Source organism: Cavia porcellus, unplaced genomic scaffold, assembly GCF_034190915.1.
Source record: "Cavia porcellus strain 051 isolate PalLab524CR breed Dunkin Hartley unplaced genomic scaffold, mCavPor4.1 scaffold_17, whole genome shotgun sequence".
Taxonomy (NCBI): Eukaryota; Metazoa; Chordata; class Mammalia; order Rodentia; family Caviidae; genus Cavia; species Cavia porcellus.
Genome location: NW_026947500.1, coordinates 72351627 through 72419219, shown reverse-complemented (window position 1 = coordinate 72419219; position 67593 = coordinate 72351627). Strand labels below are relative to the sequence as shown.

Genomic DNA, 67593 nt, shown 5'->3' with positions numbered 1-67593 from the left:
AAGAGATGAGCACCCGACAAGGAACCCCTCAAAACACGACGCCACTCCAGCGGGGCACTCCCTTAGTTTGCAAGGCCCGTAACCAGTAAAGCCGGCTCACGGCCACCGTTCCCTCCATTCCCTCCAGCCTCCCGAGTGCTGGGCTGAGGGGCTGCGCCACCAAGCCGGCTCCTCGAGGGCTTGTTTTAAAAAGCCAATTTGGGAAATTAAAAATTAGAAAAGAAAAAGCCATCTTGGGTTTTACTGGCGGAAGCGGCCCAGCCCAGCAGCGGCCCGGGAGGGAGCAGCCGGGCGGGATGGGAGGCAGTGGAAAGTGGGTAATTCCGATTTGAGACCATCCTGGGCTGCAAAGTGAGCCCGGGGCCAGCGCGAGCTGCATAGTGAGATCCTGTCTCAGAAAAGCAAAACAGGACAAAATTAAGCACACCTTGCCAGGCTCAGCACCACGCGTGTAACCGCACAGGCTGTCCCTGCGTCCCCCGCACGGCCCTTACTACCAGGTTAGCACAAACCTACAGCAGAGAACAGGACGGACTGAGACAGGGTCTCACTGTAGCTCGGCCTGGACTTGAACTTGCTGAGATCCTCCTGCCTCAGCCTGCTGAGTGCTGGGATTAGAGGAAAGCACCCCCTGCCACTGTCTCCTCCTCTGCCCCCTGAGGTGTGGCCTCCGGTGTTTCTGCAGCACTGCTGGGGACGGAGCTCTGGCCCTTTTTCCTTAGACAATGTCTCCCTAAGTTGTCCGGGCTGGGCTGGAGTTTGGACCCTCCTGCCTCAGCTTCCCAATTAGTGAGGCGCAGAGGTGGGCACTGCCGAGCCTGGCTGTATTCTGGGTTTCAAGCTGTCCTGCCTCAAAGACCAGAACTGAGCACCAGGTGGGGGCAGCAGATCCGCCCTCGGGCACCTGTCCCTGGTACCACAGTTGGAGGGGATGTGGTCCCCGTGGGTGACCTCGGTGTCCCTCGGGGCTCGGAGAGGGGAGCCGGTGCTGACCCGCCGGTACTTGGCATCCGCTCCGCTTGGCAGGGCCCTCACAGCGCCCAGGAGGCCCGCACAGAGCTGTTTTTTCTTATTTATTTAAATATAAAAACATCTGGTGTCTTCCCAGTTCGTCTCAGAGCAGGTCCCTGGGGACGGTGGCGCTGAGTCCTGGGCTCCAGTGCCCAGCAGGTCCCTGCAGTTCCGGAGCATGGCGGGCGGCAGTTTCTCCAACATGGCACCACTGAGCGGGGCCACTGGCGCAGGACACCAAGGGCCCCCAAGAGGCGGGCCACCCACCAGTGCTCCGGGCATCGCCGCTGGTCACAGCTCGCTGTGGGCCGCCTTGGCCACGATCACCAGTTTGGACAGCTCGGCCTTGAAGGCGCCGGGCCTGTGGGCCACTGCAGGGACAAGGGCAGTCAGCGTGTGAGGCGGGAGTGTCCTGAGGGTCTGAGGCCTGGTCAGCAGTGGGGGGCAGCAGGTGGAGGTGGCCCCGAAGGTCCCTGAGGCCGCTGACCCACTGGGGGGCTGACTGCTGACGGTGAGGAGGTCACAGCCCAGTGCGGGGAGGCTGGGCACGGGCCGGGCCCAGAAGGCCGCCTTTTGGAGACAGGGTCCTGCCGTGCAGCCCAGGGTGGCCTTGAGCTCACGTGGAGGCCCTGCTTCAGCCTCCCGAGTGCCGGGACTGCAGATGGGCGCCCCGCCCGGCTTGGAGGGCATCCGAGGGAGGTCTTGGGACACAGCCGCAGCCCCGGCCCACTCGGCAGCAGGGCAGGGCCGGAACCTCCACCCTCCTGCCTCAGCCTCCCCGAGGCTGGGTGACGGGCGTGCACCCCGAGACCGGGCCCCACCCCCCACGGTGACCTACCTGCTGTTTTGGTCACTTCAAATTCCTCGTTTTTCAGGGGGACATCGCTTTCTTGTTCAAACGCTGCTTTCGACTGAAAGGGACCGAGTAGGGCCTTTACTAGAAGCCCCCACATAGTCGGGGATAGTAGCGCCCCCCTCCCGAGGGGCGCAGCTGCGCAGGTGTACCGGGGTCCCCAGCTCTCAGGAGCGCCCGGCTTTGACCTGTTGAGCGCTGCTACGCTGCCGAGCCTGCTCCCACCCGCAGCCCCGCCTCGGCCCGGCACCTGGCACCCGGGGTGACAGCTGGGCGCCACCCCCGACACCCACCCACCCCCTGCTGTGTTCCCTTCCTGGGTGAAGCGGGCCCCAGGGTGGGGCTGCTCTTTCCCGTGGGGTCTGGGGGAGCGCAGCAGGGTACTGCCCAGGGCCCCAGGCCGTCCACACAGGCCGCACTCACGTAGGCCATGGCGTACTCGATCTCGGCGCCCCGCACCTCCGCCTTGAACTGGGTGAAGTAGAGGTAAGACTTCCCCTGGGGCCTGCGGGGGCAGCAGTCTGAGCCCAGAGCCCCGCACCTCCGCCACCCCGCTCCCCGAAGGTCCTGGGGATGCCCCATCCCGCCCACCGCCAGCTCCCCAGACACTGGCGGCTCCTCCACCCTAAGCTGCTGCAATGTCCGGACGGCAGCTCCAGGCCTCCTGCCTGCGCAGCCTGAGGGCTGAGCACTGCGCTGTCCTGCGTGGACTATTACTTGGCCAGGAAAAGGGGCTGGGCATGGGCCGCCTCATCTGCACTCACCTCCAGATGGTGCAAGTGAGGTGCTGCTGGTCCTCGCTGGTGCCCAGGCTCATCTGCCATTGCTGGGGAGAGGGGACAGGGGTCAGCAGGGTCCGGCTGCAGGATCCACCTCCTGCTCTGCAGGCCGGGGACCCTCTGTGCCTTGGCCTCCCGGGGCAGGCCTCTCAGGAGGACTTGCCCTGCCCAGCCCCAGGCCCCAGAAGGTGAGGGGAGCAGGAGACTGTGGGGGGCCACAGGCAAGGTCCTCCCTCAGTCAGGGCCCACTGCTGACACACCAGGTGGGGGACAGCCCCCCTCACACAGCGGCTGGGACAGGTGCGATCAACAGGATGCACGCCTGTCATCCCAGCACTCAGCAGGCCGAGGCAGGAGGATCCCACGCTCTGGTCCAGCCTGGGCAACTTAAGGAGACCTGGCCTCAAAATGGACGATCAAGGGCTGGGGACGGGGTTCCACCCCCAGCAGCCAAAAGGAAACAAAACAAACCACAAAGCCAGCCCCTCTCCTGCGGTCTGGTTCCCTGAGCTGGCTGGAGCCTCCTGGCTGCTGAGGGGGCTCTGGGCGGCTCCGGGTCAGGGCGGCCTGCTCACCCCAGCTCCGAGGGCTCACTGTTGCCAGCTGCGTGCATGTATTTGTTGGGTTTGTCTTAGCCGGGGTCTCCCTACGCAGCCCAGCTGGCCTCACACTCACGGCGAGCCTCCTGCCTCAGCCTCCTGAGTGCTGGGAGGACAGGCGTGCGCCACCACACTGGGTGATATTCTATTTTTCGAGAACAAAGAAAGTAACATTTCTTAGGAAGAAAACATTTAAGTGGGAAAGAGAACTAGGGAGCGTGAGGGGGAAAGAAAATAAAACAAACAAGAAAAGGAGGAAAAACTGGAAACCAAGCTTTGTAAATAAGGAGGGAGGAGGGGGGAGGGGGGGAGGGGGGAGGGAGGAGGGAGGGGGAGGGGGAGGGGGAAGGGGGGAGAGGGAAGGAGGGAGAGGGGAGGAGGAAGGAGGGAGGAGGGGCGGAGAGGGAGGGAGGGAGGGGGGAGGAGGGAGGAGGGGGGAGGAGGGAGGGAGGAGGGAGGGGAAGGGGGGAGGGGGAAGGGGGGAGGGGGGAGGAGGGTTGGGGAACAGGAAGGAAAAGCTGCAGGAGACGGAACGCGGTCACTGCATGGTCCCAGTGTGCCTGCCCATAAACTGCATTTAAGGAAAGCAGAGGATGCCGTTTCTCCAGGATCTGGAGCCAGCAAAACAGACCCGCGCACTCTGGGACATAGCGCCCCGGTTCTCTGAAGGCCCCATCACGCCCAGGCTGACGCTGCTCCCCAGGGTCCCGTGGGCTCTGCCCTGCCGTCACCGTGTGTCCCCCACACCAAGACGCTGCCCTCTCCAGCACCCGCCCCAGGCCTTCAGGGACCAGCGGGGTCCTGGGAGCTCCGAGCTCGGGGCACCACTGGCCTGGCCTCCCGCAGACCTCCCCTGCTGAGCTGTCCCCACAGGACCCGGCCACGAGGCTTTGGTGCCCTGTGCACGGCAGGAGCCGGGCCCAGGGATGTGGCGGGCGCGTGGCTGAGTCAGCAGCAGAGGAAACGGGGCAGAGTCCCCGGGGGCCTCCAAGCCAGGCAGCAGAGCTGCAGGACCCAGCTCCAGCTGGCCATGTGGGGCACACCCCTCATCCCAGCGCTCGGGAGGCTGAGGCAGGGGGATCCCGAGTCTGAACCCATCCCGGGAAACTCAGTGGCTCTGTGAGACCTTGTCAAAAAAAAAGCAAAGATAAACAACACAGTAAAAGAGGAACCAAGTCCCGTGTCCCCTCACCACACCTGGCTCCCCCTTCCCTGGGCCCCATGGAAACTTCTTGCCTTGAGGCTGACACTGCCAGCTCATCCCGATGTGCCAGGCGGGCACCGAGGGCCACCTCAAGCAGCCTGCTGCCCTGGGAGGAAGCTGTCCATACCCTGATCCCAATTCAGTGGCCGCCAAGGACTCAGGGCCTGCGAGCTCTGGTCGGTGCCACATGGTCAGCGCTGGTCAGCGCACAGCGGTGACGAGGTGCCACCCAGTGTGCCTGCCTGGTGCCCGGCAGCCGTCACCCTGGGGAGCTCCCGGGATGCAGCAGTGGAGGCCAGGATGCTCGCTGCTCAGCCCCTGCAGTGCCTGGGAGCCCAGGGCACACCCTGCCCTGCTGTCCAGGAGACAGCCCCGATCCTGAGGCCGCCACGGAGAGGCGTTAACACTGCTGTCCCCCTCAGAGCCTGTCCTCAGGCAGAGGCCCTCAGGCCTCCGGGCACCTCCACCTCTAGACTTCATTGAGGGCACCAGCCCAGAAGTGGGGTACTGCCTCCTGCTGTCGGAGTGCAGGTAGGAAAGCATGACACGGACTCCTGTCCTCCCTGACATCATCGGATCTGCCTTGTGGCCTGTGCCTTTTCTGGGACGCTGTGTGGCCCAGCTCAAGGATAATCCGAGTCCCGAGGCAGTGAGTTATGGCTGGAGGGGGGTCCCCAGTAGCTACCCGAGCAATGCAGCCCATGCCCAGCGGTGGAAAAGGACAAGACCTCATTGTCACGCTGCTGGGAGCCCCAAGTCCAGTGGCTGCAGGCACCCACTCCCTGCCTCCTCCAGCTCCAAGTGGCCCCATTTCCCTTGGCTTGTGGCCACAGTCTGTGCACGGCTTCCTCCCCATATGAGTTTTTGTCCTGGTACTGGGGGCTGAGCCCAGAGCCTCTGCCCTGAGCTCCATCCCTAACTCTCTTTCCAACGTGGGTCTCACTAGGCTGCTAAACTGTCTAGGCTGGACTAGAACATGCGATCCTCCTGCCTCAGCCTCCCAAGAGTGCTTTGCCACCATGCTTGGGAATTGTCTGTAGGATTTTGCTACAGAGACGAGGAATACAACCCGAGCAGATACAAAAGGGGCGACAGAGTCACAGCCCCGCTGTTCTTTTTGTCTAGATACCTGTTTGCTCTGTGGACCAAAAAGGGCAGAATCTGCCATCATTGTTTGATGGCAGCACTGTCCCTTTCTCCTGGCTCAGCAAAAATGGCTCAAAGGGTACCCACTGTGGTGCCCAAGAGCGCACTGACCCCTGGACAGCGACCCTGCAGGGGAGGGATTCAGAACAACTCACCTCATTGGTCCCTCCTTGAGATGCGTAAGTGAACATACAGGTAAATTTGTCCTAGAAAAGGGGAGCAAAAAAACGCTTGGTAAGAGGCAACCCTTAGGGCCGAGGCACAGGGTTTCAGGCCCTGCAGAATCGGGAGTGGGGTCAGCTCCAGTGAGACCTGGAGCTGCCCCGCCGGCCTCCTTCCCTTCCAGTTGGCTCCGCCGTCATGAGAAACAATCCATGCTCCCTCCACCCCTGCAGAAAAGTGCTTTGAGAGCAGACATTTAGGGCCCTGGACCTTTTTTTCTTTTTTAAAAAAAGTTGTCCCTATTAATGCGGGCTGGACTCTAACTCGCAGGAATCCTCCTGCCTCAGCCTCCCACGGGCTCCGATTCCAGGCGAGCGCCACTAACCCTCCGAAAGTAAAATAAAAACCTCCGAGCTGCTAGTTCCCCATCTGTCAAACGGGCTTGACCGACACCGTGCCTGGCGAACCACGGGGCTAGGAGGAAGCGCTCCACAGGCGCGCCCACGGAAACAGTGTCCCAGCAGGAGAGGGGGCCGACGGAGCGGCCTTCCAGCCAGCCGGGGGCGCCCCGGACGCCGAGCGCGGTGACCGGCAAAGGGCGCCGAGGCTGGGACCCGCCCCCTCCAGGACGCCCCTATCGCAGCGCTTCCCCGCAATGCGGTCCCCACCCCCGGAGGCCGCGAGCCGCCCTGGCCCGGGTCCCCCGTCCCCCGCCAACCCCGACCCTCCTCGCACACCCGGCACGTACCCCGGGCCCCACGTTCTGGGAGAAAGAATGCACGACGCCACCGGGCCGCACGTCAAAGGCCACCGTCGTGGGCTCAGACACCGCCTCCGCCGGCCTCAGAGCCACTGCCGCCAGGAGCAGCGCGGCAAAGCAGGCCGCGCCACAGCCCACCCTGTTTCTGCTGGGCGCCGCCATCTTGGAGTCGGGAGCTGCGGGCGGGGACGAGCGGACGAGGCGCGGCGAGGGACACGTGGGGCGGGCGCTGCGGGCCACGTCGGCGTCCCGCGGTCACGTGACCCGCAATCTCCGCCCCTTTCACTGCCGAGGGGCCACATTGGGGCGGGGCTTAGGGCGGCTGTGATTAGCGGTACCACTCTTCCAATGAGTGCCCGTGGGAAGCAAGCTTTCGGTCTTCGTTGAATGAACGCTTTGTAAATATTGCCGCCCGGGTCCTCAGAGAGTACCCAAGCCAGTGGAAAAGACGCGAGAGGGTCTTAGTTTTCACTTGAAATTTATCTTTTAAAAATGTCTTTCTCGCCTTCTGGTACTAGGGATTGAAGCCGAGGCATCCACACTGAGCTACATCTCCAGCGTTATTTTTTATTTCGAGCTAGCGTCTACCTAACTCAAGTGGCCTGCGGTGGCTCAAACTTGCCATTCTCCTGCCTCAGCCTCCTACAGTACTGGGATACATGCATCGCCATGCCGGACACTATGTAATACTGTATTACATATTTAATTATATTTCTAAATTAAATTTCAAGAAGGCATTCCTTTATGTTTGTTTTTCGTGCCCTTTATTTTTTTTCCTGGTATGGGGAATCGAACCCACGACCTCAGGCTTGCCAAGAAGGCTCTATGCCGCAGAGCTCTATCCCTAACATTGACTATAAATTTTTGTTTGTTTTTGTATGATCTCATTAATGTAGCCCAGGTTGGCCTTGAACTTGCAGTGATCCTCCAGCCTCAGTCTGCTGGGTGGTGGATTACGGCATGCACCACCACACCTGGCTGCCTATCCATTTTATATGATGCCAGTGCTAACAGCATTTGCAGATAACTGTTGTTGGACATAACTTTCTTGACATTTCACTGAGTAGATTGCTAACTATAAACATAGTGGGGTTTTTTCTTTTCACCATGGAAATCATTTTTAGATCAAAATTAACTGCAACCTAAAATGCTGCTCATTAACAATTTTCTTATGGCTGAAAAGCAATTAAGAAGGAGAAAATAGAATAAGAAGCAGGACATAGCCAGGCATGGTGGTGCACACCTGTAGTCCCAGCACTTGGGAGGCTGAGGCAGGAGAATCGTTGTGAGTTCTAGGCCCATCTGAACTGCATAATGAGACCCTGTCTCAAAAGCAGAAGGAGGAAGAAGAGGAGGAGGAAAAAGAGAATATTTGCATAGCCTTTAAGTATTTTTCCCTAAGGTACTTATTAACCACAAATATGGCAATTTTATGGTGGACAGTGGGGTAGCGTAATGCCCGTAATAAAGAGAATGCTAGCTCGACCCGCTGATGAAAGGGCACAGTCCCAGAATCCTCTGGGACTCTGCCAGAAATGCACGACCACTGTCTGATCCTGAGCTCATCGCTGGGCAAAACCAAACTGAGGGACATTCTTTATTTTTAAATTTTTTTCTGAGGGACAGTGTATGGAACAGCTGGCAGTTCACTGGAACAGAGGCTGAGGAACCATTAGAGACTGAGGAGACAATCACAGGACGCAGCGTGAGACCCTGAACCACAAAGGGGTGCAGAGCCCGCCGGCCCAGCTCCAGGAGGTACTGGGGTTCCTGGATGGCATCGTGCAGAGCTGATCTCCTGGCTTCAGGACTCAGTTTGTACTTTGTCGAGTAAGGTGTCAGAGCTCCATGAAGCTGGGAGAAGGTGTTAGCCAGCCCCGTACAACTTCGGAGACACTTCTGGGGGCCTAAAATTATTTCAGAATAAAGAGAAGAGCATAATCTCTCCCTCACAGGCGCGTTAAGGAGGTTGAGGGAGGGGACTTAGGCAAAGATCCTACTGGGATTTGGCACCGTGAGGACTCTCATCAGCTGTCACAAAGTGGGGCCCAGGTTTTCAGCCTTGGAAGGGAGTCATTCATGCTTAGTTTTGTCTTGTTTCATTTTGTTTTGTTAACACAAAGGTCTCACTCTATAATTCAGGCTGATGTCAGATTTGCAGCAACCCTCCTGCCTCGGCCTTCTGCGTACCGAGATTACAGGCACCCACCTGCTTAAAGTTTCAGGAAACTGCAGGCGTGGAGGGGGAAGTGTTAATCTGATGTTTCCGTGTCCTCTGGACTAATGAAGACAGAGTCTGGAAGGAAGATATCACAGACAGCCCCAAGCTGCCCCTCCGTGCACTGTTTGAGGCTCTGAGACAGGAGGGAGGAGGGGGGTCGGCCCCAGAGAACTACGGAGGCTTGTGCAGGAGGAGGCAGCTCCCCCGGAGTTAATGTGAACTCAGGGCTTGATGATTTTGTCTGTTATTTTGAGATGGTCCCACTATGTAGTCCAGGCTGGCCTTGAACTCACTTTCACCAGCTAACAGAAGGATTTAATGCTGTAATGGCTGAGCTTCCGCCAGGAGAACACACACAGTCTGGCCATGCATCTGACAGTGCCTTGACTGCCTTCATATACAAAGAGCTCCTGCAAATCAGTGGGACCAGCAGGTGAAGGGGAGGGGGGAGAGGGTAGAACACTGCACTAGGAAACATTTCTGCACACATGCAGAGATCTCCTGTGCAAGGGAGCTGAGTGCCGACCAGATTTGCTACCTTCTACTTGTGCGACTGAGGAAGCAATGTTTAACACGTGCTACAGTGCAGGAATAATGCAACGACCACGCTCTGGGGTTCCCTCCGTCTTCGGGGAGTGAATTTTAATGATTCTCTTTGGAAGGCACTTTGGAAATACTCTGGAAATTTGCATGTGAATTTTCTGGTTTTCTTTTTTGGTGCTACCCAGGGCTTTAATACAAGCTCCATCCCCAGCCTTTTCTTGAGACAGAGTCTGGCTAGGTCACCAAGTGTCCCAGGCTGGGCTCTCACTTGGCACCCTCCTGCCTCAGCCTCCTAGTTTGGAGACGAGGGCGTGTCACAAGGCCTTGCATCTACCTTTGACAATTCTAGGAAATCACTATATGAACTCAGGTGGCACCCAAGGCTCCTAAGGAGCTGTTTTTTCCCAGAGCATTTATACCAGGGGTTGGTGCAGTCTGGTCTGTAGGTCACATCCGGCTGGCTGCCTAGTTCTGTAAATAAAGCTTTATTGGCACACGGCCACAGCCACTCATGTGCCTTTTGTCTAAGGCCACTTCTGTGCTGTAAGGGTGGTGTCCCTCGATAGAGGCTTGGGGAAGTAAGTCCCAGGATGGTTACACAGTGTGAGCAGATTCATGCGGTACCTAAGGGCATGGCTTAACAGCTCAGAGGCAGTCAGTGCCAACCTTAAGGCAGGGAAGAATACCTGCCTGTGGGCAGACACGGGCACTGAGGGTTCCAGATGTGCGACTTAGGTGGCCGCACTTGGGCTCACAGCTTCCCTCCAACTGTACTTTATTTTTTGGAGCAAGGTCTCACTCTGCAGTTCTGGCTGGTCTGGAACTCACTGTGCAGTGCAGGCCTTGAACTTGTGTGGATCCTCCTGCCTCAGCCTACCAGTGCCGGGATCACAGGCCTGAGCCACCACACCCAGCTGCAGACATGCTTTTTGTTCTGAAGTGTCTTTGGTAGTGGGGCTGGGAACAAAACCGCCAAGGCTTTCGCACTGAGCTGCATCCAAAGCGCTTTGAGACCTAGGCTTGAATTTGTGATCCTCCTGCCTCAGCCTTCGAGCAGCTGGGGTGACAGGTGCCGACTGTACTGAGATTCTGAGTGGGGTTCCAGAAGTCTCTGGAAAGGGGACTGAGCATGGTGGTCTGTGCTGTTAGGGTGGCCCCAGGCCCTCATCCCCCTGGGCAGCGCCAGGACTCAGGAGCCTCAGGCAGGTGACAGCTTCCCATCTGGGGTTGTTTAATGAGTCTATTTCTTACACGCATAATTATAAAAGAATAAGAATCGACAAAAATATTTTCTTTCCATAATATGTAGAGGTGGTTTCTTTTCTTCCTTTTTTTTTTTTTTTTTTGTCTTTTGTTTTCTTTTTACTTTTTGCCGGAACCCTCGGCGGGGAGAGGAAGGAAGCGAGACCAGGTCCCCACGGTGGGCACAGGTCCCGCTCCCAACCCAGGACCCCGGTGTCCCCCAGGCAGACGGGAGAGGCTGGGTGGCTGCAGAGGGCGGCCAGAGGCAGGGCTTCCTATGTCCACAGCCGTCGCCCAGCAGGCCCTGGCTGCTCTGTCCCCTGCGCTTGGGACACCCCGCTGCCTGGCCACGCACCCCGATTCTGGGTCTCCCTTGCTCTCTGACTGTTAAATAGTTATGTAAAACGCCCCCCAGAGAGGACAGGGACACAAGCAGGTGGCCGCGGGGAGACAGGCATTCGCATGCTGCTGTGCTGGGGACCGAGGCCATCAGGGTAGAGGCGGCCCAGGAACAGGGCCCCCCAGCTTCCAGCCTGGCTCCCCCAGTCTCTCCTGGCGCCTGGGCCGTGGCCATTCCAATGCCCTGTGGGGCTGTGGCCTCCCCCTCTTGGGGGGGGAGGGGCGGCCTGGGGCAATGCCACTGGGGATCGGCCCCTGGCACTGTCCTGGCAACCAAGAAGCAACAAGCAAACAAACCAGGAGCGGTGGAGCAAAAACAAACAAAAGAAAACTGAAAACAGGAAAGGGGCTGGAAGTTGTTGGGTCGGTAAAGGCCGCGATGCTGGGGTGTCGGGCTCCTCCTGGGCCGCAGTCTGTCCCCTGGCGCGTGACCCGGGGGCGGCCATGGGTCACTGGGTCCCTGGCCTGGCCCGGGCATTGTGCTGTGATGTGAGGCGTGGCTGCAGCCGTCGTGGCGCTCAGAGGTATTCCTGGAGGAAGTGCAGCAGCGTGACCTCGTAGTGCTCGCCCGACTCGGGGCAGCGGATGCTGTGCCTCTCGTTGGGGTAGATCTGCAAGGGAGAGGGGAACCGGGCTGGCTTCCGGAAGTGGGGTGCCCCAGGAAAGCAAGGCCACAGGCTCCTGGATCTTGGAGGAGCAGAAGGCTCAGGGGGTCTTTAGGGTTCAGGCACCTGGTGCCCTGGCCTGTGGCCACCCCCGGTCTCATCTGCCTCACAGATGCCAAGGGCCTGCCCCTCCACCATGGGTCTTCCATCCATCCCTGGATGGGTCACAAGTCTGAGGCCACTGTCCCCAGCCTAGACCTCGGAAAGGACTCACTACCTGCCAGCGAGCCTGTCCCCCCACCAGCTCCTCATCCAACAGGGACTCTGCTCTCCTCCTCCCTCCCTGGCCAGCGTGTCAGGACCTGCGGAGGCCTGGCTCCGAAAAGGCTGTCCCTGATGCCCTGTGACCCGGTTCTTTATCTGTTCCAGACAACAGATCTCTACCTAGACAGACGCCGCGCCCCTCGGAGGCCCCACCCCCTTCTGATAAAACTCTGAGCTCAGCAGCTCAGCCCCATCCCCAGCTGAAGCCTTCCTGGGCCACTAACTTCATCACTAAAGCCCCGCACTCAGGCTAAGCTCCGCCTCCCACTACAGCCCACCCACCTCGCCCGAGGCCCCGCCTAGCCAACCTGTCAATCACCCGGCCCGGCCCCGCCCCGTCCCTCCTTCCCGCTCTAAGCCCGGTGCCGGGCTCTCCCGCGTCTCCTCCTGCACCCTAGGGAGCCTGGTCTTTCCCTGGCGGGCCCGAGGCACCAGAGGCCACGCACCTGGAGCTGGTAAGGTTTTCCCGCCCGAATCAGCTGCGAGACGAGGAAGTTCGTGTGGAAAAAGTGCACATTTTCATCCAGGAAGCCGTGGAGAATCAGCAACCGGTTGGGCCTGTAGGATGGGGCGGGGCGGGTAGGTTAGGCGCCGCGGGGCTCAGTATGTCTCCTGCCCTGGTGACCCAGCAGGCAGGCAGGCAGGCAGGGCTCCATGCAGGGAGGGAGAGGTGCGCACACCTCGGGAACCCTTGGGTGACATTCTAAACCCACCCTGGCTTGTGCATCCCACTGTGGCTGCTGAGTGTAGGAATGGCCAGAATCCCTAAAGACGGAAATCCTTTTCTTTTTTGAGTCAGGGTCTCGCCTCTGGCCATGTAGTTCAGGATGACCTTGAACTCCCCATGTAGCCCAGGCTGGCCTGGAACTCGAGGGGATCCTCCTGCCTCGGCCTCTAGAGTGCTGAAATTACTGGCACCCCTGGTTTCTATTTTATTTTTGGTACTGGGAATCGAAATCAGGACAGCCAAGCTGGGGCTGTGCTATTGAGCTATATTCCCAGCCTTAATTTTTAATTTTTTTTTTTTTTTTTTTTTTTTTTTTTTGTACAAGATCGAATTTATGACTTGGTGCTTGCCAGGCAATCGCTTGTTCTGCTGAGCTAAATCCCAGGCCGGCCCTAATTTTTATTTATTTTTGTATTGGGGATCGAACTCATGACCTTGCATTTAAGGGTCAGCACTTGAGCCGCTGTGCTAAATCACCGACCCCGGCCCTAATTTTTTAAGAAACTTAAATTTTAAAATTTTGAGACAGGGCCCCGTCAAAGGGCCCAGGCTGGATTGTAATGTGCAGTCCCCCTACCTCAGTCTCCCAGAGTAGTAAGATGATAATCACATGCCTCCAGGCATGGTTTTTTTTCCTTTTATAAAAGAATGTCTTTCCCAATTTACTTAAGCTAAGGTAACTGTATTGAGGCGAAGGGATTCAGCGGTGTCTGGCGCCCCTGTGCTGCCTGCGCCCCGGCACCTCTCGGTCAATGAACTGCTGATCCACGGATTCATGAGTGAATGGGGTTGTGCACTCGTGCGCCCCCTGCTGGTGGCCGAGGCCGGGCTGCACGTGACCTTTGTGTTTGGTCCTGGGCAGGAGCACCAGCAGACCTGCAGGTGGCTGCGTGAGACCTTGGGACACCAGCCAGCTAGGGACACACCAGAGAAGGCACAGAAGCCAAGGCCTGAAGGGGACATCAGGGTGCCTGTACCCTCTCGCTGTCTCCCTGGTAGATGACCATGGTGTAGAGCATAGTGGCCATCAGACAGCAGTGTCCTGGGTCAAGGAGCCCACGCTACACTTAGGGCACAAAGCCGAGGAGAATGGCGCACGCCTGCCCTCCCTGCAGCCTTGGAGACTGAGACAGGAGGATGGCAATCCAAGCAGTCAGGGAAATCTAGCAATTTAGAGGCCTTGTTTCAAATAAAAAAGGCGGGGAATGCAGCTCTAAGGCCCTGGATTCCGTCCCCAGTGGGACAAATGACAACAAAATAAAGGCTTGTGGCAAGCACTTTAGGGAAAGGCTATGGGGGAAGCCGGAACTATCTTCCATCGTGGCGAGGCTCAGGGTGGGCAGGGCCTTACTCGTTGGGCAGCTTCTCCACGTGCAAGGCCACGGAGCCCGCCTCGTAGCCCTGCTGGTTGTTTTCAGGCACGTCCATGTAGCGCTCCGTGTACCCCGTGTCGTAGGCCATCCACACGGTGACTGGCGCGCCCGCGATCGCCACCTGGGGGGCACAACAGGCGAGGGGTGGGGGAAGAAACGGAGAGAGAGAGGGGCGTCGGTCAGGAGCAGAGCTGCCCACTGTCCGGGCCTCCCCGGAGGCGTGGTACTGGTCATGCATGCGTGTGGCAGGGAAGAGACCCTGGCCGGGTGTCCCCAGGGCTGTCCCTGGGGCGGTGTGCTGCTCCGGGGAGGAGGGCACCGCGGGAGGACGGAGGGCCCGGCCCCGCTTCCTCCTCCTCGTGGCCGCCGCCCCAGTGCCCCGACTGCGCCACCGGCCTGGGCCCCCTCCCCGAACTCCACACCATGCCCCACCTCTGCCCTTCCGAGGCCAGGGTCCCGGGCTCAGCCTCCCACAGAGAGCTGCCGGCGGGCTGGGGCTTTTGTGCGGCCGGACGCCATCCTGGGGTCTGCGGTGGCGGGCAATGAGGAGGGGGGCTCGGCCCCGTGGGGCTGCTGCGGAGAAACAGCCACGTGGCGGCGAGGGCCCTGGCGGGTGCCTCCGGGACGGGGCTTCGGTGGCGTGGGCGGGGCCGGCGGAAGGGGCGGGGCCGTGGCGCGGGGGGCGGGGCCTACCTTGAACACCTGCGGCTTGTGGATGAGACCCATGAGCGACAGGAAGCCGCCGTAGGACCAGCCGTGGATGGCCACCCGGCTCAGGTCGATGAAGCCGTACTTCTGGGCCACAAACTGCAGGCCTTCCACCTGGTCCTCAATCTCCACCTGGCCCTGGGGGAGGCCGCCAGGCTCAGTGGCCCGTCCAGGGCAGCCCCGCAGCCACGCGCAGCCCCACGCAGGCTGCTGCTCCTGTGTCCCGTCCCCCCCCCCCCCCCGTCAGTCACTGCAGTCACTGTCGTCAGGACCCGCTGTCACCTCTGCCAAGCACTGGGGGACAGTTTCCCTCCAGGAGCCAATCCTGGGACTGTGTTCTGGGGCTCCCCCATGACAGGCTAGGAGCCGCCTAAAAGGAGGCCTGTCTGTCGCTGTCTGTCCCTCTCATCCTTTCCTCCACGTGGGTCCCAGCCTCCAGGGGGCGCCCAGGGGGCAGCGAGGCACCGACCCAGACATCCCCGCCCACGCCTGTCCTGCGGGCACCGAGAGCCTGCAGCCTTTCCTCCAGAACTGGGCCACACAGCGGGGACGTTCTGGGAGAGTGGTACGAATGGGGGGACACAGGGCTGTCACTGTCACCACCACCCTTACAGCCATAGCTACGGCCAGAGTCCCCTTTGCCCCTGTGGGCCCAGCCTGCTCCACCGTCCCCCGGGGCCGTGTTCCTCTGGGCCCAGCTCAGAGCTGAGCAGCAAAGCAGGTGCCTCCCTATGTCACCCCAGCCAGGACGGTCTGCACGTGAGCTGGAGGCCGCCCCCTGACACCCAGGGCTCCCCTTCCCACACGAGCCTCAGGCAGGAAGTTACCATTTGGTTTTTCAGGGCCCCTTCGAATCGGAGCCCCCGCTGACAGGACCCCCGGCCGTCAATCACCACCACGGCGTAGCCCAGGGACGCCAGCGTGTTGAGCCGCAAGTACTTGGTGCCCTTGAAGGAGTTGTTCACCAGCTGCACCTGGGGGTGGGGTGGGGCGAGGGGCGTGAGTGCCCACCGGGGACGCCGCCAGGCCAGGGGGCTGGGGAGGGGCCAGGTGCACCCACCTGGGGGCCCCCATACACGAAGAGCACGGTGGGGTGCTTCTTGCCCGGCTGCAGGGTGTGGGGCTTGTAGATCATGCCGTAGAGCTGCACGTCTGAGCGCGTGTGGAAGTGGAAGATCTCGGGGGGCACATAGTCTGGGGGGCAGCCTGCGGGGGTGGGGGTGTCTGTGACTTCCGGGCAGAGGTGCGGGCTGGCGTCACCCAAGCTTCGAAGCGGGCATGGAAAGCTGCCCTCTGCTCTGGCCTTCCAGAGGGTTTGCGGGAGTCTGCAGGTGACTGAAGGGGAGCCCTGGGGGGCGCGGCCAGGGTGAGCCAGTGGGACCATTTGGACAGTTCCTGGGGCTGAGAAGCCTGTCCCCGCCCAGCTGACCCCCCATTCAGTGCCCCAAGAACGTGTGGCCAGGGCCCTGCCCTCGCTGCCTGGGTGTGCCCAGACTAGCACACAGCAGGGCAGAGAGCTCTGTAGAGGCTGCGGCCCGGCTTCGCCCTTTCTCCTCCCTTCTCTCCTGTGGCGCTGAGTACCGAACCTAGCAGCGGGCTCTGGAAACTGCCCTTCTAGTTTTTATTTTTAGACAAGGTCTTATTATATCGCTGAGTTGCCACGGCTGGCTTGAATTCTCCTGCCTCAGCCTCCCAGGCTGCTGGGATAACAGGGATACCACCATGTCTGCTGCTGGTCTGATTTTTTATAAAGCGATGCTGGTTGTCCAATTGTGACACTGGGGCTGAGGTTTACCCCAAACTACACTGGGCTGGCCTCTGGCCTCACGCACCCTGCGATCCTCCCGCCCCAGTCTCCTGAGTGCCCCACCACCATGACCAACTGCAGCCCAGCGGGGCTGCGGTGAGGAGGAGGAAGGGCGGGGCAGAAGCCAGGCGGCCCCTCCGAGCAGACGCCCACCGCCTCCCTCTGGCTGCTGGTAGCCAGGGTCCTGGGGCGCCCGCCACTCACTGGCCGCCTCCATCATGCTGGCCCAGAAGCGGGGCTGCTTGTGCAGGGGGTCGTCGTCAGGGCCGCTGAGCTTGTACACGTGCACACAGGGCGGCGTGCTCACGCTGCTGTAGTGGCTGACAAACATGTCGAAGTTCTGCGGGCGGCAGGGCAGGGCGCTTGCACCAAGGGACGCGGGTGCAGGCTGCACCCCGGGTGTCCCTCCTGCCACACAACACCCCCCTGCCTCCGTATGGACCAGGTGGACCAGACCTGACAGGCCTGGGGTGCTGGGTCGTCTCGAGGCCCAGCAGGCGGCTCTGCCCCCCCCCCCCAACTGCAGCCTGGCTGTGGCCAGGACAGCGTGGCTCGCCCTTGGGGACTCGACGGGGTCACAGGGGCGGTGCCCACCTGGCTCATGGAGCAGCTGTGGGAGAAGCCGGGCGTGGTGAGTCGCACGATCTCCCCAGCCGTCTCATAGCTGACCACGTAGAGGTGGTGCTCCAGCGGCGTGTCCCTCGTCCCTTGGAAGTACACCAGCTTGGTTTCCTCATTGACCCAGATCTGTGGGAGACGGGGCTCCTGTGACCAGCACCATGGCCCAGCAGGGACTTCTGGTCGCTCCGCTGCTGGCCCCACGCCTGTGGTCAGGGAATCTGCATGTCCCTGTGTGGCTCAGTCGCCTCTGAGAGTGGCCCCTGCTGGACCTAGCATCCTCTGGCGGGCTGGACGGTCCCTCAGGGCGGTGCAGACAGACCCTGTGACTCTCCAGTCCCTGGCCTACTCAGCCCGTCCCTCAGAGACTGAGCGCGGCAATTGGGGGGCAGTTAGAGTGTCTCCGAAGGGGCATCTGCTTTGACCAATCCCCCCAAAAGGACCTCAGAGCCCCTCAAGGTTGAGGACTCCTTCCTGCCCTGACCATGGACAGAAGGGTACAGCTCTGTGCCCTGACCTGTGCCAGGCCTGCAGGAGTGGCTGGAGCCGGCGTGAGGTGGCAGGCACCAGGGTGGGCTGCTGGGGTAGCCTTCCATCTGGGGTGCACCTAGCACACTGCAGGCAGGACCCCTCCCCAAGCATGCAGGGACCTCACAGGGCACACTCGGGTACGCACTGATAACTGCAGCACTAGGGGAGGCTGAGGCAGGAGGAGCCCAAGTCCAAGTCCCACCTGGGCCACGCCTCAGGGAGTAGAGGCTGGAGGTGGAGGTCAGCTCGAAGGCCCTGGGTTCAAACCGAATACAGGGGGGTGGGGGGGACCAGACGGATAGAAGCACAGGGACGCAGCCCCATAAATGAGGCTGCTGGGAGCTGCCCCTGAGGGAGCTCCCCCCAGGAAGCTGACAGCCTCTTAAATGCGAGGGCAGAGGTGCACAAAATCTGCAGGAGCTTGCGGGGCGGCCCTGTGTGCTCCCTGTGAGGGAGGGATCCGGAAGTCTGGCCTGAGGAACACCGCTGGACTTTTAGCTGGGCACAGTGTCACGTCTGTGAGCTCAGCCCTGGGGACACTGAGGCAGGAGAACCCCCTTGGGTTCCAGGCCAGCTTGGGCTGCATAGAGTTCAGGGCCAGGCTGAATCACATAGAGACCCTGCCAGGCGGCTTGACAGACTCCCCTCCGCAGCTGCGCCTTTTGTGGGGTGCCCTGCAAGGCTGGTGGGGGCGCTGCCTGCCATCCTCACTGCCTGGCTCTCCAGGTACCCGACAACCTGCTCCCGCGAGAGCAGGTTCTAGGGGACAAAGGGAGGCTACCTGCACCCCAGGCGGCAATGGGGGGTGGATAGGTTTCAGCCACCCCAGAGGAGACAGGGTCTGATGATGGGGACTCTAAACCCAAGACTTCCTGGGGTCACCCCGTCGGGACGGGGAGGGGCTGCAGGGGGAGGTGCATGTGCAGGGAAGCGGGTACCTTGGAGCCGTGGCGGGCCAGCACCTCCCATTCGCCGCTGGTCAGCGCCACCTCCTCCTTGATGGGGCATTTAAATTCATCTGCGAGGAGAAAGGAAGAGGTGACGGGAAGCAAAGGCATGGAGGCCACCATGTTCCACCCAAAGGGTGGCCGGGCCGGGTTTCCGCTTCTGGACGCCAGGCCCAGCGTCTCCAAAGGGAAAACCAGGCTCAGGCCCTGCATGGGCATCTCCTGAGCTGTGCAGGCCACACAGACGTGACAGGGAGTTGCCCCCTTTCCTCTGCCCAGCTGCGACCTTGCGGGTACAGTGTGGGGTTCTGCGGGGAGAACTGAGGCCAGGCTGAGTTGTCAGGACCCGGCTGATGGACTGGGGCGTAGGTGTCACTTAGAGCTGGCACTGGGAGGACAGTGACATGGCCCAGTTGTGACAACTTGGTTCCTTTTGTGTCCTCTGGGGCCCCAAGGGAGCTGCTGTCAGTGTCTCAGGAGAGGTCACCTCCTGCCTCAGCCTGGGACAATCGGCAGTGACCTGGGGTGCGGAGGTGTGGCCAGTCACAGCAAGACTGGCAGAGGTATGGTGCCTATACCGTGTCTGCCCCATGGCTGCTGGGAGTCACACCTGGCCCCCTCTGGGGCTGGGCCAGCCTCGCTTCTCCTGATGCCCCTGTGAGGGCCTGAGCCGAGTACCTGCCCAGGTACCCCAAGGACCCAGCCTGGGGCCCCACAGCAGCCCACGACTCTTCTGCGCCCTGTCCCTCACCTGACCGGGAAGGCCACCCTGACACCCCCCTCTCCTGTCCTCTGTCCTCACTTGTGGCCAGGCTGCCCAATCTTGCTGTGAGGTTCTCCAGTCTCGCCTGCTCAGCTGCCCGGGCACCACTGCAGAACTGGGCATGGCTCTTGGACCAGCCGGTCTGAGGGTGGCTGCCAGTGGGCATCTAAGGACAGCTCCTGGTGCTTCCATTGGTGGATGAGCTGTCCAGGCAAACCAAAGGCCACTGTGCCACCGAGTCCAGGAAAGCTGTGCCTGGAGGTGGCTGGCACTACCAACCGGGGGCTGAGGTGACCACAGCCTGTGTGGACAGCTGTGTCCTGGCACTTGTCTCACTTGGCCCCTTATTAGCCTGCCCCCGATGCCCCTCTTCCACATCCCTGGACATCACCATGTCCCCTGGGGTGTTGGCCGTCTCAGGTCACTGATGGGTGTTACCTCTAAACTGTGGGAATCTGGCCCCTGGGAGCCGGGGGTGAGGTCTGGGGACATGGGTAGCTCCTGACGTCCATGGTGCCAGGGAGGCCCCGTCCTAACTATATCCTGTGCTGAGGTGGGATGGCCTCTGGGTGTGAGGGTGCCCGAACCCTGCGGGGACCTGCTCTGCCCCAGAGGCCTCCACCATGGAGCACCCCAACTCTACACATCCAGGCCCAGCCCTGGGTTCTCTCCCTGCTTCAGCCTGCACCCCAGAACCTCCCAGGTGCCCATGCCTTCTCCCCCTCAGACCTGGCACCAACAGCACAGGCCCCACTGTTACAGCATGGGGACAGCCCCAGCCACTGCCGTGAGATGGTCACCTCTCCTCGCCCCTTCGCCTGAGAACCCCATAGAAACGAGGCATTTTGAACCAGGACAGACAGACCAGCCTGCTGCCCTCAGGGCCAAAGCCCGAGTCTTCCTGCCACCCACTTATCCTCACCGCTCACCCTGCTCCCTTTGCTCCAGCCGCATAGGCCAGGCTGCTCCTGCACCTCACTGGCTCCATTGTACCCCAGGGCCTTTGCACAGCAGTGCCATGGGCCTCCTGTCACCTCTCCAGGTCATACCTACACTCTCTATCCAGATCTTCTTGAGCCTTGTTCTTAAAGAAGCCATGAGCTAGGGGCTGGGGATTTAGCTCAGCGGCATAAGTGCCTGCCTTGCAAGCAGGCAGTTGTGAGTTCAATCTCTGGTACGGATAAAAAGGAAAAAGACAAAAAAAAAAAAAAAAAAAAAAAGAAGCCATGAGCTCTGACCACTCCCTCCGCATTCCTTGCTCCAGGACAGTACTGGTAACCAGAGCACTGCCTGTCTCCTCCCCTGGAAACCTCCAGAAGAGCAGGGAGAGGGGCCTCTTTATGCCCCCTCCTTGGCGTCTAGAGCAGGTCAGGGCTGAGAGTCACTTCGCAGCCCTGCATGACACTGCTTTCCATCCCGTTAGTCAACGCTGCCGTGGGGCACCTGTGCTCACCATGCAGCCCTGGGCCAGTCCAGCATCGGGTGGGGGAGCAGGGACAGGTCTGGGGCGCACAGCCTGGTTGTGTGGGGGGCCACTGGCGACTGCTGCTCGCCTCTGGAGCCCGCGGGCCCTTGGTGGGTGCTCACCTTCCCCGGGGCTCAGCGGCTCTGTCCAGTCATAGCCGCTGGGCCTCAGGAGGGCAGTGACTCTGTACAGGTGGCAGAAGCCGGTCTTGCACTCGTTGGCCCGGAGGAAGGAGAACTCCTCGGACCCCTCGGGCTGGGGGAAGGGGTAGAAGATGTCGTGGACCTGGCGGAGGAGGCGGAGGTCAGGAGGGGGACGCCGGCCTGTGTGTCACCCGTCCTGCCTCAGGGGGCCCCAGGACAAGAGCTGCCTGTCCACGCTTACGTTGATCCAGACGTTGGTGACCTCCTCGTACACCACGTACGGCTGGGCGCTCTTGGGGACAGCCCTGGCGAGCGCCAGCCGCTGCTCCTCGCTCTCGGGGGCCGGGATGAACAGGGCTGGGGGCAGGAGCACGAGCTGGAGCCGCTGCTGGGGCCGGTCCAGGAACATGGCCCAGGCGCTGGGGACACGGGGGAGACCGGCACCTCAGCGAGGCCTCTGGAGACCACGTCCTGGGTGACCAGGGCCGGGCAGTGCCCTGCAGACCTGCACCTTCCTTCTCAAGGACGCCTTGGGCCGTGGGTACTGGGGTGAGACCCATGGCCTTGGCGCTGAGCCCCTTTCTATTTTGTTTTGAGCTACGCTGCCCAGAATGAGCTTGAACTTGCGATCCTCCTGCCTCAGCCTCCCAGGACGCCAAGATGACAGGTATATGCTGGCCCACTTGGCCGAGTGCAAACATCTCAGCTTCTGTTAATCTTGAGAGCCAGGTCAGCACCCTAATAGAGAAGTGCTCCTCCACAGAGCACAAGAGGCATTCAGAGAGCCCCAAACCCCACAGTGGGCCCGGGGTGCGGGCCTATGCCTGCTGGACTCTGGCTGAGGAGCTCCACGCAGGGAAAGTGCATTTCCCAGGAAGCCAGGGCTGCAGAGGACACGTTTTGGGCAATGCGGGCCTCACAGCAGCTGACACAGTGACCCAGCTGTGCCCCCATGGCCTGAAAGTACCAAAGGCCACCCAGGCTGAGCGCGCAGGGCCGGCGCTGCCAGCCTCCATGGGCTGTGAGGCAGGAAGCTGTGAGCTTCCTACGCTTCAGTGTAATAAAGCTCCCTCCTCCTTCAAGCCCCCCCCCACTGGCCGGTTATTCAGATCCCACTCTGGAGGCTGAGGCAGGAGGATTGCCCTGAGTTCAAGGCCAGTCTGTTTCAGAAAACCCCCAAACATGTGAAAGCTATCCCGAGTTCCTGGTCTTTATGAGGAAAGGCGAGGGATGGGTGGCCATAGCCTGTGGACACAGGCAGGCAGGGGACAGAGCCGCCATCAGGGGCTGAAGACACACAGCAGGGGGCGTGGCACGGCTGCCCACCCTAACCCCAGCCCATGGCGGGTCCCAGGTCGCGTCTGGGGTCACTCACTATGAGCCGTCGCGTGTCCAGCCGGCCCTGGCGATGTACTCCACCCTGGGGAAGAGCCTGTGGAAAGGCTGCACCAGCTCCTTCTCACAGGCGGACACGATCTGCGGGACACATGGGCCATCACACGCCCTGGCCACGCCAGCACAGCGCTCACCACCACCCCACCCCCACCCCGTGCCTCAAACTGCGCAGGCAGCGATGTGGACCCCCGGGACCCTAGGGGGCAGTGCACAGGATGGGGTCTGCAGGCGGAGGGGGCGGATGCACCTGCCCACCTTGGGCAGCCTCACCTGACCAGGACCCTGAGCTTAGACTGCCGGCCCCGGGACGGTGCGACAGCCCCCGGGAGAGGCCCTAGCTGTGACCCTTAGCGACAGGGGCCCTGGCAGACTGTGGGTTGCACATGAGGCAGTTAAAGGGTGCAGTGCACGCGCCTGTCAGCCCAGCTATTCAGGAGGCTGAGGCAGGAGGATGTCGATTCAAGCCCAGACTGGACAACAAGCGAGGCTGTCCCAGGAAGAAAATGCCACCGGGCCCAGTGGTCGAGTGTCCGCTTCCCATGGGCACGGCCCTGGGTTCCCGCCTCAGCACTATGAAAAGGGCAAAGCAGCAGATGCCACCCACGCGCCAGCATCCTCTGTGCCTTGGGGGCAGCTCCCAGGCCCCAGGGACGTGGGCAGATGGCGGGGCAGGAGGGGCAGGACGTGTCTGGCAGTGACCGCTTGGCTTCTGAACCATGATGTCTTTTGCTGCCTGGCCACCACCCCAAGACACCAGGCCCACACTGACTTCCTGGGTGGGGGGCGCCAACACTCAGTGTACCCAGAGCCCACCTGCCCCACTGGCCAGGTAAGTGACCCACGAGGACCTGTCCAGAGGCCGGGACCAGGGACCGTGCCCGGGGCCGAGGCTGCTGGTAGCTGCGGTACCCTCAGGCAAGAGGCAACTCGGGGACCCTGCCCTAGTCCACGCCACCCCGCCAGCTGGCGCCCCTGGGCCCTGGAGGCACCCTACCTTGCCCTCACTGTCAGTCTGGAACTCTGCCAGCTTCAAGGCGATTTTGGGGTTCTTGCTGCCTGTGAAGTGGAAATGATGGTGTCACTGCTGCCTGTTGAGGGCCTCTGGGTGGCCACAGGTGACCCAGCCAGGGCAGGGAGAGGCTGAGTATCCAAAGGTCCACCTGCACATGTGTCCCCTCCCTGGCATGGGCACAAAGTCCCACAGGCAGGGACTTTCTGACTTAGGATTCTGTTTCTGACTGGGATGTGACAGTTGAATTTACTGCTTAGGAGCACAGGGCGGAAGCTAGGCGGGGTGCCCTGCACCTGTCACCCCAGCACTCTGGGAGGCTGAGACAGGAAGCTCGAGCCCAGTGGGGTGGCTCAGTGACTCAGCAAAAGCCTGTGTCAAAGTAAAACATAAAGGGCTGGGGATGGAGCTCAGTGCAAAGGCCCTGGGGTCAATCCCTGGACAGCCAACTTTAACAACAAACACTACCACTGCTGCCGCCACAACTGCAGAAGGGCCAGAAAGCAAGGGAGAAGCCAGGACAGGCAGCTAATGGAACCCGAAGGAGGACAGGAAAGCGAACACAGGGGTCCCACCTGGCTGTCAGGATTGCCAAACCATGGCCTGAGGGCCAGCTCTGCCCTGTTCTATTTGGGGAAAGCTAGGATCCTTTTTAAAGGGGTAAAGAGAATGAAAAAGCAGGTTAAAAGAAACATGATAGTTTGTGTCATATGAATGTGCCACGCAATTCAAAAGTATTTACAGGGCCAGGGATATAGGTCAGTGGCGCAGCCCTGCCTGGCAAACGCAAGGTCCTGAGCTCAATTCCAGGTGCCAAAATAAAAAAGCCACTTCTAGAGCTGGGCTGGGTGGTGCACCCCTGTAGTCCCAGTGTACGGGAGGCTGAGGCACGTGGATTGCTGTGAGTTTAAGGCCAGCCTGGGCTACAGAATGAAACCCTGTCTCAAAAAAGAGAGAGAGAAAAGTCAATTATTTGCCATGCAAACATCAGTAGAGGTTTTCGTGGCGGCCCTCTTGCCTCAGCCTCCACATAGCTGGGTGGCAGGCACGGGCAGGCAGCTGGGGTGCTGGGCCAGAGGCGCCCTGGTCCTGCCGGGGGCTGGCGGACCTGCAAGTGTCCTGCTGCACACCTGGCCAGGCCAGCGGGAGGTGCTGGCCTCTGATGCTCCGGGGAGTGAGGCTGGCGGGCGTGTGCCTGTCCTCGAGTCCCCGGGGCTGTGCAGCGTGCAGCCGCCCCGGGCTCACCTGTCCTGGGGTAGCGGTAGGAGTCTGTCTTCCGTTCTTCTAGTGCGGGGGAAGGGACGTGGATGACCTCCACTTCGGACTCGTCTACCTCCTCGTACAGGATCCGCAGCGTCTTGAGGCCTTCGGGGCCTGCAGGGGGCACGGGTCGCTGAGCACGCCGGCTGCAGGGCTGCTGCGGAGCCTGTCACCTCTCTGACCCGCACCAGGCAGGAGCACAGACCTGCCCCGGCCCATGGGCCAGAAGGTGCCCACAGGGTATGTGGGCCAAGCGGTGTGCCCTGAAACTCGAGCGGTGACGCCCAAGCTCACAGTGTGCCTGCACTTGGAGGCAGAGACTGAAGAGGTGATTCAGGTAAAATGGGGCCAGGCCCGGGTGTGGCTCAGCGGCGTGGCGCCTGCCTGGCAAGTGCGAGGCACAAACAATCATCAGTTTGATCCCCAGGACCAAAAAAATAAAATAAAGTAAATTTTTAAAAAGGTAAAATGAGGTCATACGCTGGGCCTCAGCCTGCTGTGACTCAGGTCCTTATAAAAAGCTATCAGCCAGCCATGGAGGGTGGCACAGGCCCGTGATCCCAGCTACTCAGAGCCCGAGGCAGGAGGGTCTCAGGTTGAAGCCCAGCCTCAATAACTGGGTGAGCCTTTATCTTAGAAGGAAGTTTTAAGAAGGGCTGGGCATGTGGCCCAGTGCTAGAGCACGTGCCCGCCACACAGGAAGCCCTGGGTTCCATCCCCAGTGCTACGAGGGAAAAGCAGAGGTCAGTGCGCGCGCGCACACACACACACACACACACACACACACACACACAGTGTGAAGACGCCAAGGAGAGGCCTGGGGGGGGCGCCCCGCCTGCACCAGGCCCTCGGACTTCCGGCTCCAGAGTGGGGGACCATACATTCCCGTTGCTTGAGTCACCGACTGCGGTGTTTTGTGATTGTAGCCCCAGTGGACAGACAGGACACAGGCAAGAGGGCATACAGTAAACATGGTCACAAAGCAGGCCAGGCTGCTGTGCAGTTCAGCGGTGCCACCGAGGGCCTGGGTCTGGCCCGCACACAAGCACGGACAGGGCAAAGGTGGAGGGAGGGACGGAGGGACGGAGAGAGGGAGGGAGGGAGGGAGGAGGAAAGCAGGCCCCATCACCCGAGAGGAGACGCAGCCCACTCCCTGGGAGGCAACAGCTTCGAGCAGGCCTGGCCAGCAGGCCACACTGGGGTCCTGGCGACAAGGGCTGTCACTGCCGCCCAGGGCAATGCTGTGGGCTTGGGCCGGATGCTCTCTCAGGGCTGTGCCCATCCCAGCGTGACAGTGACACACGACCAAGGCCTCACACGGCGCTGTGTGGCACCGAAGCCCACGGAACAGGGAGCTGGGGCGGTGGGGGACCCACCTTCCCAGGAGGCCGTGGGGCACCACCAGCAGCCCGTGAAGCGGTCGAACTCCTCCTGGATGACGAAGGTGGCCACGCCTGCGGACTTGGGGTCGTCCAGGACGTTGGGCAGCCCTGGGGGGAGAGCGTGCGTGAGGGGCGCACCCTGGGAGCGGGAGCGGAGGGGACCTGTGGCCGCCGTGGTGGGCGCCCTGGCGGGTCCCCGAGGCTGGCCAGCCTCACCCTTGTGGCAGAAGGTGAGTCGCCGCTCCTCGCCCGTCTCGATGTTGGCCACCCACACGTCACTGTTGTTGATGAAGGAGAAGAAGGCGGGGTCGGCGGGGCAGATCTTGGGGTCCATCCGGGGCCCCGAGCACTGGGTCTTGATCTCCAGTGGCTTCATGGGGGTCACCTGCGGACGCGGAGACCGGGCTCAGGGGCCGGCGGCGCCCGCCACGCAGCCGCAGGGTCCCCGCCCCGCGCCCGGCCGCACCATGAAGCCGTTCTTGCCGCCGTCCCGGCAGTGGAAGAGGCTGTTGTTGGCCTGGAACAGGAAGAGGCCGCTGGCGCTGTGGAAGTCGTAGGACGTGATGCCGAAGACGCCCAGGCGCTTGCGCTCGCGCAGCAGCTCCTCCTCCCGGGAGTAGACCCCGTGGTGCGGCGTGGCCTGGGGGCACAGGGCGGGTCTGCAGGCACTCAGAGTCCGCTGGGGCCCGGCTGCGCGGACCACAGGGGAGCTGCCGAGCGCGCAGGACCGTGCCGGGGAGGCCCGTGCACGCAGCGCCGCCTGGCACCCGGGGTGGCAAGTGGCCGGGCTTTCCGGGGCCACCCGGAAGCTTCTCCTATTGCATGGCTCTGATGATCCTGCCCATGGCCACCTGTCCCCACCCGGCCCCTTGCTGCCCACCGCAGCCCATCTACACCCAGCTCCACGCATTCCTCCCTTCCGTGAGGCTGGGTGCAGGCAGAGTCCCCGACCACCCGATCTCGGGGTCCAGGCGGCCTCTTAATTCTGCAGACCAGGGGGTGCGGGGAGGAACATCATGCATACGCTGTTGGTTTGTGGCTTTTCTGTGGTGCCTGGTATTGAACTCACGCTCTTCAAGCTAAGCTCCATCTCCAGCCCCCACCGCCTTTTTTGTATGTACCGGGATCGAACTCATGAACTCGCGCTTGCCAGGCAGGCGCTCATGCCACACACCCCGCCCCCTCTCCAGCCCTCCTTTAAAGTCTCATGGAGTCACTGAGTTGCTGAGGTTGGACCCAAACTTTGGATGCTCCTGCCTCAGCCTCCTAGAGGGCTGGGATGACAGGCAGGGACCTCCACATGCATCTTAAAGAAGGAAACCAGGGCTGAGCCGTAGCTCCCCAGCGAGCACTCATTCCCGCACGTGTGAGGCTCTGGGTTCTGGCTCCAGCACCCCAGGAATAAACAGAGAGGAGACCCAGGGCGCTGGCTCAGCCTGTGTGGAGCGCTATGCAAACACAGGCTGGCCCAGGGGGACAGAGGGAGTGCGCTGGGCTGCGCAGGGAGACTCGGCCTGGTCCACACTCATGTTATTACAATGACTGATGCAACGCATCTGTGGGAAAAGCACTGTCCCCTCAGCAGGGCTACGGCACGGGTGACATTAATCATCAGCCCCTCTCCACGGCAATTCCAGCTCCCCGGCTAAAATGGGAAACAGAGACACTGCAGGGACAACAGCTCTTCTCGGAGCCGGGTGTGGTGGCTCACACCTGCATCCCAGCACTTGGGAGGCTGAGGCAGGAGGATTGCTGCAAGTTTGAGACCATCCTGAGCAGCAAAGTAAGCTCAAGGCCAGGCTGAACTGCACAGTGAGACCCTGTCTCAAAAAGACGAAAAAAAAAAAAAAAAAAGGAGCTCTTCTCGGGGTCCCTGCCGGTCCCGGGCCTGCTCACCTGGAAGTGGTCCAGCATCTGCTTCCAGGACAGCAGCAGCAGGGCCTCCTTGCGGACCTTCTTGGGGATCTCGGAGTAGAGCAGCGAGTTCTCCCGGCTTCCGTAAGGCATCCCTGGGGAAGGTGGACGTGCCAGACTGGACCCTAGCCGGCCAGGCAGGGGCCTCAGTGGCAGCCTTGGGTCATCCTCCTGCTCAGTGGCCCGGGCCAGCCGGATCCCCAGCTAGGTCACCAGGATGCGGCAACACCACCCCCAGGGGCCCGAGACCCTGGTCCCATTATGGTGGAGACCAGGTCTACCATCTGGGACATTTCTGCTGAGCACTGTGACCTTATTACAGGGAAACAGCTCTTGGGGGAACGAGTGGGGGCCCTGGCGCCCTCCCCACCGGAGGGTGGGGCACAGGGGAGCAGGCATCTAAGGCTGCAGGCCCCCAGGGTGGAGCCCTCTTGGGGGTTGGTGGCAGGGATTCCATCCGCTTCTTGACAGGAGCAGAGCCGACCTCAGATGTCCAGCCTGCTGAGTCACCCCAGGGAGGACCTCGACCCACCCTAGCTTCCCCAGGACAGGGGAGCAGTGCTGCTGGGTGGGGTCCCGTGCAGATTAAAGGAGGCTGGAAGCATAAAAGCTCTCAGCGTATCACAGGTGCCCCCGGGTGACCAGCAGGGCCCGACAGGAAGCCGTGGGTTTTACACACTTTATCTCTGAGGGCTGCCCGGGGCCTTCTGTCGGGGACCCTGGCCTGCGCTTCATAGTGGATACAACAGTCACCCCTAGGTACCTGTGGGGCTGATTCCAGGACCCCAGATCCCAGGGTCCACAGGTGCTCAAGTCCCCTATGTAAAATGACACCGCAGCCGGGGGCAGGAGTGCACACCTGTAACCCCAGCACTTGGGAGGCTGCGGCAGGGAGACTTCCCCCGAGTTCAAGGCCAGGCTGAGCTACGTAGCAAGATCCTGTCTCCAAAAACCAAATAAATAAATAGTTAAATAATAAACCTTAGCTGATACCAGGTACGAGCTGCCTGCCCATGACTGTTAAGAGCAAAGCTGGCATTCAGCTTTGCCCCGAGTCTCTGATCCCCGGATGATGGCATCTGTGGGTGGCTGAGGTAGGTCTGCGGGTGTGGAGGCTGTGGCCACTGAGTGCCAGCAGGGTCCTGGATCTGATGGGCGACAGGGCTGTTTTTATCGCTAAGGTGAAGAGCAGCTGCTGAACGACAATTTCCAGCATGCCTCGGTTTCCCCATTGTGTGGAACACGCTTGGGGTACCACAGGACTCCTTCACGGTTACAGCTGTGTGGGTAGCACTTGGGGTACCAATTACGAGGGCTCAAACTTCTCCTTTGTTTTTATTTATTTTGGGTTTTTTTTTTTTTCAATAGTCTCCCTACATACTCAGGCTGGTCCTGAAGTCACCATGTAGCCCAGGCTGGCCTCAAACTTGAGGCAGTCCTGCCTCAGCCTCCTGAATGCTGGGATAACAGGCACTAAACTGCACAGCCCCCCCCCCCCAGGGCCTTGGCTCTGAGCTTAGCCTTTATTTTCTATTTTCTTTTGTGTGCCAGAAATCGAACTCAGGACTTCGGGCTTGCCACACAGGTACTTGTGCCGCTGAGCTACATCCCCACTCCGTTTTATTTTGAGTCAGGGTCTCACTAAGGTGCTCAGGATGGGCTTCAGCTTGTGATCCTCCTGCCTCAGCCTCGGAGAAGGCTCCCCTCAGACTTGTCTTTTAAGGTACCAGGGACTGAATCTGCGGCCTCATGTATTCCCGGCGGGTGCTCTGCCACAAAGCCACCCCCAGCCCTGTTCCTCTTTTAAACCTCACCGGGGACCAGAGGCTTCGGGGATGTGCAGAGCCAGGGGTTCCAAACAGGAAGTGCGAGGCGAGGCCCTGCCAAGGACACGGGCCACCGCCCTCTGCACTGATTAGTCGGTGATGGCGCAGAGGGCGAGCCCGTGCATTCCTGGCCGGGACGCTGCGGGCGCCAGGCCGCGATGCCTGACGTGCAGCAGAGGACGGAAGGCGGAGGTGACCGCCTTCCCGCCCCTGCTTCTGCCTTCCCAGCTCTTCCTCCGCACATACCCCGCCGGCCTGCCCCCAGCACACTCCTCACTGTGGCCTCCGTGGCCAGGCCACCTGGCCCGAGCCGGGCCTGGCTCCCGGTCCAGACACAGTGCCTGCCTGCTGCTTCTGCTCCCGGGTGGCGAGGGCGGAGCTGAGTGTGCCCTCGGGTGAGAGCACTGAGTCCTGGACCCCGAGCCACCCCAGACGGGCCCTGGGCTCCACCCATCGGATCCCATAACCCTCTAGAGAACGCAGTGACGACATGTGCCCGAGTGCTGGAGGCCAAAGACACGGGGGTCTGGTGGTGGTGGACGTGGCGCGAGGTTAGCCCCGGCGCCAGCGAGCACCAGGCTGTGCACACACCACGGAGGGCCGTGGGGAGACCTGCCCAAGAGCCCCAGGAATTCACGACGGGGCTGCCTGCACTGGGTCTAACGAAGTGAGGGGTCACCGGAGGGTGACCATCACCCAGACAGACAGCAGCTCTGGGCTGCTCTGGGGACATTTCGTAGTCTGTCACTAGCACACGCTTGTCCGGAGCCCACCCCTATGGGCTTCGGAGGTCCAGCACAGGACCTGTCAGCCCCTGCCCCACACACCCTATGCCAAACCAATCCAATTCCTTCTGGAAATCTGGGGCCAGCTTGGAAGGCCCCGCCTACCCTCCCTGGACACGCGCAGGCCAAAGCTGATTGGACTATCGGATTTACGCTGAGCCAATTAGATTCCTTTTCCAGGAAACCTGGAGAAGGGGCTTCCGTTTCTCCAAGCTGCGGGAACCTAGGAGGCCCAGAGGTGCTGCCGGATGGAGGAGAGTGCCCCGAGCCTGGGTCCCAGAAGGCTCTGGGTCCTCCGCTTCGCGCCCCGTGTTCTGAGAGCTGTCCCCATCCGGTGTCTACCATGGGTTCTGCGCAGGCCGAACACACAGAGAGACGCCCACCTGCAGGGGCCCGACAGTGACCGTCACCACACAGGCTGGGACAGTGTTTGCAGATGTGCATAAATTTCAGGCGGGAGCCCAGTGTCACGGGGCGTCCTTAGCAGGGAGAAGGAGGGGCCTTTCTGGCAGACAGAGGAGTGCGCAGGTGTGGCCACCGCCACCAAGAACACCAGCAGTCACCTCAGCTGGAAGTGGCAGGGGACAGTCCTGCCCTTGCTCCTCAGGGGAGTCTGGGCCCTGCGGCTGCTCTGGTCTTAGCTCAGCGAGACTGATGTCAGAGTCTTGGCTCAAGAACTGCAAATGAACGGACTTCAGCCGCAAAAGCCACTAACTGGGTGGTCACTGGTCAGGGCGGGCAGAGAACGGACCTGGAGCCGGACGCCATCAGAAACGCAAGGAAGCGGCCCACGGCTGTGCTGAGGACACACAGCAGTCGGGGGCCACAGAACTTTCAAAACCTGGACAGGCCCTGGGAGCTGGCGTCCTGAGCTGGGACACTTCCTGTGCTAACCCCCTGCTCTCTTGGGTGAGTGGAACCCGAGGCTTTTCCGGTCCTGACCTCCTCCAAGCCAGTGTTGGTGCACACTTCCACGCCCAGGGCCGGCCCTTTCTGCAACCAGTCCGTCTGCTTCTGCACTCGACACACACGGCCTTCCACTTTCCCCACAGGCCTGTCTCTGCAGAAGGACCGCAGGGACCATAGGAAGAGGACGGCCACCTGGTGTCCACCCTGTGCTGTACCACTGCCTCGGGCAGAAGGTGGCACTAATTCACCCACCCGCTCATTCATTCAGGCATTGAGGGACTGGTCCCCTGGCTCTGGGGCTCAGGCCACACGCTGGCCCTTGAAAGAGAACTGTCATGGAGGAGGATTCTACTGCTCCCTTGTCCCCAGCACAGGGGTTCTGTCCAACATGTGATGTCTGGGGATGTGTGTGGCTGTCACGCCTTGGGCAGCCTGGCATGGCGCAGGTGGGAAGCCAGGGACGCGGCTCAGCACCGGCAAGGCCCGGGCTGCTCACCCTAGGGAAGGACCGGGCCCCTGTGCACCCAGCACCGGGAGCCAGGAGCCTGACCTCTGCTCAGGGCCATGCAGCACTGCCCTCAGAGGCAGAGGCCGGGCGGATCCCCACAGGGCCCCTCCTGGCCAGCTCCGTGAGCCCCTGGGGGAGGCCGGGCAGCACCCACTGCTGCAGTAGCTTCCTGCCCACCTGCTGGGGGACAGACCGTGACCTGGCTGCAGATCTGGTTCTCCTCCTGAGGTGCTGGAGGCCCAGCAGGGACACAGGCCCATTACCAGCTACGGAAGATGTCAAAAGTGCCACACACAGGCGCGGGTACCAGGAAGAGGAGACCAGCATGGAGCCTGCTCACTCGGGGTGTGCGGTGGGTTAGGGGACATGTGTGGTGCCTCCCCTAGCGGTCGGCCACTGTGGTGACACCACCCGGAGCCTTCCTGACACCCTGCTGCAGGGCGGGTCCCCCTGGGGTCCGTGTCACCCGCTGGAAGGCTCAGACCCGTGGCAGGTCCCGACACGCTCTCCAGGCTCAGAGCCCAGCCAGCCCCCAGGCCGGGCTTACCCAGGTAGTACAGGCGGTGGGAATGCGGCCCGGCCTCGTCCGTCTTCTGCACGAACTGGAAGTCGTGTGGGGCCTTGTTGACGATGAGGCCCGAGTACTTGCGGCTGCCGTGGATGATGCTCCGCAGCCCGTCCCACGAGTGCTTGGGCACCTGGAAGCGGCAGGCCGCGTCGTCCATGTCGCCCACGGGGGGCCGCTCAGCCGGCGGCGGGGTCCCGATGGACATCCTCTCGGCGCCCTCGGGGTGCAGTGAGAAGCTGTGGGGGAGCAGGCGGGAGAGGGTGAGGCGGGGTGAGCACATGCGGGAGTTCACGCCACCCTGAACCCCGAGCCCCAAGGGGTCTGCTTCTCCCAGCACCCCCATGGCCTCGGAGAGCCAGGCCACTGTCACTGCAGGCTGAGTGACTGACGTGGTCTCCTGCCTGCATCCCCCTCCTCCACTGCAAATCTCTTCCCTGAAACACTTCTTGGCTTCCCTGGGACTCAGCGCTGGAGGTGTGTGCGGCCCAGGGGTAAGTACTTGCCTAGCTGGCCCGAGGCCCTGGGTTCCATGCCCAGCTCCACCAGTGAGAAACAAGACAAAAGCAAACAACACAGAACCGATCAAGCCTTGAGGCTGTCATCTTGAATTCCAATCCCTTTCATCACTGTGCCCAGGGAAACTGGCCTTCCACCCACCCCAGGACCTTTGCACATCCTGTTGCCTACGGTCGGAACACTGTCTTCCTAGCTCTGCTTGATCTGCTCTATGCAGATCTCAGCTTACTTATCTGGCGCATCCTCAGGAACCCGATGGCACCTGTCTGCCTGCCCTTAAACATTTCCAGCATGGTTCTTTGTTGAACACCTGTCTCCCCCATATCTGTCTCATGTGTGGCTGTGTCCATAGCCCCAGAACAAAGGCCTGAGGGTGAAAAGCCACCGCTGTCCCCGTGCACTAGGTTCCCTGCCCAGTGGAGACTTTGGAGCACACCACGAGTCTCTAGGTAAGTGGGTGCCATCCAGGTGGGGTGGCCACACCCCCTCCCTAAGACCTTACCACCGCACCTCCCTCTGCCCCACCCCCTCACTGCCACCGCTGGACTGGACAGGCTGAGCAAATATTTGTTTTAAGGAAATCTAAATACCAGGCCACAGCCAGCAAGTTCTAGAAGGGCTGGGCAGCCCGATTAAGAGGGAGCCACGACCAGCCAGGAGGCCCTCTGTGGGTCCCTGGGAGGCTTCCGGTCCCCACCGAGGGCTGAGGGAGACGGGAGGACCCCCAACTCTGGCGCCATCGGCTCCCCAACACTTTGCCCCTTACCAGTAAGAGACCTCACAAGGCGAGCAATGTGGGCGAAAGAGCCCTGGGCTGCCGGGGAGGGACACGGGCTCCTGGGCCCGCTGCACCTTGCTCTACAGAGGAGAAACTGAGCCCGGGGACAGGACCCTCACTCCCAGTGAGTGCTGCAAAGGCATTTGGTGGAGACGGCCTGGCTGAGAAGTCACAGCGGGAGGAGTGTGGGGGTCCCACAGGGCTGCCCACTCGTGTGCCCTGGGGGTGAGGCCCACGGGGTGAGCGCTGCAGGATACTGCCAGCCGGGCACGCAGGCCTCCTGGGCAAGTGGCTTCTCAATGTCCAGCTGCAGGCTGACCCCAGAGGTCCCTTCAGAGCCAACCCCAGCAAAGCGCCGGGGCCTGGGGAGGCGGGGTTCAGAGACACTGGGAGGGCTGCGGCTGCCCTCCAGCTAGAAAGGACAGAGTTAGTTCCTTGTCCCTCCTAAGATGTTCTGATGACACGGGCCAGAGACCATCAGTGACCACAGAACCCTCAGGCCAGATGAGACAAGCCCAGAGAACCCGGGTGACCTGCCCTGGCTGGCTGCCATGCCACGAGTCATCTCCGGGGCAGTGGGGTGGGGGGCTGGGCAGAGGTAGGCAGGGGCTGATCCAGGCCCCAGAGAGCACTCAGAGCCCACACATAGAGCAGGGCGAGGTGACGCACACCTCGCAAGCAGGAGGCTGAGTCAGGAGGATCGCTGTGAGCTTGAGGTCAGCCTGAACTGCACAGTGAGACCCTGCCCCAAAACAAATGCACCAAACCAAAACACAATTTAAAAAAAAAAAATCAAACATGGAACCCATTTCTCCCAAGCACTTCTGGCAACACACCCAGAAAACTGAGCTACCATGAGTCCCCCCCAAACTGTGCCAGCCCAATTCAAGCCTTGCTCACGGGAGCAAAGGGAAAACCTGGAGAGGCCCCCACGGGGCCCCAGGGCGGCCTGCAGGAACACTGTGGCACCCCACGGCTCATGTTCACTGCTGAGGACTGGCGCGCCTTATCTTGCCTCTCGTCACCGCGGAGGGCCCGACAGGCACAAACCGGACCCAGGAGCTGCGCGGTGAAACGCCACATCCGGGAAGCAGCCAGGGGTCTTCCAGCAGTGGCCGGGCCCTTCCTGCTGGCCTGAGGCCTGGCACAGGAGGCCAACACTCGCCTCTCTGCCACCCAGAGGCAAAGCAGGGGCTGCAGAGAGGACAGGGGACAGGGGACAGGCGAGCCCTTCGCCAGCACTGGCCGTGCAGCACTCCTGAGTCACGAGTGTACACAGGAAAGGAGCGGGGATTCCAAGCCACCTAGCCCGAGCCACCCACACTTTCTTCTGGCCAATGGGCAGCGCCCTCCCAGCCCGTGACGTTGCCTGCAGATGGCTTCAGACAAGGAGTCCCTGTCAAGGCCAGCCTTGGGCTTGGGGACTCTGTCCGTGCCAGCACATCAAGGGTGGGGACGCTCACCCCTGCCCCGGACATCTGCTAGAAACCCAAAAGGTCCTAGGACGCAGGGAAAGGTGGATTCTCAGCGCTAGCTCTGCAGGGCGGGGTCGGGGTGGTTCGGGGTGGCGATGGGGCCTCGTCATGCTGCGAATGGGGAGTGACACCCCACTCTGTCCCCTCAAGCTATGCCAAGGCCAGCTAGGGCCTCTGCGCTCACCACCAAGCTTCACAGAGTGGGTCTGCAGCCTGTGCCCTGCTCCGGGCTCGAGCACACAGGGACAGGAGAGGGGAGCTGCTCGCCTCCAGCTGCTGGGAGGTGTCAGGGGGCTCCCCACGGTCTTGGAACCCGAGCCAGGGCTTGGGGCGCAACCCTGACCTCCTGTCCGAACTGCGCAGGTCCGAGATATGAAGTGTACCCTGTGGTCTGGGAGGCCAGGGCTGGGCTCACACTTGTCTTGGGACTGAGAATGGACACACAGAGGTCACTGGACGGTGTGGCTTCACCCAGTGAGCAGGGAATGGGGCCACAGGCCCATGTCTGCCCTGCCCTGGCTGGCATCTCCGCATGGCTCTCTGGTGGGCCCACGTCTGCCCCGCCTTGGCTGACATCTCCGCATGGCTCTCTGGTGGACGTCTGGGCCGCTGGGTCCCCTCTCAGCCCCTCCTTACCTTCTCCAACCTCCCGTGTTCTCCTTGTCCAGGCGCAGCTTCTTAAGCTTCCGCATTAACCGCTCGGCGGGCCTCGGGAGGGTGGGGGCCTGCGCAGCAGAGAGACCTTGCTGGACTTCGGGCAGGGCAGCCCCTCCGCCCCGCCCCGCCCCGTCCCGTCCCACTGGATGCGGCTCGGGGACACCCCAGCACCCAGGGCACCCTGATGCTGCCCTGAAATTCGAGAGCAGGCTGGGCTGGGCCAGAAACCCACAGTCTCTTAGCAGAGTGGTTTTCCAAGAAGCCCCAGGGAAGGACCTGTGTCTCTAGCTGTGTGACGCCCTGCGCTGCCCCCGGGGTCTGCCAGATAGGGAGGCCATCACCCCAGGTGGCCCCTGACCTCGGGACAGGACTGTAACCCAAATAAACTGCTTTCCTTTATAACTTAACAAACAAACAAAAAAGTCCCCTGGAGTTTTAAAGGACCCTAGGGTGCCTGGCTGGGGGCACGTGCTGAAAGCAGCATCCTAACCCCAAACCTCTCCCAGTGGCCACATCACGATGGCCTCTGTAACCACAGCCTCAGCTGCGCTGACCTCCTGGCTCTCCCCAAACACCCACCTCCCGGCTTTTGCACTGGCCGCTCCCTCCGCCGGACGCCCTTCCCAGCTGGCTGTGAGATTCCCTCCTTTTCATCCTCCGGGCCCCAAAGCACCCTTCAGAGGTCTTTCCCGAGCCCTTGATCCACAGTTGCCACCTGGTCACCCCATCACGACACCTGGACAAGAATGCTGGCCTGGAGGACCATTCTAGGCAACTTTTCCTCTGGGGAGAAGGGGGGTCCCAATTGGAAATGAACTGGCTCTTAGAGGACACCAGGTGATATCTGGGGACAGTTGTGGCCATTACAACTGGGGACCCCCAGGCATGGAGCAGTGGAGGCTGCTGATGCTGCTCGGCACCCTGCAGTACCCAGGACACCCCACCCCGGAGAGTGATCGGGCCCCAAACGTCCCAGTGATGCCCACTGGGAAATCAACAAGCACAGCGGCTCGGCCCTGTCTGTCCCATTTTTGCCATCCTGAGCCCAGAACACGCCTGGTTCACAGGGCACACAGCACAAACGCTCTAGGTCAGAAAGGTAAGTCACTGTCCTCCTTTGAATGGCATCCAAGGCAGAGACCCCTAGCTCAGTCGCTGCCCAGAAAAGCCAGGCCCCACACCAGGCAGCTGGCCAGATGCTTAAAGAGATAGCAGCACCTGGACACAGGACAGAGGTCACAGCGGAAAGAGGACTGAGCGAATTGTCACAGGGAGGAGTCCTCAGCCCAGGGGCGGGGCGGGGCAGGGGAGGGGGGGGACTGTGGCTCCAGGGTAGAGAGAGGGGTTCAAATCCCAGCTGGGCCACTAGTGGGCTGTGTGACCTTGGGGAAGCCATCTAATTCCTCCGTGTGTTTATCTCCCCCAGCTATCAAATGGGGCCACAATGGGGAACTGGTGAGACACACATCTCATAACACGGCGCCCAAGATGGCATGAATGAGTGACAGCTCATGCTGTCAACTAAACAAGTCACTTAAAAGCGTGCCAAGAGGACATCTGAACTCAAGTCTCTTTCAGAGCCAGAACCCACACCAATCGCTGACCAAGTGCCAGGCACCGTGTTAGACAGGTAGAGGGCAGCCCGGCTCATCAGCTGCCTTCCGCCTTCCTCCCCGAGGTCCTCAGGAGGGGCAAGCAGGACAAAGGGCAGGGGGCAAAAAGCCTTCAGCAAGCAGAGTCCAAGCCACGGGCGCCAGAAAGCCACTCCCTGCCCATCTCCGGTTCAGAGCCCCACCAGCTCACACCCCAGCCCGTGTGGGTGCCCAACAGCAGCACAACTGACCTTCTAAGGGGTCCGAGAAGCCTCCATTCCAGCAGCAGGCAGTAAACAGAGACCCTGATAGAATAAACGTGTCATTAAGGCCTGCAGGACCTAATAATCCTCTCTACTTGGCTATGCCTGGAAGCCCGGGCTTGCACTTGGGAGAGAAGTCACCCCATAGTGCCCAGTTCCCTGCGAGAGGGACAGGGACTCCCAGGGACTGCTGACTCCTGTCCACTCCTTCTGGGGAAAAGCCCCAGCTCCTCGAAAGCAGGTTCATTCTTGCCACAGAGGCCCCAGGGAGGCAGGGGAGCCGGAAAGAGCCAGGTCCTTTGGGATGGCCACACCGCAGCCCTGATGGGGAAGCCTCGGGGACACTGGAGAGCAGTGTGGGAGGTGGGCGGCCGGGCGAGCCTGGGACCCCGGGCAAGGTGGGGCCCGGGGTGAGGACCAGGTGGGGCGGGATGGGGATCTTGGCTGGCAGAGGCGGCGTCGATCTCCTACAGAATCTGCAAGGCGAGCTGCGGGAGATCGGACCTCCAGGGCCTTCAAGGCAACGAGAAGGCGGCCAAAGTCTGGAGTGGGGACCGCGATCTTGGGCCCCCCTAAAAATAAAGGAGTCAGTGTCCGGGGGCATCGCGATGGACGCGAGGCCGGGCCGGGGATAGAAGCTGTCAGCGGTGGAACTGAGGTGAAGGAGGAACGAAGGGTGAGGAGAAACCGAGGCCGAGCGGGAGGGGCTCACGGGCCGGCCATGGCGGAGGACGATGGCGGGTCCCGGAGTCGCGGCCCAGGCGGGGCCGGTCAATGGCGGGTTCACGGTCACGAGCGGGGCGGGACGCGGCTTACCGGGACGCGGGGCGGCGGCACGGCTGGGCAGGGCGTCCCGGGGGCCGGCGGCGCCTCACGCTCGAGGATCCATGCCCACGACTGCGGCCCCGGAAGTGGCAGGCGCAGGGGACAGCGCCGGCGGCAGACACGGGGGACCCGCCGGCTCCAGCCCCTTTGACCCGGAAGTTGAGCTGCCCAGGCGGCGCAGTGTGATTGGACGGTGCTGGGCGGTACCAAAACAACGCACCGCGCAGGGGGCGACGCGTCAGGCAGGCAGGCCTGTCTTCTAGAGGAAAAGGGAGAATTTTAAGGAGGGACACCCCTGTGCGATTTGGTATCGCCCAATGGAACCAATGAGTCTTCTATTAAGGAAATCTGGAAAACAGGGTCCTTGTAGGTGCGTTGGTGGTATAGTGGTTAGCATAGCTGCCTTCCAAGCAGTTGACCCGGGTTCGATTCCCGGCCAACGCAGTGTACTTTTAACTGTTCAAAATTTTTAAGTCGTTCCGTCATTTGTCTTGCGGCACATTGCAGTCACTTTTAAAATTCCATAAAACTTCCTACAGAGGAAGAAGAGAAAAAGTGAGCATCGGTATGAGAGAGACGACTTTCAAATCACTTTGGTAGGGAAAGAGACTTTGAAATAATTTTAAATACAGTACTCTATAATAAAATGGGCAAAACGAAGTGTGTTTCCGCCCGGGATCGAACCGGGGACCTTTCGCGTGTGAGGCGAACGTGATAACCGCTACACTACGGAAACCCACGGAAAGCACCCTTTTTCATATTTTCGTAATCAGCTTTAAGGTTGCATTTTATCATGTCCCACTTCCTGAAGCCACAGCTGATTCTGCTCATTGCTGTCCTGAGTGCAACAGAAACCGAAAGCAGGAAAACCTAGGAAGAAAAGAAAAGACCGAAGGAAGCATCTAACACAACCCGAGACCTAAACAACCGCCGCCGTCGCCGTGGCTCGCTTGCAAAGTTTACACTTAAATACCGTCTACGTTTCTGTGCTGAGCCCGTTTTCCCTATGCACAAATCGTTTCCCTAAGGAATTTTCTGAGGACTTTTGTCTGTGCGTTTGGACCAGAAGAGTAAGAAATTTAAAAGGGGCAAAGAGTCAAACAGAGAGAGAAGGTAATTAAAACTTTTAGATTGTCACCCAGCGCTAATTTGTTAGGATGCTAGATTATTTTTTAATAACAGACAGTAGACGGGGAGGGAGCAAAAATGTATAGAATCTGACTGTTGGAATATCTGCTTCCGCCTCGAGATGAAGACGCTGGCCTTAGGTGCAAATACTGACCAATCAGCATAGCAGCAATCAAGATAAGTGACAGATGGTGCGCACGGGCGTGGGGGAGGGGCGCCTCTACAGCTCTTGGAAGGCTGAGGCAGGAGGATCTCTGAGTTGACCGCAAACCTTAACTACGACATTCTGTCAAAAAAAACTACATATATATTTTTTTCTTAAATGCAATATTCTTTTTAAAGTAAAAACTGTAAATCAAGGCAGTTTTTGGCAGCTTCTTCCCAGGTTACATTAGAGTCTGAAGCGACAGTTTAAAACAACTTTTCTTTCTCTTTACCTGGTTTTTATGTATTTTAATGACTCTCCCCCTCCCCAGAATATTGTTTAAAATGTACTGAATTGGCTGGAGATTTAGCTCCGAGGCACAAGCACCTGTCTGGCAAGCACAAGGTTGTGAGTTTGATTCCGTGTACAAAAAAATATATATATATCATATAAAATGTATCAAAATGTCAAAAGTAGGTATACAAAAATTTATTATAATTTTATCTTTTTTCGTTTAACAAAAATGAACCCATCTTTTCGACATTTCCTGCATCTGTTTCTGGGAAATTTAATCATTTCAAAGGCTGTAAAAGTATCCTCGGGGGCTGTTCAGTTTGCCAGGAGCCCCAGACTCCGCTGTGCTGGGGCCGAGCGCGGTCACTGAGCAACAAATCCCGAGGTCGGCTGGGTTAGATTTCCACCGCTGGGTGTCAGAAGTCTCACACGGGGTCTCCTGAGCTAGAGTCCAGAGGTGGCCAGGGCTGGTTCTTTTATCGTGTCTTTGATCGATCGATCGATTGATACTTGCGGTGCTGAGCATGGAAGCCGGGGGGCTCACAGAGCACCCTGGCCAAGCACTGCCACTGAGCTGCAGCCTCTGCCCTTTTTATTTTTAGAAAGCATTTTCCAGCATGGCCAAATCTGGCCTCAGAAGTGCGATCCTCCTGCCTCAGCCTCCCCAGCGCATCTCCTCTTTTCTGAAGGACACCAGTATATACTGGATTAGCTGCCTTGATTTGATTACCTTTGTAAAGATCCTTTTGCAAGTGAGATCACATTCTGAGGTTCCCCCGGGGTACCTCAAGGGGAGAAGGTGGGCCTGATTCAGGGCCTAAGAGAGGAGTGGTCATTGCTAGGCATTGCACTGATTAACCAATCCCTTTTTGGGGACACTTATGTGGGTCAGTTTTCCTGCCTTGCTAAGGGAACGGGTCCCAGCATCTGTTACTGCTACATTTGCAGCACAGGGTTGCCCACCGGTCGGTTCTCTTGGCAACAAGAGTTACTGATTTGAAGGTGTTGTTCCATTCCGCGTTTACCTTCGGTTTTATTCATTTATTTTTAAATTTTGAGATAAGGTCCCTCGCGATCAGCGGCTGGGCTTCAACTTGCGATCAGCCTGCCTCAGCTTCCCCTGTAACTGACTTCTCCTCCACCTTGGCGACCCTAGACTGTCACTTCTGACTTGTTCTAGAAAAATAATCGCACGAGTGGACTTGTTCGCTAATTTCTGCTCCGTGCCCCCCACGGTCTGCGAGCTCACGCCCGCCCCAACCAGGAATCAAACTCAGCAACTTGAGCTGGCCAGGCAGGGCTGTGCCACTGACTAGATCCCTGGCCTTAGGGGCAGAGTTTTTGCTGGGATGCATTCTCTGGGTCTATCTTGTATCCTGCGGCGGCGCTTAGTGCTGAGTAAACCCTGATCGATATTAAGAGTACACAAGTCCCTCGGGGATTGTGGGATGCCTGCAGTGGCGCGCGCCTCTTGCCATGGGATGCTGAGGCAGGAGGACTGCGGCGAGTTCGAGGCCAGCCTGAACTGCGTTGCAAGACCCTGGCTCAAAACGAAAGGAAACAGTGTACGGGAGCTAGAGCTGGGGTGTCGTTCAGCGAGAGGTAAAGCTGTCTTAGGATGCGTGGTCCCAGGCTGCGCTACCCGCAACACACCCGCACAGGCTCTCCTGCCACCGTGCACACCGCGGGCGGAGCCTCGGCCCTCCCCGCGTGAGGTTGGCAGGTGTCCCGGGCCTGTGCTACCACTAGGGGGCAGCATCGGCACAGCAGGCTTGGCCTAGGGTCTCCCCCTCCGGCCTTCCCGCACCCCAGCCTCCCTCCAGGGCCCAGACCTCCAGCCCCACCTGGCCTCTCCCCACCACGCACTCCCGGATTCACAGACGCGTCCCTGTCCCCGAGCAGACTCCCCACAGCAGCTTAGGTTCCAGCCGGGTTCTGGCCATTTGCTCCAGTTAACCTCAGCAAGGGTTCAGCGAGGAAGAGAATCAAAAAACCGGGGTGCAGTGGCGCATACTTGCAATCTCAGCCACTTGGGAAGCTGAGGCAGAGGCCCCCAAGGTCGAGGCTCTGTCTCCAAGCAGTTAAGGGTCTGGCTCCCAGCAACAAAGGGGAAACCAGGCATCCAGGGACCCACATTTCCAGTCTGGGAAGTATTTCTTGGCAACCCTCCGGCTTCCCCCACCCCATCCCCTTACTGGAGCTCGAACCTGGGGCCTTTGCACTGAGCTGCATCCCTGGCCCCGTCCGCGCTTGTATTTTGAGACAGGGTCTTGCTAAGTTCACTGGGCTGGGCTCCAACTCATGATCCTCCTGCCTCAGCCTCCCTAAGTGATGGGATGACAGGCGTGCCTATGCCCAGATATGTGGAAGCCAGTGTTTCCATGCATGGAGTGTGGGGGCGTTGGGTTTGAGTCAAAGGCCCCCCTGCCCCACCCGTCCATGCGGGGAGGTGGGTTGGTTGGGCGCATGCGCAGTTCACAGAGGGGCCAAGCTTCTGGGGGAGGGGCTGGCTCCCTGATTTACCAGAAGAAGGAATCAAGGCCGGGCGAAGTCTGCTTATCTCGGGCAAAGAGACCCAGAAAGAGTAAGTAACTTGCAAAGGTCACACAGCTAATGGGCAGCAGCATCGGAACGCAAAGCCAAGCGGCGTGGCTTCGAGGTCCGCGGTGCAGAACCCGGCTGCCATTTCCTCGGGGCGGAGTTCCAGATAGTCGGTCGAGCAGCAGTGGAAGGAGACAAGGCGGTATCACTGAATCGGTACCAGCCGTGAGCAGAGCCAGCCGAGAGCGTCGCGGATTAAGGCCAAGTCGCCCACAGCTTTGAAGAGCCCGGACTTCGCAGGTTAAGAGCACAAGCGATGGTGGGGTGTGACGGTGCACCGGGAGGCTGAGACCGGAGGATCTCTAGTTTAAGCCCAGCCTGGGAAACATAATGACTTAGTGAGACCTTGTCTCAAAATAAACACATAAAAAATGAAAAGAGCTGGGGACGAAGCTCAGTGCAAAGGCCCTGGGTTCACTCCCTACACTGAAAAACAAAACGCACATATGCGTACACACACACACACACACCCCAAACAGGGAAAAAAAAAAAAAAAAAAACCACATAGACCTGGTCATTCTTTGCCAAACACTCATTATCAGAATTCACAACAGAGAGACTTGCTGAGCCAAGCACTGGCCGCAGCGTTAAAAGGCATTCCGCCTGGTGTGGTGGCACACACCTGCCACCCCAGCACTGAGGAGGCTGAGGCAGGAGGACTGCTGTGAGTGTGAGGCCAGCCTGGGCTGTGTCTCAAGACACTGTCTCAAAAAAAAAAAAAAAAAAAAAAAAAAAGAAGAGCCGGGTGTGGTGGCTCACACCTGTCATCCCAGCACTCGGGAGGCTGAGGTGGGAGGATCACTGGGAGTGAGACCAGCCTGGACTACAAAGTGAGCTCAAGGTCAGCCTGAGCTGCATAGTGAGACCCCCGTCTCATAAAGACAAAAAAAGAAAAGGCATTTATCATTTATCATGAGTGACGGGGGGGGGGGAACCCTCATTTCTGTCATTTTACAAATGCTGAAACTAAGGCTCAGAGACTTCATGGACTCAGGGAGCTGCGTCCTGCACAAACAGACTAAATGTTCTTTACTGTATTTATTTTTGTAGCCCTGGGGATTGAAGAAGCACCTTCGCACTGAGCCAGACCCCCGGCTGTCTTTATTCATTTATTTCAGCCAGGGTCTCCTTATGCAGCGCAGGCTGGCCTCGAACTCACAGTGATCCTCCTGCCTCAGCCTCCCGAGTGCTGGGTGACAGGTGTGTGTCACTGCACTGAGCTCGAGATTAAATTTGGAAATAATGGCACCCCCTTGGTCCCTACACCAGCCCCCATAACAGCCCTGTGGCAAGCCTGAGGAATGTGTTTGCGTTGATGGATCCTCTTCAGTGAAACAGTGTATTCCTAGGTGTCCTGGCCCTACGCGCCGGTATATCCTCACTGCACAGTGACAGTGCTTATTGACCGAGTACCCAGGGCGGTGTGCAGCCCCGAGGAAGCCTCTCCCACCATGTCCTCACGGTTTCCATCGATTTACATAGTTATTTATTTATTGGTACCAGGACTCGAACTCAGGACCTTGCACTCACCAGGCAGGCACTTTGCTGCTGAGCTGTATCCCCTGGCCCTCCACGGATTTATAAGGCAGGGCCTTCCTACTGAGCTCTAGCCTTGGCCCTCTTTATATTTTATTGGGAGACAAGTCCTTACTAAGTCACTAAGCTGCCCGGGTTGGGGCTCAGACTTGTGGCCCTCCAGCCTCAGCTCCCAAGGGCTGCGATCACAGGCGTGCGCCACCACACCCGGCTCTGTTCTTTTTCTTTTCTTTCTTTTTAAATTTTACCTTGTTTCTTCGCAGTGCTGGCATGGAAACCAGGGCCCTGAATCCTAGGCGAGCACTGCCCTCTGCACTGCGTCTGCAGGTCTCCCTACACTGAGTGCCCAGGCTGGCTCGACTTGCAGTCCTCCTGCCTCAGCCTCCTGAGAAGCTGAGCGGCCAGCCTGCGGCATTGCCTACGTTTGTCTTTAGCTGCTAACGTCAGCCCGCGAACAGTGTCCGCGGAGGCCTGAACTGAGAACCCGCTGAGTGCTCACAGCATAGCCGGGTGAGGCGCAGCCGGGCCGCCTGCACGGCTTCTCGGTGGGCAAAGCCTTGAAACGCTCTGAAGCCTGTGACGTCTCCGCGCCACCGGGAAGGCGCTGGCTGCAGCCCGGCTGGAGGCTTCTGAGCCTCTCCTCCCCCGGCCGGCCGCAGCGGGCTGCAAATATAGAAAGCGGCTCCGGAGACCAGGGTGACGAAGCGGATGGGTTATTTCTGTCACAGCGAGGACAGAACAGCAACTGAAGAGCGCGCATGGAGGGGGGAGGGGGAGGGGGAGGGAAGGAGAGGGGGAGGGGGAGGGGAGGGAAGGCAGGAGGGGGTCACACTCCTCCGCTCTCCTCCCCCTCCCTGTCAGTCTTCCCTCCCCTCCCCCTCCCTCTTCCCTCCCCTCCCCCTTCCCCTCCCTCTTCCTCTCCTCTCTCCCCCTCTTGCTCTCGCCCCTCCCCTCCCCTCCCCCTCTTGCTCTCGCCCCTCCCCTCCCTTCCCTCCCCCTCCCCTCTCCCCCCCACTCTGCCTTCCTGGAATCTCAGGACTGCCTCGCCAGGCTCTGGAACATTCCTGGCTCCGCACCGTCATAGGAAGGCCAAATGGAACACGAGCTGGAATACGGGGCGGTGACAGAGGGGCCCTGGGATTTTTTTTTTTTTAGACATGGTCCAGATGTGGTAGCCCAGGCCAGCCTCAGATTCTGGCGATCCTCCTGCCTCAGCCTCCCGAGTGCAGGTGTGGACCGGCACACCGGGGTAAGGTCTGTTTACACCCCCTTAGCTCCTCCACCCCAAATGCTGGAATCTGCTGGAATTTCCTTCCCCTCGCTGGCTCCCCGCTGTGTGGCTCCGGGGCAGCGAGATAGGTGTGCGACCCTAGGCAAGTGCACCTCCGTCTCCGCACCTCAACTTCCTCCTCTGTAGAATGGGACAACAGTGTCGGCTGACTGCGGTGGGAAGCGAATGAACGAAGCCCCGGATGGCCGGCAGTAGCTGCGGAGCGCAGAGGATCCTGGGGAGTCTGATTCGCCCCCAGGACTTTTGCAGCAGGCGCTAGCCCTAACTCGGCTGTTGACTGCATATATGATGCACAGACGTCGCTCCCGCTTCCAACGCCACTGGGGAGCCTGGTTCCGTGATGAGAAGGAATCTGCCGCCCAACTTGGACCTGGTGAACCCTACGCAACCGGGCCGGTGATACAGCTCAGGATATAAATAAGGCTGCTTGGCTAGGTCAGGAGTTCAAGTCTCCGTACCAAAAAAGATAAATAAACAAATCATCTCAAAACTCCAGACAACTCACGGGATTCTTCTATTTTTTTTTCTTTTTTCTTTTTCAGTACTAGAGATTGAACTCAGGGTTCCCGAAACACAATCCCAGCCCTTTAAGAGATATATATATCTAAAATAGTAAAAATATAAAAACATAAAATATATAATTTTATATTTTTTCCCTTGTTTGTGTATGTTGGATATTTCCCCAAGCCATAAAATATATTTTATGCATAAAACAATTTTATAATAAATAATTACTTATAATAAATAAAAATTATAGCTAGATAATAAATATAAGTAAATATTTGTATCATAAATAATGAATAATAAAAATATATTTATGTAACATATGTATTGAGACAGGCTCTTGGTACTTTGCTAAGTCGCCCAGGCTGGTCTCAAACTTGCAGCGTTCCTGCCTCAGCCTCCCCAAGGCCTGCGCTGCAGAGGCGGCCGTGGGGTACGGCTTCAGCAGACCCTTCTGGTTCGTTCACTGCCCGCTCTGTGCAGCGGGACCTGCTCCCCTCCGCTCCCCACGCAGGCCGTGTGTAACCAGCAGAGCCCACGCAGACCGGGCACGGCGGGGCGTCAGCGACCCCTTCATTCCCTCCTCCGTGAGAGGTGCAGAAACTGAGGCCTCCGTCCCTCACAGAGAAGCCCAGGTCTCCAGAGGACAGGACTGTGCCCGCCACGTCATACCAGAGCGGCACCTGGCGCAGGACCTGCACCTGCTCCCTCCGCCCCGACAGGTGGCTCTGTCTGATCGTCGTTCTGGGGGGCTCAGCACCCCACAGTGCCAGGATGCGTCCCCCAAAGAAAATGTCCGGGGTGCCAGTGTCCGCAGTGCCGGGGACAAATCAGGCCTGGCGTCCAGCTGCTCTCCGTAAGTCCCCTAGGTACAGCTGCCCTCCCCCTGCCCACCCGTGGGGGATGACACCCGCGTCCTGCTGACCGAGCGGGACCCCTCCTAGCCTCTCCATCACCCACCCCGCTTCCAGCTCAGTCCTGGGGCCTTACTCAGAGCACACCGCCTGGGGCCAGCCAGGGACCTGCGGCCGCCACGGGGACCTCGGTCTGGAATTCCGGGCAGAGGGGAGCGAGGCAGGGAGAAGGGAGCAGAGGCAGGGTGGTCTCTGGCCTGGAAGACAGGGGAGGTCCAGCTGCACCGAGGCCAGTGGGGGGCGGTGGACACGACACTGCCGTTAACCAGCCGGCACACTGAGATCAGGGGACCCGTCCTCCCTCCCTGGCCCGGGCACAGTGGGGAGAGGCGGAATTAGACCCGGTGACCACAGCCCGGAGGGGCTGCGGGCTCGGTGGTGGCAGGGCCAGCCCCTCTGCCCTCGACGTCCCCGCCCCTCACCCCTCCCATTGAGCCCCGCCCCTAGCCCCGCCCATTGAGCGCCTGATCCCGCCCCTCGACCCTAAGCCCCGCCCCCAGAAGCCAGCTCCTCCCCTGGCCCCGCCTCTCATTTATCCTTCCTCCTCTATGACCCTCCCTTCAAAACCCTCTCCTGAGATCTTGGGGCCCACGTGATTGTCCACTCAGGTTTTGGAGGTCCTTGAGAGCAGCCCAGGTCCACTGTCCCATCTGCAGCCTGGCTGGAGGGGCGGCCTTGGGTCTGGGGGGCTGTCCCCTGGATTCTGCAGGATGAATGGGAGAGTGAGGCGTGGACGGTTACCATGGAGACCCTGCAGGTGTGGCCCACTGCACACAAGAGGGTACCCAGAGACTTGAGGCGCAGGTCTGAGGGCAGAGCTGGGAGGGAAGGAGAAGGGGCCAGGCCAAGCCTAAGAGCGCCCCATCCCAGGTCACCCCCAGCCACCTTCTGTTTGCCTCCTGCAACCGGGCAGGGACTGGCCCCCCCCCAGGCCTCAGCAAGGAGCCAGACACTGACCTGAAAGCCAGGGGCACACGTGCGTACACACACGCAGAGAGCACACACGGGCCTCCAGCCACCAGGACATGTCACCCATGGTAACCCTGTCAGGCACAAAATGTCAGGCCTACCGCGGATGGCAGCCCCAAGTCACCCTGTCTTCCTGGAAGGCTGAGGCAGGAGGGTTCTGGCTTTGAGGTCAGCCTGGGCAACTTAGCAAAACCCTGTCGCAAAGGAACATACAAAGGACGGGCCCTGGACAGGGCTAAGAGAACACAGGGACCTCAGCGCCCCACTCCCCCATAGGTCTATCAACTCACGCCACAGAAAACGCATTTCCGGGTTTGTGAGCGTCACAGACATTTTTTTTTTTTTTGAGGTCTTTTTTGAGGGTCTTGCTGGGTAGCTCCTTAAACTCACTATGCAGCTGAGGCTGGCCTTGGATTCTAGGAGATCCTCCTGTCTCAGCCTCCCAAGTGCTGGGCATACAGGCATGCACCACCACGCCAGGCAAGACAATACATATTTCTTTTAAATCTTCATCTTTTTTTTAAGAGACTAGTGAAATGTTTGTGAATGAAACTTGATGTCTGAGAAATTGCTACAAATTTAAAACTTGGAAGCGAATACATTCGGGCTATTTTCTTTTCCCTTGTTTGTGTATGTTGGATATTTCCCGAAGATAAAATGGTTTTAAAGCTTTATGATTCATTTTCGTATTTGTGAAATTCTTATTTTAGCCGGAGGCTCCTGGCAGCTTCATTCATGATCAAATGCTCTATAATAAAAAATGCATGCCCAGGAATGGTGGGCATGCATCTGTATTTTGAGCCGTTCAGGAGGCTGAGGCAGGACGGTCACAGATTTGAGGCCAGGCTGAGCAACTTGACCGAATCTCAAAAAGAATTTTTAGAAAGGTTTGGGGGAAGGGGTGTCTGGCTGCTACCTGAGTTCAGCCCCCAGTTTGGGACTGGATGGGGTGACAAGAACAGGATGAGAGCAGATTTGGCCAGAAAGACCAGGTCTGTGGTGAGAGCCCAGGTCCAGGGTGAGGAGGAGCTGGGGCTGGCCTCGGGGACAGGGTGGAAAGAACTGGGACCTTTTTAGGAATAGACAGATGGGCCAGGGGGTCCTGGTCACCACCCGGGGGACTGATGTCCATGTAGGCTTTATGGAGCAGGCGATAGCGATCACAGCGCTATCTTTAATTTCTTGCGTATTCTCGGGGAGCCAGAGAGGCCTGGTCTTTCTGTCCTTATCTGGAGGCCTGGCCTTGCCACGAGCGCCCCTGTCACAGCTGCAATGTGATCTCAGCTTCGAGCTGACTCCCGTGAGGGCCCAGCCCTGTCTGACTGCCTAGAATATTTCTTTCTTCCTTTTTATTTTTTGTTGGTGGTGGTCTTTTTATTTTTTTTATTTTTTGTCTTTTTCTTTTTTATCGCTACCGGGGATCGAACTCACGACTGCCTGGATGCAAGGCAGGCACTTATGCCGCTGAGCTAAATCCCCAGCCCCTGGTGGTGGTCTTTTTGAGACAGGGTCTCGCTATGCAGTTCAGGCTGGCCTTGAGCTCATTCTGTAGCCCAGGCTGGTCTTGAACTCACAGCGATCCTCCTGCCTCAGCCTCCCGAGTGTTGGGATTGCAGGTATGCGCCACCACGCCTAGCTCCGGACATGTAATTGACAATAGTTATGCAAAGAGTTAAATATAAGAGTACAGGAAATCTGCCGGGGATTTAGCTCAGCGGCATAAGCGCTTGCCTGGCAAGCACGAGGTCTTGAGTTCAATCCCCAGTACTGCAAAAAAAAAAAAAAAAAAAAAAAAAAAGAGTACAGGGAATCTGTCCACACACTAGAGATCCCAAAGAATCCAGTTCAGCACCCAGATCCTACAGCAGCATCCTGCACGAGTCCAGCTGAAGACCCAAAGCCCCTGGCAATGACTCACACAAGTCTGCTTCCTGGGTCTGCGCTGGGAGGGCTGGAGGTCAGCAGTGGCAGCCAGGAAGCCTGCGCCAGCGGGGTGAAGGGCTCTGCCACCGGCTGAGGGGCTGCACTGGAGCCAGGCAGTGAGGCTTAAAGTAAGGACCAGGGCTCCCCAGAAAATCACCACAGCCGCCCTCAGGGCCACTGAGGTCCCGGGCTCCTCTGGGGAGGAGCAACCAGGGTCACCTCAGCAAAGAAGCGCAGCGGACTCCTCCGGGAGAAGCCACCAGAGCGACAGGAGGGGCATGCTGGGTCCTGGGCACTCTCCCTTCCCTCCCCAGGAGCTGCCAGGCCCCTCCTTCTGCAACCCTGAGCTGGTTTTCACGCCAGCCAGGAAGGCACAGGACTCTGACTCCCCCCAAGCCCGCCAGCATGAGCTCTGATCTCCTGTGAGTGCAAAAAGGCTCTCAAAGATTATGGCTTGCACCAGGCATGGTGGCACACGCCTGTCATCCCAGCACGCAGGAGGCTGAGGCAGGAGGGCTGCTGGGAGTTCAAGGCCAGCCTGTTTCAGACAGTGAGACCCTGTCTAAAACAACAACAAAAACGACTATAGTTTGCATTTCCCTGATGATTAGCAACGCGAGAACAGCTGAGATTCAGTGCACCCTGGCCCAGGTCACAGGCCTGGCCCCCAGCCTGTCACTCCGGGGAGGGGGTGGGACAGAAGGGGTGGGGCTTAGTGCGAGGTCTGCGGGTCGCTGGGGTTGGTCTTGTGGGTGATAAGGGGCCCCAGTGTCTTCCTCCGGGTGGGGTTCCCCACAACTGAAGAGGAGAGGAGGAGCCTCAACTCCAGGGCAGCACAAACCCCGCCCTCAAGGGCCTGGAGCTTCAGGATGAAGAGCTCAGAGGCCAGGCCGAGGCCCAGGGGTGAATGCCCACGAGGTCCAGCCTGGACATCACAAAGAAAAGAAAAAATGCTGACTGCGATGGCTCAGGCCTATATAATTGCAGCACTAGAGAGGCTGAGGCAGGAGGGTCTCAAGTTCAAGGCCAGCCTGGACAACTGAGTGAGACTCTGTCTCAGAACAAAAACTAGAAAAGGAAAGGGGTGTGGCTCAGCGTGAGGCCCTGGGCTCCATCGATAGAGCCACAGAGAAGAAGAAGAAGGAAAAGCAGGAGGAGGAGGAGAGGAAGGGAGGGAGGAGGGAAGGGGCAGAGCGGGAAGCACGGCCTATGCACATGCCTGTGACCGGACATCTCTCTTATGGTAAATGTTTTCCCATAAACCCCAAAGCCAGTGTTTCTTGGAAAGACCTGGTCTGTGCAGTCCTGCCAAGCTGTCTGCTTCCTGATGACTCACATGGCCATGAGTAGAGGCTGAGGCTGCATGCGTTCCTGGTGACTGGGGCACATCTGTGAATGTGAGTCCCGGAGTGGGGCTCCTGTGTGTGGGAGTGAGAGCGAAGGGAGGCACATCTGCAGCCCCTATGTGTACGTGAGGCTGTGTGCACCACAGCAAATCTTCCTAGGGCGGGAGCCCCTTCTGACTGTCGTGTGTCACCGTGCTGTGTCTGAAGCCTAAGTCGCTGGAAAGTTGTGTTAGTTTTCTGGGCTGTGACCACAGTCTTTACCTCCTTCCGTTGTGTCCCCTCCTCCTTCTCTTCCTCTGCTCCCCCCTCTCTACCTGCCCTTGCAGTGCCCACTCCCAGCCCAGAGGAAGGCAGACAGCAGGAGTGAAGTGGTCTGTGGGTGCCCTCAGCTGAAAGCCTTAAGTGCCCATTCCCCGGGCAGCCCATTAGCACTGGAGAGAGAGAGAGGCCTGGACAGAGACCAGACGGAGGGAGCAGGACAGACTCACAGGAGGGAGAGCGGGAAGGAAGGGGGGAGAGAGACCCCGGGGATCAAACATCAGTCAAGAAAGAGGGGTGAGCTCGAAACAGAAAAGGCAAGGAAACCCTCAGGGGCGAGCTGACAGGCAGCTGAGAGGGACAGACGGGCGATTCTTCAGGGGAGGAGACGCACCCAAAGGCTGAGTCCGCAGGGACACGGCCTGTGCAGCCCCCACATCCCTAAGGCGCTCTGGCAGGGAAGTCTGTGCCCCCGGCATCGCACGCACCAGGGTCATCATGAAGGTCTCTGGACTTCCTGTCTTCTGTGTGTTGCATGGTGGAACACATCTTTCCCTGTGGGAGGCTGAGGCAGGAGGATTGCAAGCTCAAACCCAGCCTGAGCCATACAGGGGCTTAGAGAGACCCTGTCTCAAAATAAAAAACAACTGCTGCTGGGCGTGGTGGCTCACACCTGTAACCCCAGCACTCAGGAGGCTGAGGCAGGAGGATTGTTGCGAGTTCGAGACCAGCCTGGGCTACAAAGTGAGCTCAAGGCCAGCCTAAGCTGCGTAGCAAGACCCCATCTCAAAAAAGATAAAAAAAATAAAAAATAACTGCTGGTGATGTAGCTCAGTGTGAAGGTCAGGAGTTCCATCCTTAGGGCTTGGAGGGGAAAAAAAACCTCACACATTTATTGAACACCTATTACACTTCCCACACCTGCTGGACCTGAGGGATGCAGTAGTGAGAAACCAGAGGGGAATTCCTGCCTTTGTGGAGCTGAGCTTCTCACGGAGGAAACAGAGCAACTTACACAAGAAATATCCAGCTGGAGACCCAACCCACTCCTGTCCCCAACAGATAAAGGTGAAATCTGCTACCAGGTCCACACCCAAGGGAAATTAAAGCATAGGTCGATGCAAAAGTGCGTGCCTAAATGTCTATAAAAGGTCAGACCAACCCGAGGGTTTGCCAAAGGATGAAATGTGTTTACACAGAGAGGTCCATCCACATCTTGGAATATTATACAACCAGGAAAAAGAGCACAGCTTTGAAATCCACCACAGTGTTGACAGATCTTGAGGATGGTATGCTCACTGACAGACATCAGACACAGAAGGATGCACAGTGTGGGCTCCTTGGACAGGAAACAAACAGGACAGATGAATCAGAGATAGGAAGTGGACTTGTGGGTACCAGACTGCGGAGAGGATGGGCTAATTGCTCATGGGGACCGACGGGGCTCCCTGTGATCATATGTATCAACTTCCTGGCACTGTTCAGAGTGTGTGGGACTAAGGACTTGGAGGAAGGGCTTTCTGAGACTCAGTCTGAGGATCCAGTCCATGGTTAGCGATTGCTTCAGGTCATGTGAGGCAAAAACATCACTGCAGGACTCGGCAGGAGAGAATGAAGCAAGAATTGGCGAAGTGCAGTCCTGGTGCCGGCCCCTGCTGCTGACCTCTGTCGTCTGCAGGTCTCTGGGGCTCTAAGGGCTAACCCCGCTTAGCATTGGCTGTTCTTTCTCTTGAGGCCACTGCTCCGTCCACACCACAGGATAAGAATCCTGAGTAGATTCACAGGATTCTTGGAGCGCTCGCTGCCTGAGAAATTAACCCAGAGAAGGTTTACGGGACCCGGGGCAAGTCCACTTTAACAGCGCCTCCACCCTAGTACTGGGGCCCACGTACCAGAAGGTGACCTTCTAGACTGACCCGGGAGTGCTGCTTATATAGCAGCTGCAGGCCGGTGATTGGTCCGAGCCCAGGGCTGTGATTGGTGCAGGGCTCCAGGGCTGCCCCAGCGGGGGTGGGCTCTCGAGTGAGGGGGCGGGGCTGAAACCAGGGAACCTTCTGGAAGGGCAGCTGTGGGGGGCTCGGGGTTGCTAACAGTGGGCCCAGATCCTTCCCCCCTGGGCTCGGCCCCGCCACGGCGCCCCCTCCCTTCTTCCAAAGGCGGCACCGGAGCTGTGTCGTGTGGAGAGGAGTGGACGCCAGTGGCTGCTCCATAGCCAGGGAGGACACTGACGCTAATTGTCCCTGTCCACGATGGGGGATCGAGGGGGACACAGGGAGGTGGTGGCGAGGTTGGAATGTGACTGCAGCTGGCCCAACCACGCTCCTCTCCGGTTGACAAGGAGGAAAAGGGAGGGCTGCCTCTTCTTGTCTGTGCCACTGCGTGTTTAAAGGCTAGGTCCCCAGGATGCTCTCTTGGGAGGTAGTGGGCCCTTTAAGGGGCGGGGCCTAGCGGGAGGCATTAGGTCATGGGGGCGTGGCCTCAGAGGCCATAGTGGCCCGCATTCTGCTGCACCTCTTGACTCCTGGTAGCAACGGAGCCCATCAGTCATGGTCTGGAAGCGTCACACCCATGAGCGAAGTAACCTTTCATCATCTAGTTTGGTTTGGGTTTTTGGATACAAGATCTCGCTATGCAGCCCAGGCTGGCTTGGAACTCATAGCAACCCTCCTGCCTCAGCCTCCAGACTGCTGGGTTCACGGGAATGCACCGCCGTGCCAGGCTTCCCTTTTTTTAAAATTTTATTTTATTTATTTATTTATTTATTTATTTATTTATTTATTTATTTATTTATTTTTTTGTCTTTTTCCTTTTCATCGGTACCAGGGATCGAACTCACGACTGCCTGCTTGCAAGGCAGGCGCTTATGCCGCTGAGCTAAATCCCCAGCCCCCTTCCCTTTTCTTTTTTTAAAGGTGATTATCTCAGGTGTTTGTTAGCGTGGTAGAAAAGAGACTCGCACAGGTGTGAACTGAAGGTCTGCGGGTTTTCTGTTGTGGGACCCGTGGCTGGTGGTTGCCCATCTGTTTGAGATGGGTTTTCTGTCGCTTGCAGCCCACATAATCCTCACTGATGTGGGAAAAAAAATTTTTTTTCAGTACAAAGCAGAGGAAAGTAATTTCTGTCAGGTCAGATTCACAGCTCAGCCCAAGCCAAGGAAAGCAATAATCAAGCCATGTGGATGGGGAAAGACAGAAGACCACTTGAAAAAAACTTTATTTGAACCACAGGAGGTAAACTGAGTCAAAAACTAGATGTAGTAGTAGATGTCTATGATCCCAGCACGCAGATGGCTGAGGCAGGAGGATCTCCAGAAGTCTGAGGTCAGCCTGGGCTACATACACAGTGAGTTCAAAGCCAGCCTGGACAGCACGGCAAGACCTTGTCTCAAAAACAAAACAGAGCAAACAAAACCCAAGAAAACAAAACAAAATAAGAGTAGGGAACAAACAGCCCTCCTCATAGCCAAGGAAGGACACAGAGAAAGAAGAGGTGACTGGGTTCCTAAAACTTCTTTCCAGGCCACGCCCCAGTCACCTAAAATCCTCCTGCTAGGCCCCGCCTCTTAAAGGGCCCGCCACTTCCCAATACCACCCATGTGGGGACCAAGCCTTTTAACACACAGGCCTTGGGGGATCTCCACTATCCAGGCTCCAGCACATCTCAGCTGCCCTTTTGCCAGGGACTCTGCCTCTTGTCCCTCAGAGGCCTGTCTGAGTCACTGCAGTTTCTGGCTGTTTCTGATTACTTTGGGTTTTATTTGTTTGTTTGTTTTTGTCTTTTTGAGACAGGGTCTCGCTATGCAGCTCAGGCTGGCTTTGAGCTCACTGTGTTCCCCAGGCTGGTCTCAAACTCACAACGATCCTCCTGCCTCAGCCTCCGGAGTGCTGGGATTACAGGCCTGATCCACCACACTGGGCTTATTTTTGGAGATAGAGTTTCACTATGTAGCCCAGGCTGGTCTTGAACTCACAGCAACCCTCCTGCCTCAGCCTCTAAAGTGCTGGGATGACATGTGTGCACCACCACGCCCAGAGTTTCTGATTACTTTAGGGTCTCACTAGCATTGGTCTCTTTTCCTGCCTGTGTGTCTCCGCTCTGTCTCTCTGTCCCCACGCCCCCCACCCCCCGTCTGTCTGCCTATTTCTGTCCTTCCGTGGGGCCGCCGTCCCCATCACCCGGCTCCCTGTGCCCTGCACTCCCCCACACCAGGTGGAGACAGCCAGACGGGGGATTAGCAGCTGCCCGCCTGGCTTCCCCGCAGCTTGATTAACTGTCCTCCCCTGCCTGTGACCCTGCAGGCTTACCTGATCCTGCCTCACGTCGCTGGTCCCCCACTGCGGGGTCACCCAGCGGCCACAGGTAGCGTGCCAGGCCCCACCGAGCAGGCCTCACCCCTCCCAGCGCCCCCGCCCAGCTTCTCTGTTAAAATCCTATGAAAAAACCAGAAATCCGTGGCTGAGTGCGACGCTTGCCTGTTTCCCCACTTATTTTGAGGACACCCCAAAATATGTCAAATTCATTTCTTTTCTCCTTCCCAGACCCCCTTTCCTTCCTGGTCCTGGCGGTGGAACCCAGGGCCTCCTCACTGAGCTCCACCTACGGCCCGTTTTATTTTTTCTCTTGAGACAGGGTGTCCCTAAGTCTCTACGTTGCCCAGGGCTGGGCTCAGCCTTGAGATCCTCCTGCCTCGGCCTCCCAGGGTGCTGGGATGCCCCGCACCCACCCCTGTGCCCGCCAGTGTGCACATTCTTGTACGAGCTGACTAAAATGTCTCCTCCGTCACACATCTGCACGCGATGTCACGGGGTCAAGCACAGCTGTGACACAGACATGCACACACGTGTGTGCACACGCAGACGTCCCCTCTGTGTCTCCCGCGGACGCCTCCTCCCTCCTGGGTGTACTACAGGGGCCACCACACACGCGCATGCGCACGAACGCACTGGCGCGCCCCCGCGGCCACTCACGCGGGAGGAATCCGCTCAGAGAGCTGTTAATTACTCTCACAGCGCGCCTCCGCCCGCCCGCCCTGTCACGCTGGTCACCATGGTTTCCAGGGGAAGTTGTCTGTATCTCTCTGCTCTCCCCCTTTCATTTGCTGCCTTAGTGTAAATTTTTCTATCTTTAGAATTCATAGATGCAGAAAGATGTTGGGTGTAAGCCAGGCGTGCCGTCCAGCCCTCCAGGAGACTGAAGCAGGAGGATCCTACGTGTGAACCCAGCCTAGGCAACTTAGTGAGCTCCTGCTACAATAAAACATGACAAGGCCTGGGCTGGAGCTCAACGTGAGGGGCTTGGGTTCCATTTCCAGTACTGGAAAAAAGAAATACACTGAATGATCCAGGATTTTCCAGAGAGCCCAAAGCACTGTGGCCAGGCGCTGGCCTTAGTCTGGTGTTGGGACAGGGAGTGGGGACAGGAGCCCCGGCTGGAACTGGGGTCTCTGAGCTCCAGCTAGCCCACATCCCCACCCTCTTCGCCCCTCATTTGCCCCCATGGGCAGCAGCGCCTAGGCCACCACTCTGTGTCCACCATGTCATCGTGTCCTTCTTTAGAATGAGCACAAGATACCCAGGGAGAAGTCAGGTGAGAATGGCCTTGAACTTGCAGTGATCCTCCTGCCTCAGCCTCCCAGAAAGCTGGATTACAGACAACCCCAAACAATCCCTGTGCAATCCCTGTGTCCTCGTATTGACGACTGTCCTGCACCAGGTCCTTTGTCCTGGGCCACCAGGCTGGCCTCCCTGCGAGCTGGGCAGATCTGCAGGGCACAAATGGGAGGCGGGGAGTATCAGGCGGTCAGGTTAGCCAGGACACCCTTCCCGTCTGCACCTGGCTGGCGCCACAGCACAGCTGCTGACACCGGAGCCCCATTCTCTGCGCCACAGTGACGGGGGCGCCTGAACCCCAGCACCACGAGCTGGTGCGGCCTCCAGGTGTCTGCACGAGGCTTGGAAATCGCACCCTTGTGAGGCCTCGATCTCAGCGGGCTTTAGCAGCTGCTTCTGATCACTGGCAGCTCTGGCCCTGGATTTATGGAGGTTTATTTCGTCTTTCCCATCTAGTATCAGGATCGAACCCTTGGCTGCGCCCTGAGCTATATCCCCAGTGGTTTACTGTTGGTTTTGAGACAGGGTCTGGCTATGCAGTTCAGGCTGGTCTTGAGCTCACTTTGTAGCCCAGGCTGGCCTCGGACTTGCATGGATCCTCCTGCCTCAGCCTCCTGAGTGCTGGACCCAGCACAATGGTCAAGCATGCAGACAGGATCTTGCCATGTCTCTGAGTGGCCCAGGCTGGGCTCAAACTGAGATTCTTCCTGCCTCAGCCTCCTGGGGCATTGGGACAGACAAATCACACGTACACCCCCCAGCTCTGGACTTAGCGTCCCATATCTCGGATCAGTGGCCTCCACCCAGGAGTGCGTCTACATCTCCTCAGGAGACACTGGCTGAAATCTGGGGACACATGTGACTGTCACACTGCAGGGAGCCGCTGGCATGAAGCAGGCAGGAACCAGGGATGCCACTCGGCACCGTGCAATGCCCAGGATGCCCGCATAGAGCACACCCAGCCGGCCCCATCGTGCACAGATCACCAAAGAAAGGGCCGGAGTGAATGAGCCAGGGACAGCCTATCTGTTAACAGGGCATGCCCTGGGCCGGGGATTTAGCTCAGGAGCACAAGCGCCTGCCTGGCAAGTGCGAGGTTGTGAGTTCGAACCTGGCACCCCCACATACCCCATGGTACCACCCGGTGCAATAGGTGGACGGGTGGTCAAGGGGTTGTGGTGCTGCTCCTGGTGATATTCTTTGCAAAATACAAAAGAGCCTGGGCATTGCAGTGCAGGCTGTCATCCTAGTCTCTGGCAGGCTGAGGCAGGAGGGTCGCAAGTTCAAGCCTTGTTAGGGGAATTTAGTGACTGGCTTGAAATAAAATAACATGGATTAGGGATAAAGCTCAGTGTGAAGGCTAAGGGGTCAATCTCCACAAAAAGAAAGAAAGCGGGAAATAGAAATAGGCACAGAGGCTCTGATATACAGTACGAGGTTCTCCTGGTGCAGTGCTGGGAAAAAGTGGATCTATTTCCTAATGCTGAGCCGTACCCTGAATCTGGCTCATTTTATAGACAAGGCTGACCTGGAGCTCTCAGTGACCCTCCTGCCTCAGCCTCCCAAGCACTGGGATGACAGGCATGCACCACCACACCAGGCTTGGTAAGTGTTTTTTACCCGAATTGTAAGATGCCCCTGATTCTCCCCTCCTTTAGAACAACTGCAAAACATCACACATCTGGACAGATCCGCTCCCCTCAGCGTCCTGGCCAGCACCTAACAGGCCCGCCAGGCTGGCCCTGCTCCCCAGATCCATCCGTGCCTGCCTGTTTCTGGGCCTTGCTTGTCCCAAGGCACCAGGTGCCTGGTTCCTCGTCATCTGTCACGGTCAGCCTGCACCCCCCATTCGGGACCGGCTGGCCTTACTTAGGCCTTCCTTGATCCTCCAATTCTGTCCCAGCCGGCACCCTACAACCTCTGGCCTTTCCCTTTTTTCTTTTTCTTTTCAGACAAAATCAAGCTGTGTTGCCCAGGCTGGCTCAAACTCAAGATCCTCCTGCCTCAGCGTCCCAAGCAGCTAGGAGGAGAAGCACGTGCCTCCATGCTCAGCAAAAGGAATTTATTACAATAAACAGTGACGAGAGGATGTCATGTCCATGCCTTGGTGACAAAACATTGTGCCTTCTTTTCCCTGGAATACTAGGGAACGAACCCAAAGCTTTCACACTGCGATGCCATTTATTTACTTATTTATGTATTCGAGACAGGGTCCCACTGAGTCACTAAGGCCCAGGCCGGAGATTCTCCTGCCTCAGCCTGCTGGAGTGTTGTGTGGCACCGGCTGCCTAGCCAGGCAGGTTAATATTATTAGACTTTGTTACAGAAGGCGTCTTATAAGGTATGGGGGCTTTAGCAGACCCTCCCGGAGGGCTGGGTGTCAGCCTCCCTGTGGACATCCAGAGCGCCCAGCCCGGGCTCTGTGCAGGGTGGGGGTGGGGCACGGGGGGTGGCGATCAGCAGGATGCTCCGAGGGGCAGGGACCCGGCTGACGCCATCCCACCCCCTCCCGGCCTCTCGGTGTCCCCGCGCCGCTGTCCACCCACGCGGAAGTGAGGTCCTGCTGTGGGGGCTCCGGGATGGGGGCTGGGGCCTGCGGGAGCCGAGGGGATGTGGCGGCGCCCGCCCGGCCCCCCCAGTCCCCCCAGTCCCCCCTGGCGCCTCCCGCGGAGCCTGAGACCCTCGGCGAATCCACTTCTCCCTGCTACTCCGAGCACTTAGCCAGCGGCGCGCGTTGCCGTGGCAACGCCGGGATGCCCAGCAACAAGTCGGCAGCGCGCGTCACGTGGCCGGCGCGGGCCAATCAGGGAGCGGGTCGCCAGGGCCAAAGTCCGCCTCCCGCCGCCTCCCGCCCCTCCCTCCCCGGCCAGGCGGGCTAATTACCGTAATTGCGGAGGGGACGCGGGCTGCGCCGGGCGGGCGGGCGGGCGGGGGGCTGGGGCGCTGCGGGGCAGGGGTGGCCTGGGCGGCCGGACTCCAGGCCACAGCCCCGTCCGTGTGACCCTGGATTTTGGCGAACTGGGAACAGATTTATTTTTTATTTTTGCAGTCATGGAACTTAGATCCCCACCCCCACCCCCTTTTGAATCCTGCTAAGCTGCTCTGGCTGAACTCCAAGTTGAGATCCTCCTGCTTCAGCCTCCCAGAGTGCTGAGATCAGATTTCATTCTTAAAAAGGGCCCTGTAGGTATTGTTCAGGTGCTGTTGGCTATTTTCGAATACCACCCCCCATCGTGGCACAGCTCGGGTTTCCACCACTAGAGTAAATAGGGAAGTTTATTTATTTATTTATTTTGTCGGTACCAGGAATTGAATGCTTGCAAGGCAGGCGCTTATGCCGCTGAGCTAAATCCCCCGCCCCCATTAGGGAATGCATGAAAAGACAGCCCTGAGCAAACCCGGTTCTGTACCGTGCGGGTCTCGGTGATTTCTCATCCATCACAACAAGCGGGGAACAGTAGTCCAAGGAGGTTCCTCGGAAGGCTGAGGCAGGATCACACACTCAAGACCAGGCTCGGTAATTGTGAGAGACTGGATCATAAACTATAAGTCAATCAAATGCCCGGAGCTGGAACTCGGTGCTCCCTGTGCTCAGTCCCCAGTACCACAAGTAAGTACGATCGATCCAACAATCAATTTATTTGCACTGGTCTTATTTATAGATAAAATATATCCAAAGCATACAGTAGGCACTCAACAAACAGCAGCCAGAGGTGCTCATTAGGACCGGGGAGACCCAACATGGCTTAGTGAGGCTAAGTTTCCAGGGTTCCTTGGTTCTTTCTTTCTTTTTCCCCATAGATTAAACGCAAGGGCTGGAGGCAGTGAGGTCCTGCAGAGCTGGCCACCAGTGAGATTTGTTACTTTGTGAGTTTGATCCCTGGTACCCCGCACAAAAAAATAGCTTCACATGAAAAACTGCTGCAGGCCCCTCCCCACCCCATCCCACCCCATCCCCGCCCCCAACCCGGTGGCCCTCCAAATCTCTCCTAGCTCTTTGCTTTGTTCCTTCCTATACCAAGCCAGCGTGATTAACTGAGCATCTACTGTGTAGCAGGTTCCCCTGTAGGCCTCAATTCTCAGCTGCACTCTGTGGAACCTCAAAAGCGAAGCCTGCCTGCCGGGCAGGGCACATAGCTGCACCCCAGTGCTCGGGAGGCTGAGGCAGGAGGGTTGCCTTCAGGTTGAGGCCAACACAGACTACGTTACACAGTGAGTTCAAGGCCTGTTTGTGCTACACAGGGAGGCCCTGACTCAAAAAGGGGGCCACGCCACAGAGCTGGCATCCAGCAGGTCTTCCATCAATGGTTTTACACAGAAAGGAGATTAATGGAGAGGATGCTGTGACGGTCACAGCCACTGGGAAGGCCATTCAGGAAATCAGCCTGCTTGTGTGGAGGACCCACCAGCCGACTCTCTCCCTCAGTGTGAATGTAGAGCGTTAGCAATTTGTCCTTCTCCATCATTCAAGCCAGAACAAAACTCCATGTCTTTATTCCCTGGAGGATAAGGGTGGAAGATGGAGGAACCAGAAATCTGGAAAATTCTAGAAGATTCTAGAAGGCTCTGGAAGGTCCAGATCTGGCACTCGCAGTATCATGCACATATATATATTGGGGACTCAATATCTGTAAGTGCTGGGGTGACTAGAAAGTATGGGGTACAACCGGGCATGGTTACTCCTACCTGTCATTCTAGCACCCTGGGAGGCTGAGGCAGGAATACTGCAAGTTCCAGCCCAGATTGGGGCTACTTAGTGACTCGGTGAACCTCTGCTTCAAAATAAAAATTTAAAAGGACTGGGAATGGAGCTCAGTGCAAAGGCCCTGAGGTTCCATCCTCAGTTGTACAGAAAGAGGGGGTGGGCCAAGATCTCTGCCCTGCTATGAAAAGCAAAGCTCTGATTCCATGACAAGTGATAGAGAAATGAGCCTGACACTTGTCATCGTGGCTGGGTCACCGCAGATGTCCAGTGTCACCAACTCGCCCTGGGGAAGTTGTTCCAGGCCACATGGAGCCGGATTCTCCCCTCGCCAGAGGTCTGACATGTGCAAACGCCTGGGACCTGAGCCCCTCGGAGGGGGCTCCCTGGTGGCCCGGGAGGTGGCCTGCGGGTGGCTCTGTCTGCACGCTCTGCCTCCCCGGTGAGGCCGGTGAGGCCGCTGCTAATCTTGCAGCCTGGGCTGCAGGCTCGGGTTTCCGGGCCCAGGCAGATGTCGCCCCGAGAAGCACTGCACCCTTAATCCTTGGGGCTTCAGAAATTGTCACTGCCAGAGGGAACAGCAGGCCGGCTGAGGCCACCATCTGTGTGGTCCTGGTGTCCGTGCGCTGTGGCTGGGGGAGAGGTGGGCTGTGTGTGCCCGTGCGTGTGAAAGGCGGGGGGAGGGAGGCGCCCCTGCACTTCTGTCTGGACCCAGGGTGACCCTTGAATTAATTCTCATCCTTGATAATAAGGTCCCGTCTGTGGGGACATTTTCCAAATGCAGATCACGCCGCCCACCCACACCTGTCTTGTGCTGGAACCCAGGCAAACGCAGCAGGGCTCAGGGTCCAGAGTGGAAGGGAACGGAACACAGGGGCCCCTGCAGGAGCCGGGGTCCCCAGAGGGTGACCGAGGCAGAGACGGAATCAGCCGCCCGGATCACACAGGAGTGAGCTGAAAAGCAGGTGGGGTCCCTGGGAAGGCAGGACAGGGCCCTCCAGGAGCCAGCTTGCGGGGCAAAGTTGCTGCTGCCAGGAAAATGGGCCTGGGACTTCCAAAGGCAGCTGGAAGGGCTGGGGTGGCAGAGGGACAGGCGCTGGCTGCTCCTGACGGGTCCGAGTGTCCCAAGTTCAGAGCATTCCAGGGCCTTTGCACATGCTGGTCACCACAGCCGGAATATGCTGTCTGAAACTTGACTTCCCCTACCTTCCCAAGTCTGGATGTCAAAAGTGATGCCTCCTCCAGGAAGCCTGCTTTGACTTACCTCTGCTTCCTCCACCTGAATGGCATCAACTGACTCCTCTGAGTTCCCAGAATGCTCTTCTTTGTCAACTGCATTGATTTCATTTTGTCTTTTTGAGGCGAGCTCTCCCTATGCAGCTCAGGCTGGCCTGGAGCTCACCTTGTAGCCCAGGCTGGTCTTCACCAAGTGCTGGGATGACAGGCGTGCATCCCCAGCCCAGCTAATTTTGTTCATTTTTAAGCAATAATTAGTTTTTCCTTCCAATTAGACTTTTTTTCGGTATTTTGAGACAAGGTCTTGCTTTGTAGTTCAAGCTGGCTTGAACTCACTGTGTATCCCAGGCTGGCCTTGAACTTGTGACAATCCTCCTGCCTCAGCCTCCTGAGTGCTGGGATCACAGGCATTCAGCACCATACCTGGAAAACTAGATGTTTTGATGGGAATTGTGATTTTTCTCCTCAATAGACCATTAAATGAAAAAGAGCATGTTTTGGGCCAGGGTGGTGGTACACACCTGTAACCCCAGCACTAAGGAGGCTGAAACCAGAGCATTATCATGAGTCCAATGCCAATCCGGGCTACATGGTGAGTTCCAGGCCAGCCTAGACTACACGGAGAGACCCACTGCAAAAAACAGAAAACAGAAAGAGAGTGTACTTTGGTCAGACATAGTGGATACGTCTATCGCTCCAGCACCCTGGGAGGCTGAGGCAGCAGAACCTGGGCCATTTAGGGATTGGATGAGACTGTGTCTCAAAACAGAAAATAGAAAAAGGCCTGCAGATGTAGCTCAGTGCAAAGGCCCTGAGTTCACTGTCAAAGCTAGAAAAAGAAAGAACATATTTTTCTAGACTCACACACCACATGCCTTAGCAGGGCTCTCAAGTAAACACAGCGACAGCAGGAGCTGCTAACCAGGACGTGGAGCAGCTGGAATGCTGCCTGGGCAGTCCTGAGAGCGCGAAATAGTCCATGTCAGGAGAGGCTTGGCAGGTGGGCGTTTTATTTTGTTTTCAATTTTTAAATTGTTTTTGTCTTTTTGAGGCAGGGTCTCGCTATGCAGCTCAGCCCGGCCTTGAGCTCACTCTGTAGCCCAGGCTGGTCTTGAACTCACAGTGATCCTCCTGCCTCAGCCTCCCGAGTGCTGGGATTGGCAATTTTTTTTTTAGTAATTTCTTATAATGTTCAACTGACAGTCACCACAGGCCAGTGATTCACACTTTTTTTCTCCCAGGGAGCAACAATGGTACACACAATGCTCATTGTCACCCCCAAATCAGTCACCCAGAGCACAAGACATTTATCTACATTCAACACCTGCACAAGTCTTTCTCTTCAGTGGGGTCCGAGTCAGCAGTAGTGTAAGCAGCTTACCTGTCTTTTATACATATGCATCAAACACATATACTTGTGTTTTCTTTCAGCTTCTCACACTAATGAAACAATGTGATGTTTGCACGTGTCTGATTTATTTCACTGAGTGTGTTCTCAAGTGCACCCATTCACCGATAGCAGTGTCCTGTTTATCCTTCTTTACGGCTGAATAGTACTCTGCTGTATAGAAATACATCTTTTTTATCCATTCTTCAGTTGATGGGCATCTAGGTTGTTTCCCAGATCTGCCTATTATAAACTGTGCTGCTGTAAACGTGAGTGCACGTATATGATTGTGGTGTGATGTTTTCAGTTCTTTTGGGAAGACACCCAGAAGGGAACCGCTGGGTGGAATGGGACTGCAATCCTAGCTAGTTTCCTGAGGCGTCTCCACTCGGATCCCCACAGGGCTGCCCCAGCCTGCACTCCCAGCAGCACGGCGAAGGCTCCTTCCCCCGCAGCCCCGCCAGCGTTTGCTCCTGGCCGATTTCTTGCTAACAGCCATTCCTTTCGGGGCGAGATGGAATCTCACTGTTTGAATTTGCATCTCTCCAGTGACGGGTGCTGATGGACATTTTTTCCATTTATTTGCTGTTTGTTTTTCTTCGTCTGAGAAGCGCGTGCTCGTGTCAGATGCCCGTCTTTGGATTGGGTCTCTAAACCTGCGAGGACGGGTGTTTCTGAGATCTTTCTGTGTTCCCGACAGTGATCCTGGCCTGAGGCCCAGAGGCGGACATTTCCTCCCCGCTGTGGGCCGTCTCTGCACTCTGCTGCTTCTCTTGCTGTGCAAAAGCTTTCCAGGAGGTGGACCCCGGGGGTGATTCCTGGGACGGTTCCATGCAATCGGGGTGTTGTTCGTAAGGTCTTTGCCTACACCAGCGTCTTCAAGAGTTTTACCTCACTGTCTTCCAGCAGGTTGAATGTTTCTGTTTTAATATTAAGATTTTTAAGCGGGGCGTGGTGGTGCAAGCTGTCATCCCAGCACTCGGGAGGCTGAGGCAGGAGGATTGCTGTGAGTTCAAAACCAGCCTGGGCTACAGAGTAAGCTCAAGGCCAGCCTGAGCTGCACAGCGAGACTCTGCTTCAAAAAGATACAATAAAAATTAAGATCTTTGATCCATTCTGGTTTTAGCTTAGTGCCTGGAGAAAGAGATGGGTCCAGTTTTAATCCTCAGCAAGCATAGGGTCTGCTTTTCCAGCACCATTTACTAAAGACAGCCATTCACTCTTAAGTGTTTACCTAAAAAACCAAAACCCTCTCCCCTGCTCAGGCCTGCCTCAACCTCCGAGTGTTGGGATTACAGATACATGCCCCCACACCCAGCTAAAAAGAATTCTTTTTGTGTGTGCGCTGGGAATCAAACTCAGGACCTCATGCTTGCCAGGCAGGCACTGTGCTGCCGAGCTGTACTCCTGGCCCAAGAGTTGTTAAAATATTAAAAAAAAAAAAAAGAAGAAGAAAGAAAGCCTAGGCATGGTGGCACTTTCCTGTAAACCCAGCTACTTAGGAGCCTGAGGCAGGAGGGAGACTTAGCAATACCCCAAGTTAAAATGAAATCACGCAGGCGTGGTGCACACACCTGAAATCCAGCACTCGGGAGGCTGAGTCAGGAGGATCACCATGGGTTCAGGGCCAGCCTGGGCTACAAAATGAGCTCAAGGCCAGCCTGAACTGCATAGCAAGACCCTGCCTCAAAAAGACAAAAATAAAACAGGGCCAGATTTACAGCTCAGCAGCACAAGTGCCTGCCTGGCAAATGTAAGGTCCTCAGTGCCATTCTTGGTACCAAAAAAGAAAATAAGCCCTGTGGATCAGAGTCAGTGGAGCCATGACAATTTTTTTTTTTTCACTTTTTTTTGAGACAGAGAGTTTCGCTGTGCGGTTCAGGCTGGCATTGAGCTCACTTTGTAGCCCAGGCTGGTCTCGAACTCACAAGGATCCTCCTGCCTCAGCCTCCTGAGTGCTGGGATTATAGGCACGAGCCACCACGCCCGGCTTGCTGTGACAATTTATCATCTTCATTCTGGTCATTGGGTCATGGTTACACAAGAATCGGTTATCGATGTTAGGGACCCAGGCTGCCATATTTAGGAAACAATACACAATTGGGAGAGAGACGGGGCGGGGGTCTCTGTCAGAAGGAAGTGGGGAGGATGCGGCCATGGGGGAGTGGCTGGGCGTAAAAACAGGGTGGGAATTTCCTCACTGGGATCCCGTGTGCCGCCTTTCTCAATATTAAAAGCTGCCGCCTTGCTCTAATTTTGTTATTTTGAATCTCACTACATCATTCTCCCTGGGCTCAAACTTGGGATTCTCCTGCCTCAGCCTCCTGAGTGCTGGAAAGGCCAGACCCCCTCCCCGAGTACCTCTGGAGGTAGCCCAGGTGCAGCCTTCAGTTACTGTAACAAAACGGCCCAGGCGATCAGTTTACCAAGAAGACAGGTTTATTTTGGTTCTCGGCTGTGGAGGCTCCTGTTCGCTTCATTGCTTTGGGACTACGGTGAGGTAACCAGCACAGGCCTCCTGTCATGACAAAGAGCAGGAGACAAACCAAATCAGTCACTCGGAGCCAAGACACAGGCAGGAGAGAAAAGCCGGGGGTCCCATAGTCCCCTTGGTTCAGTATTCAATGATTTAAGGACCTCCCACCGGGTCCCCTGAAAGGGGATCAGCACAAGACAGGACAGAAATCTTCTATCATCCAGGACACCCACACTTTAATCTAATTTCTTTCTTTCTTTTTTTTTTTGCACTGGGCATTGATTCCAGGGCCTTCACACTGAGCTACGTCCCCAGCCATTTTTATGTTTTATTCTGGGTAGGGTCTGGCTGAGTTGCTAAATTTCCCAGGCTAGGTTTGACATTTTTATTCCTTTGAGACAGGATCTTGCTATGTAGTTCAGGCTGGCCTTGAACTCACTATGTAGCCCAGGCCGGCCTCAAACTTGCAAGGATCCTCCTGCCTCAGCCTCCCGATCACATCACCATTGTGTGCCTGCCGGATTTTAAACGCTGGTTTGCTCACCGTCTCAGAGCCTTCTAGTAAACTGAGTTATGAGCTGGTTTGGACACAAAATACCCAACGATTCAGGTCCTGGGATCCTCTGAGGCCTCAGTTTCCCCTGTGTGGACCGGATATTCTGTACTCCCCACATCCTGTTTT

At 58.3% G+C, this 67593-nt stretch overlaps 2 protein-coding genes and 2 non-coding genes across 7 annotated transcripts; 1 reads left to right on the top strand and 3 right to left on the bottom strand.

Annotated features, from left to right (window-relative positions):
• Window positions 1-1060: 1060 nt before the first annotated feature.
• On the bottom strand, window positions 1061-6714 carry Mydgf (myeloid derived growth factor). The gene is made up of 6 exons (XM_063229195.1): window positions 6503-6714; window positions 5748-5798; window positions 2629-2690; window positions 2288-2369; window positions 1850-1922; window positions 1061-1382 (listed from the first exon to the last, which is right to left on the bottom strand). Exons 1-6 carry the CDS (start codon window positions 6674-6676, stop codon window positions 1303-1305), a joined length of 522 nt encoding a protein of 173 aa, XP_063085265.1. The 5' UTR covers window positions 6677-6714; the 3' UTR covers window positions 1061-1302.
• A 3771-nt stretch (window positions 6715-10485) lies between these two features.
• On the bottom strand, window positions 10486-38734 carry Dpp9 (dipeptidyl peptidase 9). 4 transcript variants are annotated; one of them, XM_063229171.1, is made up of 24 exons: window positions 38584-38728; window positions 37756-37809; window positions 36492-36648; window positions 35892-35980; window positions 32466-32722; window positions 28750-28829; window positions 27873-27985; window positions 26443-26635; window positions 26193-26361; window positions 25971-26084; window positions 24580-24708; window positions 23320-23381; window positions 22306-22406; window positions 21172-21349; window positions 20910-21072; window positions 18551-18630; window positions 17058-17210; window positions 16668-16803; window positions 15717-15862; window positions 15484-15630; window positions 14642-14794; window positions 13927-14069; window positions 12295-12406; window positions 10486-11530 (listed from the first exon to the last, which is right to left on the bottom strand). In XM_063229171.1, the coding sequence occupies exons 3-24, from the start codon at window positions 36564-36566 to the stop codon at window positions 11438-11440; spliced, it is 2886 nt and encodes a 961-aa protein (XP_063085241.1). In that variant the 5' UTR covers window positions 36567-36648; window positions 37756-37809; window positions 38584-38728; the 3' UTR covers window positions 10486-11437. The 4 variants fall into 4 exon arrangements, with proteins under 4 accessions (XP_063085241.1, XP_063085243.1, XP_063085242.1 ...); XM_063229173.1 differs by lacking the exon at window positions 36492-36648 and having other exon boundaries at window positions 38584-38734; XM_063229172.1 differs by lacking the exon at window positions 28750-28829 and having other exon boundaries at window positions 26443-26616.
• Window positions 38735-38964: 230 nt separating this feature from the next.
• Trnag-ucc (transfer RNA glycine (anticodon UCC)) lies at window positions 38965-39036 on the top strand. Its single transcript has one exon. It is a non-coding gene; the product is annotated as a tRNA-Gly (tRNA).
• A 219-nt stretch (window positions 39037-39255) lies between these two features.
• Trnav-cac (transfer RNA valine (anticodon CAC)) lies at window positions 39256-39328 on the bottom strand. Its single transcript has one exon. It is a non-coding gene; the product is annotated as a tRNA-Val (tRNA).
• Window positions 39329-67593: the final 28265 nt, after the last annotated feature.

What these genes read in the sequence shown, in the direction of transcription:
- Mydgf (XM_063229195.1), bottom strand. Translation starts at nt 6,676, where the DNA reads ATGGCGGCGCCCAGCAGAAACAGGGTGGGCTGTGGCGCGGCCTGCTTT. An exon ending in CTCAAGGAGGGACCAATGAG is followed by an intron (nt 2,691 to 5,747) that starts GTGAGTTGTTCT and finishes CCCTCTCCCCAG; the next exon opens with CAATGGCAGATGAGCCTGGG. An exon ending in TCGAGTACGCCATGGCCTAC is followed by an intron (nt 1,923 to 2,287) that starts GTGAGTGCGGCC and finishes GGTCCCTTTCAG; the next exon opens with TCGAAAGCAGCGTTTGAACA.
- Dpp9 (XM_063229171.1), bottom strand. Translation starts at nt 36,566, where the DNA reads ATGAAAAGGAGGGAATCTCACAGCCAGCTGGGAAGGGCGTCCGGCGGA. An exon ending in AGATGCTGGACCACTTCCAG is followed by an intron (nt 26,636 to 27,872) that starts GTGAGCAGGCCC and finishes GAGTGCCTGCAG; the next exon opens with ACCCGCCCTGTGCCCCCAGG. An exon ending in GCCGCTGAGCCCCGGGGAAG is followed by an intron (nt 18,631 to 20,909) that starts GTGAGCACCCAC and finishes TTCTCCTCGCAG; the next exon opens with ATGAATTTAAATGCCCCATC.